The sequence below is a fragment of the Python bivittatus genome, unplaced genomic scaffold, assembly GCF_059951505.1.
Source record: "Python bivittatus isolate LINGU-HERP-01145 unplaced genomic scaffold, Pbiv_v1 ctg000580_np1212, whole genome shotgun sequence".
Taxonomy (NCBI): Eukaryota; Metazoa; Chordata; class Lepidosauria; order Squamata; family Pythonidae; genus Python; species Python bivittatus.
This window is the reverse complement of record NW_028277087.1, coordinates 7,502,911-7,574,999: the sequence shown is the minus strand read 5'-3', so window position 1 is coordinate 7,574,999 and position 72,089 is coordinate 7,502,911. Positions and strand designations below refer to the sequence as shown.

The 72,089-nt window shown below is 43.0% G+C and overlaps 1 protein-coding gene across 1 annotated transcript; it reads left to right on the top strand.

Annotated features, from left to right (window-relative positions):
* The first annotated feature begins 19,843 nt into the window (after nt 1-19,843).
* LOC103056720 (nuclear receptor ROR-beta-like) lies at nt 19,844-67,861 on the top strand. Its single transcript, XM_088149470.1, has 10 exons — nt 19,844-20,222; nt 49,272-49,357; nt 52,981-53,122; nt 54,437-54,850; nt 58,274-58,395; nt 59,606-59,738; nt 60,489-60,596; nt 63,735-63,845; nt 65,788-65,900; nt 66,738-67,861. The coding sequence occupies exons 1-10, from the start codon at nt 20,216-20,218 to the stop codon at nt 66,897-66,899; spliced, it is 1,398 nt and encodes a 465-aa protein (XP_088005596.1). The 5' UTR covers nt 19,844-20,215; the 3' UTR covers nt 66,900-67,861.
* The last annotated feature ends 4,228 nt before the right edge of the window (nt 67,862-72,089 follow it).

Here is a 72,089-nt window from a genome sequence, read left to right as displayed (position 1 = left end):
TATAGATATATATTTTGGAATTATCTCTCTCTTTTAAATGTTTAAAAAAGAAGAGCATTGCAGCTCAAGCCTGCTACTTTTTTGTGGGTGTCAAGGGTGCACCAAAAGTAGTTTATGTGGTTTTGATTGCAGTTGCAGCTTTTTTGACATCACCCCCCCCCCCCCCCCATGGACACCTCTGGATGCATTGTATCAAAGCAGAGATGTCTGGGCATAATGGGCATTTTCAGCACCCACCACAGAGCTGTTTAAATTTCAAGATTTGGATTTGATGGCCCAACCATCAGACAGATACAAAAGCAAAAAATCATGTTTCATAATTAGGCTGGAAAGAAATTACAATAATCAAGGCTGTCATTTTTGTCTTCTTCTCTTCTGCTTCATCATTGGCTGAGGCTGCTGTGATGGCACGAAAAAGAGGATGAAAGCACAGTTGTGGAATGTTAACAATGTGCACAAACTTTGGTAAAGTGAGCCAAAGGTCATTTTGGAAAGAAAAAAGGAAAAAAAATCCACTCGGATTTGGAATAGGAAAGGGTGTGATTGCATTCTCAGACTTTACTGATTATTAATTTAAACCCATTTCCTGGGTTCACCCAGTCTGCTGAACTATAAACTAACCAAACAGGCTAGATTCGAACAACATGTTAAGCCACAAAAAGGAAATCAAAGTTAACATCAACCAAGAGACCAGTTTTTGCAAATGCAGGCAGTATGTCTTTAAGCGACCTGGTTATGTTATTCTGCAAACACAGCTTCAGTGGTCTTGTGGTTCACTTATCCATGGTTAATTGAACTATGATTTATTCACTTAACCCAATTTCCTGTGTTGGCTTGGCACACTGATCCATAAATCACATAGGCTAGGTTCACACAATAAACCAGATTGAAATGAAATCAGTAAAGCATAGAACAACATTCCCACAATCCCGCAGAAATCTTATATGCCCTGGTGCCTCAATTTACCAGCAGAGACATGATGCAGTGATGCTCAGATGTCCCTGTCTTTAGCTAACAATAAGCAGGGGAGCTGTCCAGCGGAGCAACGAATGAATAACTTTAGGGTGACATTGTGGAGATACAAGGGGAGCTGTCCATCCAAAATCCAGAGTCAGAGTCCAGAAGCAAGATGCTATTCCAAAGAGTTCTGGTACCAACTACCACTGGATAGCAGCTGAGGGCCACCTCCATTGTCCCACTCCTCCTTGGAACATCAGCAGAACCTTTGCTTCATCCACCTATGTAAGGCTCCAAGGGGTGAAGTCTTCTGCTGTCAAAACATCACAGTGTTTTGTCTTCTGGATTTTAGCTTACCTCACTACTCCCTCTACTCCTGATGCTCCATGGGCATGACTGTGGGTCAGATGCAGTCAAAACACATTGGGTCTCCTTATTTTGCAGACTTTCTAAACAGGAAGGCTCTGAAAAATGACATTCTTAGCGCTTTTGTCCTGCCATCCTAAAGGTCTCTTATTTAGAGGAAGATCTGGAATTTCAGGAACAAAAAGGCCATGCAAGGAAGCTTCTCCTGGAGACCTTAATCCTGGTCCCTCGGAGGAAAGTCTTGACCTAAACGTCCAAGAAGGATGAACATTATGAATTTAAGAAATAAAACTGAGCCACTGTTGAATCCTTGAAAGTTCAGGCTCAGTTTATGGCCCAGGAAAGAAATGCCCATCTAAGAAGCCAAAAATGAGAGTCATCATGAGTAAGGGACTACTCAAAGTAGAATATTCTACTTTGCTGATGGCCTGCAATCAGCCTCAAAGAGAGCTCTGTTTCAGGAAGCCACTGCTGGAGCAACATTTGATTGCACATAAAAAACAGGCTGAGCTTTGATTGCACTGTTGTGCCCAACATCTTGCCTTTTTTGACAACACTCTGCAGATACCCCCTGCCCATCAGCTTGCTTCTATTTTATTTTGCTGCTTGGTTCTTGGAAACTGACCTTTGGAGTTCATTTGGGTACTGTTTTGGGATACATTTTACAGTCTGTACTGCTCTTGTGCTGGCCTCTTTCTACCTGATCCAGCGTGTAGCTCCCAGCTGGGGAAGAGGGTCATAATAGGACAACCAGGGTTTTCAGGCTCTCTTTGGTGCCTATATGCCTATATACTGGTATACCCCATATGCCATTCATGGCTGTTCTTTCTAATGCTTATAAAAAAAGTATTGTCATGACTGGGAAACATTTCAGTGTCCCCCTCACTCTGTTGTTCTCTGCCTGCAAGCCCTTCGCATCTTACTGTAAGAATATGAAGTCATAATATTCATTTAGATGGGGAAGTTCAAGCCCTTTTCTGTCACACATGTTGTTGTCCCAAGCATCCAGGGTGGCCTAAGCTGTACAAACCCAGATTGTAGAACCCCCTACCTACAGGGATCAACCTGAGTACATATTCTAATTTTCTTCTGATGCCAGGCATTTTTATTTTTCCAAGTTCTTTAAACCATGGTATGGCTTTAATTTTGTTTAGTTCCATGGACTCTTATCCCTCTGATCTCTTTTTCAAAGCATCCGGGTCTGTGGTTTTCTTTGTTTTCCCTCAATTTTAAATGTTTGGTTTTATTGGCTTATGAGTCCACGCTTTTATAGGTGGGTTTCTTTGTTTCTGAAATGTTATTATTTTTATGTTGTAATCTACTGAGAGAGCTTTTGTTTTAGGCTGGCATATAAAGAATGTAAGTCAGAAAACCTGATTCTGCTTCTCTCTTTTTCTGATTGTGCCTTTTCCTTGTTTCCTTCAGTTGAATGGAACAAGGGCATTCCTCAAGAAACAGCATCATATCAGTGTGGAAGACCACCAGCTTGGCATTCAGGCATTCAGAAATGCAGTGGCACCTCTTTTGAACCATGTTGGGGGTGCAGAATATATTTTTATGAAAAGATACTAACACATTTTCCCTTGGATTTTGCAGTTGCATGGTCAACCTGATCTTATTTCCAAAATGGAACTAATGCATTAGAAATCTCTGTTGGTTCAAGACTTGTTTTTAGAGATCATTATTCTTAGAGTGCTTAACACATTGCAGCTTCCGTGTCTTTCCTGTTTTCCCACGTGACTGAAATGTACAAGGCTGATCCAAATTTTTGAGGTGCCCAAACAGAGCACTAAGTAGGGACCCTCACCAGAAATATTAGTGCTGAGATATCTAGTGGTTCAATTTAAAAGCAGCATTTGCCTTTATTTTGCAACCTGCAGTGGCATGCTTCAGTCTGCCACACTGCAGGAGCCAACCCTGCAGTGTGGACCAACAGTGCACGACCAACCCGAAGCACACCTCTAGAAGGTAAAGATGGCCTTGAGAGGGTTTTGCCCTAAGGACATCCACATATTGTCCCATGGAATAATTACAATACAAATTAAAGCTAAGCAAATATTTTTCCCTGCCTATCTCTAAGCAGAAGATGGGTTTGCCACTGCTGCTGTTTTTTTTTTTTCCCCCAAGTCAGCCAAAGTTAACTATTAAAATCATGATTTATTGTCTGTGGATGTTTCACTTGGAGATGTAGCTCATAAAAGATTATGTGCAGCTTTTACAAGGAGAATTAAAACACAGTTTATCCTAAAATGTTCCACTTACACAGAACATTTGTACATGTACATGGTGGAAAAGGTGAGTGGGAAGTCAACATGCATAGGTCTAGATCCCATGCACGATTCCCTCTTCCTGCTAAAAACTATGTAATTTGATGGTGATATTTAATTTATATAATGGTGCTGAGTTTAAGTAGCAGTCTTTTTAGAACTTTTGGTCTTCCTCAGTATAAATAGAAATAAAAGTTAATTGCAAAAGCCTAAGTGTATTTATTACAGAAATAATGGGTATTTCTGTAATAAATAATCCCCCACAGTGGGATTTAGTTTCTGTTCACTAATCAGTTCCCCTTGGCTCCAAGAAGCTCAAGATAGCTAAAGGTGATCACAGGGCTAGGTAAGAAAAGACAAAATGGTGCCCATGACAGCATGATCAAAGCTCCACTTGTTTTAATGGCATCACAGCCGCCATCTTGACTTTTTTGACCACAGCCTGTAATATGTCAGCATTATCTCCAACACACATTTGAGGTAGATTAGACTTAGAAATATTTATTTTAAATACCAGCCATTGTCCTAATAGTACTTCCACCAGTGCAATCTTCATTGGAGATTTCTGTTTACAACTTTGTTAATAATATGACAAATGTGGAAATAACTGGTCAGTTGGACAAGGGGCATAAAATGGCTTGTAGAATAGCATTCATTTCTCTGGAGTAGAACTTTATTTTCACATGAAGAAGAAGCTAGCTTTGATTCCAACATCTCCCACCGGAAGGTCTCAGACTAGAACAGTGTTTCTAGTTGAAACAGCTGGCTGGGGAATTCTGGGAAGTGAAGTGCACATATCTTAAAGTTGCTAAGTTTGAGAAACACTGGACTAGAGTGTGAAAATAAAGCTATTCACATGCACCCCTTTACTGTAAGCCAACAATTCTGTAAGGGAATTATTATTCCATGTTGAAGACAGAGGACTAAGCCTGAGAGAGAGTGACCAACTTACTGAAGGCCGTAGCTAATTCTTGACAAGATTTGTATCTGGAATTTTTTGATTTGGAGTTCAGGTTGCAATCTTAAACTTATTGGCCTCCAAGTAAACCTCACTGAACTTAGTGGGAGTTCTTGTGGTGCAGAATTGTGTAGGATGTACTACGTCTGTCTTGTAATCCTAGGCAATTTGGGTTAAAGATTTGCTTTGGGACAATCACTAGATGGGAGCAGAGAGCTAGAGTTTTCTAAATCTTTCTTCTGTCATTTAAGGATTGCAGCCCAGATATTAGCTCTCATCGACTTAATCTAGTTTCATAAATTCGAAGACCTGCACAATTCCCTAAATGTGCTAGCATTATAGGGGCATCCATAACGGAATTAAAAGACTCAGGATGTTGGCTGCAACTGTATAATCAAAACCCCAGGCCTTTTTTTCTCGCTTTGCAGACCTAAGAAAGGGTTGTGACTGCGATCTTGACTTTTTTGACCTCTGGTCTGTAGACCCCTCGCAGCATTTCATACTGCCTCTGTTGCCTACAACTCTTCGTCCACTAGGTTCTGACTCTAAAGAAAGGAGTCCTAATCAACTTGACAGGTTTCTAAATTTTTAAACAGGAGGGGGATGAACTGTGGCTATCCTATGGTCAAGGATCTACAACTCCCAGCAACTGCAGCAAGCATGGCTAGTCTAGTCATAAGGGATTCTGGGAATTGTAGTTCAGCATCTTTTGGAGGGCTACACATTTCCTATCTCTGAGGTTAACAAAGGGGTTCTGTGATAAAATGTTGTACCGCTGCACCATGAACTGATCCCTTTCAGAATCCCAGTCTGCCATAAGCTTTTCCAGAATATTCCATTTCCTTCCTCCTTCCTTCCTCAATTTTCTGTCCCCCTTTAAAAGCCAGAGGGTTTTTTTTAAAATCTCTTCTATATTTTCTTGGAAGAGAGGGAAGAAATTCTTATTGGGTTATTTTGTTTTATTTTGTTTTATTATTTTAAATTTGAGGAGACGAGGTGCCAGACTGGTGTTTTGTTTGCTTGTTCAGTTTCTGCTAGAGACGTGCAAAATATTTTGACTCGGAAACATTTCAAGTCTGAAATGCCCATTTCAGGTTTAGAGTTCCATTCTAGAATCATTCTGAGCTTAACACAAACACATTTGAAGCTCAAAGCATTCTGAATGATCAGAAAGACATTGGGAGACCTCTAGTAATACCTAGTTTTGTGCACCTCTAATTTCTGCAACCTGTGAGGTCCCTTTCCTTTGAGCCTGCCATTCTGGCTACGTAAAACTTGATGTCCAATCATTGATTTTAGCATTAGCACTTTGGTCCTCACCATGGCCGTGGAGAATCATCGAACGGTCTCCTCTTGTTCAAAGACATCAGCTGTTTGGCTGCCCAGAGACTGATCTGACCCAAAGGAAAACCACGAGGACTTCATGCTGAAAGTAAACTTCTGAAGTGTCCTCCAGGGCACAGGTATGGGCTTCTGGGGTATGGAGGGACCTTCAGGCCTTCTTGGTGGCCCTGCAACTTGGAAGAGGTGAAGTTTGCTAGCTAAGGATTCTCCCATCACACCAGCTTTGCTGTGGGCAATTGGCTAGTAGGACAACCTTTTAGCAGAAGACATGGGAGTGACATAGGCAGGCAGGCAGGCAGGCAGGCCAACAGACAGACAGACAAATAAGTAGCTGGCTAGGTATCTGGGTAAGTAAAGAGAGAGAGAGCTAACCAAGCTATTTTTGGAGTTTGATATTAGCAGCTCAAGTGGGATTAATTCCCAGTAATACCCAGCTCAGCCTCTGTTCAGAACATGCTGGTAAGGACACTGGATGTTCACAGTGTTCATAACAGGAAGGGGACAAAAACACGTCAGGAGGAAATATTTTGACACTTGTAGGTTTGGGATGAGCAACTCAGAGGGCCAAGGGTACATTTTCCCACCCCAGTTATCTGAGAGTTTAACCCTGCTCTTCTTTCAGAGGTATATTTCATAATGGCCCTGGGAGGCTAACTGACCAGCCTTCCCCAACCCCGTGCTATATCTCTATATCTCTGCTTGAGTCACTGATCTGGGTGTTTGTCTTGATGGGGAGGAAATAAATCAATGCTTCATGCAGGGCTGCAACAGAACCTCTCTTCTGTATTTCTCTATTTGTTTCTGATTGCATTTGCACAACATGCTTAACTTGGTTCCTGAGCTAAGCCATGTTCCAGGTTTGCCCAATACATTAAATTATAAACTAAACAAGCAGGTTCAGTTTGTGCGACAGCCTGGGCAACACAGCAAAAACTAACGGAGGTTAAAATTAATACTAGGTCTTACCTGATTAAAGGTGTTATGCAAATATAGATTGTGGCTAGGTAAATTTATGCTAAGCCAAAGTGCGACTTCTTTGGTTCTTGCTATCTGCAATGTCTGAATTAATCTACTATGGTTTCTAAAAAGTTTAGCAATATCTCTGAACCCAGACATTATAGTTTATTTGATGAAACACTTAAAGCAAGCCATAGCTTAGTGCACACACAAGTCCATGGCTGAGTTTTATTTCATGGACAGAGGTACGGACAGAGCAACTAATCACTCAGAGGTACAGCAGGCAGCCTCCTCAGTGGGCATATTTGTGACTCCTACTTTGGTCATTTCTTGTTTTATGTCATAATGTGGCTCGCCAGAATTTAGATGTTTAGAGAGTCCAGTTTAAACACTGCCTAAAGAAAAGGTGCATTTTCAGCGACCAGTATTAACAGTTATGATTATGTTTCACTTTTCCATCCTTCCATCTACCTCACTCCACTTCCACCCACCCAGGAAATCTTATTCAATTGACCCTCTGGGCTGCTGAGATTTCAGCCAACCCTTTTAGGTAATTGTAAGAGCTAGAAACTTTTTTTTTTAAATGAAAGCGTACATTCTCAGGAAGTTGAATTCTGCATTTGCAGCATACTGTGGCACAATTTCTGTGCTGAGTTTTGCACCCATCCCTCTATGCATGCAGCCAGAGAGGTCTTTTGCACAAGCCCCTCGCCCAGACACACATCCCAAAGCAGACGCAAGCCACTTTGCCCAGCAGCACCCAATTCCCTTTGCCCTCCGTGTTTCTTCAGCATCGCTGCCCCCGTTCATCAAAGACCCATGTCCTTATTTAGGCAAACCAAAAAGCCGCGTAACCCAGAGATGGCAATTACATAAGCTCCTAATAGGCTTATAAACACAAGCTGCTGTTTGCATTCTTATTATCGTCCTTTGCCACCGCCGCCTCAGCTCACCAACCAGGCAGCCGAGAAAGTACATTATAAAATTCTTATTATAGACCTTTGTGCTGGTACAGCAAATACTTTAAAATTTGCAATTGGGGTCAGCACAGCAATTGCAGAAGAAGTGTTTCCATTGGACCCCATCAATATCTTTTATAACTATTTCCTTAGCGTGTTCCACTCTCTCAGATTTCTCAAAACTTAGATATTTCTCTTAGGGCTATGCCGTCGTGTGCCAATACACAGCCGGTGTTAAAAGCAACAAGTGATCAGAATGTCATAGGAATAGATGTACAGCCTGTTCGGGCTTAGGTTGATGTTGTGTGAGCTCTCAGGATAACTCCATAGGATACCTTCCTTCAGAACATCTTAACGCTGATGTTTCTGTAAGTTCAGCTGCTCTGAGGGCAAGACCCTTAAGATCTGAGAAGGGGAATTGAGAGCGGTGAGTGTTTTCAGTGGCCTGGACAGAGAGCCGGGATAACCACAGCGTTTCTTAAACTGTGTTTTATGGAACGCTGAGATTCTCAAAACATGTTGAAGGTCTTCTACAAACTGTTCCCAATATCCAAGAGAAGGTCTTTTGTAGGGGGAGGGTCCTTTCCATTTAATTCACTGCATGAACGAAGAGGAGATGTTGACAGGTATCTCCTCAAACACCATCTTGATACAACTGGGGGAAAAACTGAGTTGGAAGGCTTTGGGGAGAAAACTCACACTGAAGGTATCGGCAGGAGAAGCTGGGCCTGTTTAATTCTTGGATGGGAGAATGTCAGACAATGTCAGCTTTAGGCCAGTGTTGTCCAAACTTGGCCACTTTAAGATGAGTGGACTTCAACTCCCAGAATGGCTGGCTGGGGAATTCTGGGAGTTGAAGTCCACTCATCTTAAAGTGGCCAAGTTTGGACAACACTGCTTTAGGCTAAACTGGGAAATTGTGAAAACCTCCAAAAAAGCAATGGCAAACCACTTCTGAACTGTTGCCAAGAAAACTGTGGCTGTATTATCACCGAGAGCTAAGTCTGACTCACAGACATCTTTGCCTATTTTTTCTTTTCTCTAAATCGTATGAATGCACTCGTGAGTGGAAAAAATCGTTCTACTGACATGTCCTTCCACATAAGTTGTGACAAGTGACTCCTCAGCATTTACCACAGCCAAAGCCCAGTGTTATGCCAACTGCAGCCCTTCTATTAACGAATCTTGGTGAAACATCACGTGCAAGTTCCTACGGCTCATTGTGATCTATAATCAATGTATACCATGCAAGGGGAAATAAAAAAAATATATGAAAACTTGTGATGTTCCAAGATTCCATTTATTTATTTCAAGAAAGATGTTCTTCATTTTAAAAAATGTATTGACATTTTGTGGTCTTGAAAAATTTAAGGAATACGGGGGTAGAAGATGATATATCCTCTCCCCAATGGATAGCATTGGGCCAGCCAACCCCCAAGCCCCCTAAACACCTCCAAGGTAAATTTTGACAAGATGGGGAAATTTATTAAATGTGTGGAGAATAATAATATATCATGCCTTTAATGAATGCAGTTTAATATTAATTCAACTGAATTAGGTTCAAATTTGTTTTTTGTTTTTTTTGGGTGGCTTAAGGTGTGGTTTTCAAATCCAAGCTGATTAGTTTAGAGCAAGCCTATTTTCCTTTAATGATTGTGGCTCCAAAAAAGGACTGAACATTTCTGCCCTTCCCTGCCAATGACATAATCAAATTATTGGCTTGCCACTTGCATCTGTCTACCTATCTGTCTGAGAAATATCAAAATATAAACCATCAGCAAGGAGTATGCATGGGAGGGGGTCAAAAAAGGCAAGATGGCAGCCACAGCTGTGCAATCAAAGCCTTTCCAATGCATGTAAAAAGAGGTGGGGCTTTGATTGCACAATTGTGGTTGCCATCTTGACTTTTTTGACTCTCCAGACCCCCCTGTCCCAAGCTATAAAAAAGTTCCCAACCCATACAGTTCATGTGTTCTTAACTAGTAGGTGGAAAAAAACAAAACCATTATTTTTTTCTCCTTTACCAACTTTCAACACCACTGTCCAAGCTAATGGGGGAGCGATTTTGTTTTGTTAAATAAACCTACTCTGGCTGTCGCGGGGGTCCACGGGTGCGGTCAAAAAAGTCAAGATGGTGGCTACAATATGCAGCTGAAGCTCTGCCTGTTTTTTACACAGTGTGTCAGGACAGTGGTTGGGTATCCAGGCACTAATCCCTCAGGGAGGCTAAGAATTAAAACAGCGAAAGACTCAAAATGTATTTAAAATATATTTATTTAAAATTCCAATAAAGATCAGCTTATACAGTAAGAGCAAGCTGTAGAAGACATATCTTAACCAGTTAGCAAAAGGCTGTCAAAGAGGGTGCCAACTGATTTCTTGAGGTGGGCCATGCGAAAGCCCCTTCTCTCATCCTTCCCAACTGAGACATCGTTCTCCTGTTTTAATGGCATGCTTAACCAAGCCAGTCAAAGCCCCAGTCAGCATGTACAATGACGTGCCAACTTAAGCTTGCTTAATCGTGGCTGAAACTTGCAAGGCTTCCTGGCTTGGGTGAACCCCAGCAATTGATACGTTTGTGATTTCTTGTATTCTGTGAATCTTCAGAAAGGGTTAACCAGGTTGGGTACAAACACAGCCAGAGAAAGGGTCTCTCCATCAGAGACGCTTACATCCACCAGGAAGGCCTACAAGGAAATGATCTATCAAGTATTTTGCACTTCAGGCCTTTAAGGTTTTAAGATCTTCAGGATCATTGTGAGTTGTGGAGAAAGCAAACCAGCAACCGAGGCAGCCCTTACATGAACCTCCATCTGGGCAGCAAAATATCCTTCACTGGCCCAGGAAGGTACGAAGAGATGAACCTTAATTGGGCGAGATGATGAGATGTGAGATTTTCAGAAAGTTAGGTTCGGATCATTGAAGTGGATAAAACTGGAAAAAGGGAGGGAAGAAAGGGAAGCAAATGTTTGATTCAGTCAAAATTATACAGAAGAGATGGACACCCTCCCCCCGTCTTTCTTTTTTTATCTCTTGCAGCCACTGAGGAATCAACAAGCAAGAAATATCCTACTGATTCTCCTCCCCCTTTTCCAGCTCTCATTCCTTAATTATTACACTAGAGAATTTGTTGGAGCTATTTATCATGGGTCTGAAATAGAGAAATACATACAGACTGGGGTGGGGGGAGCACAACCCTCCACCATGTTTTTGCATAGAGATACTTAGTAGTTTAAAATACTGTCACACTGATTTTTTTTTTTTCATGTAATTGCTGTTCCTGGGTTGTTGATTAGACATGGAGTTGCTTTTTTCATCTTCAGAAACTATGCTGAAAAGTTTGAGAGACAGAGAGAGAGAGAGAATGAGAGGAGAAGCTATCTAAAGATAACCACAGCTTTAGAGACAAAATGTCTAAAGATAAAGAACTAATGTTGTATATTGTCCAAAGAATATATTACAGAGCTGGAAAACACAGCAACAAATACAATCTAAATAAGGTAGGGAGCAATACTGTCTTAGATCCATCTACAACATTTGGGTTGTCTTAATGTAGAAAAAGAGAGAGAGAGAGCTAAGGGAAATAGCTCTAAGGGTTATACATGGTCAGAAGAAAATGTGAAATAACTCTTATAAATTACAGCACAGAGAACATCCCATGAAATCAACTGGTAGGACTGAGAAACCAACCTATCTTCATCCAATCTGGTGTTTCTAAATGTCTTGCAGGAGGAAGCCATAGATTTGTGGAAGAGTCAAGCTCTATCTGCCAAAGGTTCAAGCCTGGTCTCTCCACTTAAAGAAAGGCCACAGTGGGTGGGAGAGCGATATGAAGAGGGTGAGGACATCTCATCTACATCATTAGGGGAGATCTGGGATTTTCTGCTAGGAAGAGTTTTTCAAAGGGTTTCCAAATCCATTTGGAGCCCTGTTGAGGGTCTTCAGTATGATGGTAGGATTTCCTGCCACAAAATTTCAACCAAGTGACCCAGTAGGGCTATAAAATCCATAAAAAGAAGCTTGAGGACCAAACTGGGGAGTCAAGATGGTGGCCACAATGGTACAATTGAAGCTTCGCCTGCTTTCTATGGGCACCCACATAAAAACGGGTGGAGTTTTGATTGCCTGACTGTGGCTGCCATCTTGACTTTTTTCACCATACCTGCAGACAACCCTAGGTCCAAGTGTGGCTTGGATGCTGCTGGTTGCCCAGCCATTGGTTCATATAAATTATTTCTCTTCCTTCCTTGACTGCCCAGATGCTTCCTCCAAATCAGTTTCCCATTTCAGAAGCCCACCAGATCTTCTTTTCAGAGCTGTTGTCACAAGCCGGTTCCTATCCGTCTGCCTCTCTGTCATCCCAGTCCTTTTCTTACAAATGACTTCTCCGTTAGACGCCTTTGTTACCAGCCAGACCTGGAGCTAGCGAACAATCCTTCCCTGCTGCCAATTGATAGACGTCAGTGTACCTTCTCTCCCCATTCTTGGTCTTCTTCTATCTTCCTTCTTGCCATTGTTTGGTTGCTTCTGAACAAGCAGCTGCTGTGAAAGTGTTATCGGTGCACTGTGATTATGCTCAAAGTAGGTTAGTGGGCCAGGATGCTAGGAAATGTTGCTTGCTCCTGCATTTTCACTTCAGCTGAGTTATGTGGACTTGCTAATCACCTCTTTCCCTCTTCCACTCCCTCTTCCAGACCATCTTCCTTTCAGGTCTACATCAGGAGCTTCCAGCATTCACAGGCCAAGAAGATATAGACCAAATTTCAGTGCTGGCTTTAAGGTAAGGGAGCTGAGTCCCCTAAAAACAGGATAAGCTGATTTTCCCCCTTCAATTCTCAAGCTCACTTGGATTTTGTTTAGTACAAGATGGGACACGGTGACATTTGGACAGGCTTTCAAGATTGATGTCAGTCTTTTGTGGAAGGCCAGATCAAGAAATAGACACATCCAGGATTCCAGAAATGCTACTTCCTTGTTGCAGGGTATAGTAACAGAATCTTGAAAGCCAAGTTCCTCTCTGTCCCATCTTATATTAAGCAAAATCAAGGCAGAGCTATTTTGAGTTTCTTTCTCATGCTTGCTTCTACTGTATTCAAACCATGGCGTCTGTTTACATTCTCCTAAAAGATGAAATCCAAACATGATCCAAAATCCATAGCCCCAAGGTAGGTCATATGCTGTCCTCCAGAAATTTGGGACGTCAGCTCCCATCAGTCCCTATCAACTCCCATCAGTGCTAACAAGGAGTTGTGAGAGCTGTAGCTGAAAATATCAGGAGAGCACTAGGTCACCTATCGTAATGGAATGTGAGAATGACCTTGGAAGATGCGGCAGGAGGGGGGAAGAGATGCTGTCTAGGGAACTATCAGATAAAAGGGGGAGGAGCCCTCAACTGAGTAATGGACAGAAGAAGAAACTTAGAAAGGACTCTCCCTAACTGATCAGGCAGTAAATAGGGATGGTGGGAGATTTGTACTTTCAGACTTGCAAGATTCTGTTAATGTAGCCCAACAATAAAGTAGAAGTCGCTCCTCTGGTCATGTTTTCTGTCTGGTTGACCTGGGAGGGCTGACACCTATTCTTGGTGTATTCTAGTAGCAAGTTTGAGAAGTGGTGAAGGTGCTGGATCAGAAACGAGGAGGCCATGAATTCTAATCCTTCCTTAGGCATGGAAGGTGGCTGGGTGACTTTGGGCTGGTCATTCTTTCTCAGCCCAACCCACCTCACAGGCTGTTTGTTGTGGGGAGAGTAGGAGGCGGGAGCATGAGGTATGTACACTGCCTTGAGCTGACCAAAAATAAAAGCAGAATAAAAATCTAACTAATAAAATAAAATTGGTGGAATGCCTTTCTCAAGCCTGGTGCCCAATGCCTGTGTTAGAATTTCAACTCCCCCAATTCATAGCATGCACAAAATCTTATATTATCAAGCCACAGCGACCCTCCTGCCTTTTTGACTCTGCTCTGTGAATGCTGTTGAACATGCCAACTGGGAATTCTGATCCTGATGACGCATCTGGATAATATCAGATTGGGAAAAACTGTATTTGCCCAGGCTGGTTTGCGAATGACAGAAGACGGAGTCCCAAAATAAAATGAGGATCACTGCAGCTCTGCTGTAATCTCCCTGCACCACTCCATGTTTGCAAATCTCCCTGCACCTCAAAGTATCACTTTCCATTTTTACCGCTGGTTGATTGTCATCCATCAGAATCAGATTCAGCATTAAAGTCCACATTTGCTGTTATTAAAAAATAAAACAAAACCACCTCCAGAGAAGCTGAGGCATCTAAGGCAAAATGTAATACAATCCCAGATGTCTTTTCACCCTGATGTTTACTTACCAGGCTTTGGGAAAGTACATATTAAACTCTGGCCTTGTTCTTAAAGAGCTGGTAAAATTGTTACTGGGCCTATATTACTTTAGGACTATTGGCAGGGATGAATAGGACCAAAACCTTCTCACACCACTTTCAAAATCCATGCATATAGAATAGTTGCATGTTAAGAGAAATCTGTTCCAGAATATGCAAAGAAATTGCTTTATTGTAAGGGGATGGGGGGGGGGAGGGCATTTCATCATATGTCGGTCCTTATCTGAAGCCTCCAAACAGGTTGGTAACCTAAGTAAAACAAAGCTTTCATGGCCTCAAAACGTTGGAAGGGATCACTAACGGATTGCGATGTAGCTACTACTTAAATTTCTCCCCCAAAGGGGAATCCACATTTCCTGCGGCAGGATGTCCCATGGTTATTGCCAAGTAGGGAGCCTGGCCTAAAATTTGTGCTGTCTTCTCATGACACGGATCTGCAGCGATGAAGGCATCACAAAATGCAAAGAGGCTGTTTAGTTGGGCTTTTATGATAGCATCCTCCCAAATTTTATGAGGGCCTGGTTTGAAATGCGTATATCTTCACAACACCGGTCCTGTGTATGGATAGACCAACCACATTCTCTTTGATTGTTCTCCTCTGGGTAATTACATGATATAGAGATTTATAACCTTGTCAAGGGAGTGTTTCCTATCACCTCCTAGACAAAAATGACAGTTAGGGTAGATTTTGTTTTTTAAGTGCAAGCATTCAACTACATTTCTAATTAACACATATTTATTACCGTTCATACCCGCACTCTCACTGCTCATGACAGAGAGAGAGGAAGATGGGAGAAAATAAAAACTTGTCAATAAGACATGATCTTTCCCTCCCTCCCTCCCTCTTTCTCTTCTTCCTTCCTTCCTTCCTTCCTTCCTTCCTTCCTTCCTTCCTTCCTTCCTTCCTTCCTTCCTTCCTTCCTTCCTTCCTTCCTTCCTTCCTTCCTTCCTTCCTTCTCAGAGCCTAATTTTTTCCTCATCTTTTCTTTTCAAATTGAAGGAAATTTGGGAAGTGGAGCTGTGGGAATGTTTCATCACATCCTGGGATCACCAAAAGAAAGATTTCAGGAAGAAAAACAAACAGATTTCATGCTTAGCTCCTCCTCTAACAGAGAGAAGGGGGCAGAGTAATACTCCTAGCTCCCTTCTGCTCCTGAAGCCAAATTTCCCCAATAATATTCTCCTTTTTTTATGGAGAAGTATGAAATGTTTTTAATGGAGATTGGCTGCTTAGTTCACTGATCCATTGATAATTAAATATTATACCTGCCTCTCAATCATTGTTCCAGGACAGCTGATGGTAAAAACCTTTTATTTTTTTTTTAGCGCCTTTGAGTCAGTGTTGACTCCTGGCAACTGCCTGGACGAGTCCCTGCATTTTTCTTGGCTACATTTTTTAGAAGTGGGTTGCCATTGCCTCCTTCCCAGGGCTAAGACTGGCCCAAGGACACCCAGCCGACTTCGTGCCTCAGGCAGGACTATAACTCACATTCTCCCAGTTTCTAGCCTGATGCCTTAACCACTACCCCAAAATACTTAGCAACACAATAAGTTAAATAACAAATGTGTAATCCATCCATTTTACTCAGTGCCAGTTAAACTCTAAGCAACAGTTCACAATGGCAACCTTCCCTCACACTTACACCGCCGTGCAGCGGTTCCAAAAACATTCCTGACAGTGGAAACTCGCACTGTCATTCAGTTGCAACCTGCAAAATTTACAGGCTGGGGATGATGGCTGTGGATGTTCTGATAAAAAAGACTTGAGGCCAGCATGATCCCTCAGCCCCATTTACTTCACGTTGTGGTTGTGGTGGAGAAAAACTGAGAGAATATAATGCCTTGAACTCTCAGAAGGAGGGTATAAATTCAATGAAAAATAATAAAGAGGATGATCCAAATCAGGGGTCTCCAAAGTGGTCAATATTGACCCCCAAGGGTCAGTGGGTCTGTCTATTATTGTGGTTGGTCACATAGTCAGCCAGATGTTTAGACTGGATTTGACATTTTTATCCACCTATCGAATCCTTCCCAAGGACCTGGGGTAGGCAGATGTTGTTATTATTATTATTCGTATTACTATTAAAGTACTATTTATTAATTACAGTATTTTTATATCATAAATGCTTGGGGGTCGATGAGCAATCTGAAACTTCATGAAGGGACTGATGAGCTGAAGAGTTTGGGGATCTCTGATCAAAATAACAGCCAGCGTGGTATAACAGGAAAGGGGTTGAGGAGACCTGGGTTCAAATCCACCTTCAGTCATGCTAGTTCATTGGGCAATTTCGGGGCCCATCACTTTCTTTGGACCCAACCTACCTTATAGGGCTGTTGTTCTGGGGATTACATGCAGAGAAATTCCCCTGTTGGCTTTCTTGAACTCATCAAGAAAAGGAGTCAAATCGAACAAAGATGGGTAGAAGAGAGTGGTAACCCCACCGACCTGGAGGGGACACCAATTTAGAGAAGCCTGCCTTAACTATTTTCAGCCAATCTCTTTTCTTCTGCTTTTCCTTCTTTTGGAGACCTTTTTCCTAAAGATGCCCAAGAGCTTCTGGGGCCTTTCTGCATTGCTCCATCAACTGAGCAATGGTGGAAGCTAAAACAGGATCCGCTTTCCTCCTCGCTTTTGACAGATAACAAGGCTTTTCCAGGCAAAATGCCTTCTAGGGTATTATTTGTAGCCTCTTGGTTTTGAATCTCAGTTTAAGGTGTCCTCTGTAACCATGGTATAAACCCAACATTTCTTTATATGTGTTAGTCTGCCAGGTTTTTAAGCTACATTAAAATGGCTGTACATATATTCCTGATTTTACAAAGCCAGCTTATATACTTCTTTATAAAGACAGAATATAAATCCATCAATGTGTGTGTGTGTGTGAGAGAGAGAGAGAATGAGCATGCACATAAGTGGATGTGTGGATGGGGGGTTGCGCACAGCTGGTTCATGGGTGTATCCATGCATCCTTGGTTTTTTCCCCCCACCCCCAGGTACTCTGTGTGTTATCATGACGGACAATTTGATAAGAACAATTTATAAATTTCTGTATAAGATGGATCTGCGCGTGGTGCATCAAATACTGTATTGGATTTCTGTTTTTTTTAATAGGCCACTGACGCTACATGGGTATCTGGAGCAGATGAATCAGAATCGATTTGATTTCTGGGCAGGAAACCCCTCCCTTCCTTCCCCCACAGGCAGAGTATTGGGAGAGGAGGCAGAATCGAAAACTTGTTACCAGCAATTGCCCAGCTACTATACCTGGGTTAGCAAAATTCAACAATCTCCTCTCTGCTGCAATCTAGCGGTCATTCTGATTTCTGCAGTCTGGCTATATTAAAAATCGTGGGTCCCAGAGCTACCCAGATTCCATATTGGAGCACAATTGTCACATAGGGACTTTCAGTGCATTTTATGTGCTCCTTTCAGGGAGTTTCAGTGCATTTTATGTGCTATCTTCTTTTGCTAAGTTTGATCTGAGGCTGACTGCAGGTCTCACCTCCTGCTCTGTGTTTTATTCTCCATCAGCATAAGAAAAACCATTCACGTTTCTAAAAGTTAGTAAATATACTTGACTCAGATGTTTCTATGCGGATAGCAAGAAATATTGCTTGTCATTGTCTAGTTTATTGGGGCAAGGAAGACCTTTCTCCAGTTCTTTCCTTTAGTCAAAATTAGCGGCTCTGCTGGTCACAAGAAGTTGCTGGGTGTCCATTTGAAAGCTTTCTAGCTAACCTGGATAACAGCCGAAAGAATGTCATCATCTGCAGGCATATCATGGGACGTTTTAAAATCTATGTGATGACTTTCCAAGTGGCTGTGGGATTTTTTTTTCTTCCACTAGGTGGCACTATGGGGGTTTAAAATAAAAGATCTAACTTTGGCTCCCTTAGGGCTAAGTTGCTGCCCCTGCCCCACACTCCTAGTTTTGGGGCTTGCAAGGTGCTAGTCCTCTTGAAGAAAAGATTTCAAAGCATAACCTGCATCCTAACTCAAAACAAACAAACAACAAAAGAGTGCTTTAAAAGGTGCAGAGAAGGGTAAGTAACATTGCAAAAGAGTAGGATTTCTTTCTCTTTTTACTTCAGGAATACCATGAGAAAGAGTGTGATAAATAAAAAATACACATGGGCTGGTGACAAAGTGAAGAGAGATTATATCCTCCCCCGATGCTAGAATGGAAGAGCTGCTGTGCTACTTTCCCCCGATGATAAAATCAGCAAAAGTGGAGAACTGCCACTTTTAAAACACTTTTAAGGTGTTTTAAAAGGGAATTAAGCTAAGCAATGGAGACATTTTATCAATGGAGATTATACTGCAGTTAATGATGCCCTTTCCTACAGAGGAACACTGTAACACTGAACACTAAGTACTAAACAAAATGAGTCATTACATTAGTATATGGAACTCATCACCACAAGATACAGATCTTGGCTTTGCATAAGGAATATTTTAGCATATCGACTCAAGCCAAATAGGTCTGTTGCAAAATGATATCCCAATATGTACATTCCTCTAGTGATGATGATTGGTTATACAATTATGCTTCTTTACCAAGGTACAACGCAGCTGCGGTTTAAAAGCAGGGCCTTTTCTGCAGTAGCTTCTCCAACTCCCGAATGCTATTCCAGGACAGATTAAATGGGCACTAAGGTTACAATCATTTTGGCACCAAGTTAAAACCTTCCTGCTTGTCCAGGCATTTGGAAGAAATGTTCTACGTAGCTATGGTCTTAGTTCAACTGCTTCTTTAGTATGGTTTCTGTTTTTTAATCAGTCGGTTGCTGTATGTCAGTGTTTCTCAACCTTGGCAACTTTAAGATGAGTGGACTTCAACTCCCAGGATTCCCCAGCCAGCCATGCTGGGAGTTGAAGTCCACTCATCTTAAAGTTGCCAAGGTTGAGAAACATTGCTGTATGTTAACACTGTGTTTAATACCCTGGAATCCATTTGAAAAAGGGCTGATAATAAATTTTAAACAAGATGAATAAATAAAAAAGCACAGTATACAAAACAAATGGTTCTTGTTTAGTGACCACAATTGAGACAACAACTCAGTCATTAAGCGAAGTGGTTGCTAAGTGGAAACCGGAACTGTGCTTATAATCTTCCTTCAGCTTTCCTTTGCTTTACAGACCTGCGAAGGTCGTAAATGTGAGGATTAATCGCCAAGTTGTTTTTTCATCCCTGTTGTAACAGCAAATGGTCGCTAAACGAGGCAAACACTAAACAAGGACTAGCTGTAAAACGAGACCCCTATAATAGCCACCTTAAAATGCATGTGTGTCCATACCTTTAAACCCTCCTATACACATAGGTGCACACACACACTCACACACACATATAAGGTCATACATATGCTTTGTGCCAGACAGCAATCTGTTTAATAAACAAATCTATGCTTTTGCTGGATAAGAAAACCTATGGGGAAAAAAGAGAGAGAGAAAAGTGTGAATGCAGTGCAAAAAACGGGAAGAAAAGCCAGAGAGACCACGTTTGCACTTTTTTGTCAAAGGAAAACCGATCAGAACGACACAAATCCAAGGATGCAAAGCGGAGGGGCGGGCCCCGGACGCAGAGGGGCGGAGCTTGGGCTGAAATTGACAGGAGGTGGGCGGGGCTCGAGCCCGGGATTTGTCATGTGAGTTCCCCATGCTTCTTGTACATACCAACCTCTGGAAGAAAGTAGGTTAGCAGTTCTCCAAGAGCGCTTGGCTGGGAGAGAAGGAGCGGAGGAAGGAGAAGGGAAGGTGTGGAGACGTCAGAAGGAAGACGCTTCTTCAACCCCTTCCCATTGATCATTAGGCGATCTGCAAAACCCAAGCAGAAGAGGGGGAACCAGGCGAGAGAGAGAGAAGAGAGCCCACCGCCCGCACGATCCCACGCTGGAAACTTTATACCCTCCGCTGCGCATCGTATCTGTTTATTTCCCCCCCTCTCCTTCTGCAAGGAGTTTAGTTTCTGACGGTGTGTTTTTTCCCATGCTATTTGCAGAGGAGAGATAAGAGGAGGAAACACCGGCGTGGAAGATGCGAGGTAAGAAAGGATCTGTGCCGGATCCCTCTCTCTTCGTCCAGGTGGGAGACGGTCGATCGCGCAGCCAGGCACGATCCAGCCCCGAAGTGGGGACTTTCGGGGCGAGAGATCCGAAGCGTCTTCCCTGCGAAGCGAAGCGGGACCGTTTCTTCGGAAGCAGGTCCCACTCCGCTTTGGGCTTCCCTAAGAAGGAGAAGAGGGTCGCCGGGTTTAAGGAGCTTAGTTGTGGGACTCGGTTGTTCTCGCGCGCGCTCTCCGCTCCTCATCGAATAAAGACTCGTATTTTCTTCTGACGTCCAGCCAGTTCGCTCGTGGGTATTCTTTTCCAGAAGAAGCCACTGTACTTTAGAAAGGAGATTTTAAAAGGAAGCAATGCAACTGGTAAACAGTTTACCAAGCAACTAGTAAAACGAATACATCTTTACCGGTTGAATAATAGCAAACAGTGCATTGTGATGTAGAAGAAGGGGGGGGGGGATTTTTCTCTTCCAGATGTGCGTTTTGAGCCCGCCTTTTGTTAAGCAACTTGTATCAAAAACACTGCATCATTGCTGTGATTATTATTATTATTATTACTACTACTACTATTATTTGTAGCTTAAGGAAAAATTGTGTTTGGGTGCAAAACACGCTGAAGAATGAAGGGTTTTTTTTGTTTGATATAATAACATAATCTGTACAAACCCACATCTAGCAGTTTTATGTTGCAGAAATAGATAGCAGGGAGATAAATTATTTCCACATGCAAACCAGCATGTGTTTGTATGTGTAAATCCATCCCTCATCCTTTTTTTATTTCATGGGTTTCTTTTCCTTAAAAAAAAGTTTGTATTGCTTGCTAGGGTTTTTTTTTTTTAATAATCTTCTATGACCTTGTGGTATTTCCTGCCAACAAGTATTTCCGCCTTTATCCTGAGATAAACCCTGAAAATAATGAAGGAATAGATCCTTTTACTAAGGAATAGATCCCTTTGATCACAGTGAGGTTTACTTTTGAATAAAGTTAGGGTTACCCTGCAGTCTTTTCCAGTTTCTCATCCCTACCCTGGAAGTCATTTAAGGCATAATTTGATGAGTTCTGTAAAGGACTTTTGCTAGCACTCAGCGTGAGTAAACTGGAAAGCAGGATGTAATCTGATCCATATTATTTTCATTTGAGTGTGTAAGGATGAAAGACCAATATATGCAGATGTATAACAGGTATAGATTTCAATATGGGAGTGTTTTTTCCAACTCTAGATCTTCGGAGATGTGCATAGTAGACTCTGCACTTGCTCAGAGATATTGTCATTACATTCTATGAGCTTTGACTGACATTTTGCCTTGGGCAAAGGAATAATTTTATTTTAGTTTATTTTTATCCCCCATTGTACCTTATGTTATTAATCAGTCATACTAGAAAATGTCAAATCGGTTTGTCAGGTTTGGTCTGAAGTTATATACTATGGCCCTTGATGTTTCTTCTTTTCAGTGATTTATAAATTTTTATTTGGGGACTTGAGGTATTTTATTTTATTTTATTTTATTATCTGTGTGTGCATGAAATATAGCAAGCAAAATGTAATTTTGGCCCTTGAGACGTACCTTTCTTCCTTTTCTATGATTTAACGTACCCACAAAGATTATAGAAGAGGGACAGGAGATACAGAGTGAAAGCATGCCTGGAATTAAGCCTCAGAAAGTAAGGATGGGGTGAAAAAAAGGAGAGCAGAAGACTTTCTAAAAAATCATTTAATAAATAATAGAGCTCCCATTCTGGTTGGCAGCTGTCCATCTACTACATTCAAAGTTCAATTTTCTGCACCTGCAAACTTCCACATACGTATTTCTAGCTGTCCTTCTGCTGATTAGAATAAATGCAGCGGCAAGCAATGAATATGTCCAGCTAAAAAGGGGAAGGGAGAGAGAAAGACTTCTAGGCCATTCTCATTTCATGAATTTTTGAAATCTTACACCGATTGTTAGACATTAGGGATGAATAAGGAATCAGGAAGGGGGAACCTTTTTGGATATAAGGATGCTGCAGAAAGCAAGCAAACCCCTGACGCCCAGTTTTCAGAACTGTCACTCGTCAGTCACTCCGTTCTCCCAGTCATTTTGACTGCGGCGGCATAGACGTGTGTGTAATTAATAAATTAAATAAACAAACATGGGACACCTTGGACCGGCCTTTGGCTAATGGCGCTTATGGCACAAAGCCGCGCCCCTCTCCCGCTCTGAGACAAGCATGGCTCGTTTTAGTCTATCGTCCTGTCCCACCCTCACTTAGCTGGTGAATCATTCCCTGAGCCAAATCATACATCTCTCTGCATACACCAACATTTATGTTCTTTTTCCTCATTTTCAGTTCAGGCCGTCTGCTGACCTACTTTTTGGCAGGGTCATGACCTATGGGAGGGAAAACGCATACCTGGTTCCTGGGCTCTGAGGAAGACCCCGGGTGTCTTGAGATGGAGTAGAGGGTTTGGGTCCAAGGGCTTGCATGAACATCTTGCTGAACTCCCAGGTCTTTGCTGAGAAAAAGTGCATCAGATCGCACTGCGCATTTCCTCTCGAAGCCTTTTCTCTGCCTGGGAGGGAGTGAGCAAAACTGGAGCAACCTAAGGTTTAATGAATGCTTGAAGAATGTTCCTGTGTAGTGCAAAGTCTGGCAGGGTTGGGGGAAGTCATTTATAATTTTGCTTCGGCTACCTGGAACGACTTAGAGCACGGTTGAGTGCCGTTACTGGGTTGCTCTTGGAAAATAAAGGGACCAGTTTTATTTATTTATTAAATTTGTATGCGGCCCAACTTCCAATGACTGGGCAGCTAAGCTGGGCTCAGTTTCTTATTCTGAGTTATTCGTCTTCTGGTCTGTATGTAAAAATGGACCGGGAAGAAGGAAACTGTGTAAGCTGATGGCTTGCTGCTCAAATGCCAAAATAAATTACGTCTTACTCCTCCCCCGCAAAGATGATTCCCGTTTATATCTTTTTCTATCCTTCTTCCAGACCCACTGATCTAAATCTTGACTCCCTTAGCCTTTTGCACGTCTTTTGCATTGCGGATGATGCAGAACAGGGCCAGTTTTACGAATCCCAAATTCCCAATTTGGAAACAGGTTAGAATTTGAGGATTTGGTTCTTCTGCGGCTCCCTAAACATCACCGCAGAGGCAGACGTGCTGCTTCGCTGGGGTGAGTGCTTCATTGGTGTTTGTCTGAAGTCCTGCGCGCTCCGCCATTTTTTCTCTCCAGCGGCCATTTTAATCTTACAGCCCGGGTGTGCGTTGCCCCTCTCAAGCATTGCTACAGTGCAGCTAAAAGACGTTGGGTGGGGAAGGATTGCGGTGTGAGTGCTGATGGAGGGATCAGGGTGGAAAATGGAATTCTGGGAAGAAATGGGTTCTCTCTGTGCTTAGAAGTTTAGATTAGGTGCAAACCAGCATCTGAGCAACTTGCACCATGGGGGGAAAAAGGCCGTACCCAGTGTTTGGGGGTGAATCGGGATGGAAAGAAAACAGCCAAGTGTTTCTCTCCATGTAGGTCTCTTGTTTCGGAGGAATAATTGCAAATGCTAATGCTATATTCAGTGAAAAACCCAGAATAGATCTTAGTGCCACGTTGTAGCTGGTTAAGGGGCACAACTCTGTGTCTAAATAGCTCTGGATGTGCCTCTTCCTTCTTCCAATCAGCACGCGAAATGTTTTCCTGGTGCTTTTTATTATGAGCAGAAAAGGACAATGTGTTGGGGGACCGGGGGACCCTCTTAATGTTCCTTATTTACATGCAGTTTTTTAAAACATTTTATGTTTTTGTCGTTGCATAGGTGGGTTGTGCTGAACTAGATTATTTTGTCCTTGGGGAGCAAGGTGGTCACAATGCTACATGGAATCATATAGAAATTACATTCAGTGATGGAGGGCAAGAGTGCCCCTTGGCATGTCTGGCTGAAATTTGCACTGAAAAATGGATGCATGGTTGGTTCCTCCAAGCAAGGCTTTTGCGTTTCTCTCTTCATGTTGGTGTCTTGATACAAAACAAGATTTTCGCTAATATGAGGAGAACTCTAGGAGTCACTCTTCTAAGAAAGCTAGGATAACAGCAGATATGGCTTGAAAGCATTTTGGTCTGTTCTGAGATTCAGAAGAAAGGAAATGGAAGATATCTGGGCGGGAAGGCAAGCCAGTAAACTTGTTTTGCTCATCCCAAGAGATGGTAGGGGAATCTTTGGCCTTGATGCGAAATGTGAAGCAAGTGGAAATTGTTGGCTCTTAAATTGTTAAAACATAGGATGGCGATGTGAATGAGCCACTGTGACATAAGGGAGGTTTGATTTGGACCTACCATGGCTTTGACACCTGAACATGATCCTGAGACTTGTGAAGGAGGAAGATTAAATGTGGAGTGTATCTCCTATCAGAGGCATCTGTGGAGAGTGGTCAAAAAAGTCAAGATGGTGGCCATAACCATGCAATTGAAACCCTGCCTTTCTTTTAATGTGTGGCCCAGCCACCATCTTGACCTTTTTGACCACCCCTGGGCCCCTCTGTCTATTATATAAAACGCTGTTTTCCGGTTTGGTGATGGGCATGAATATTCAAACTTTAATTAAGTCTTTAACATTTACAATAAATGATAAATAGAGAAACAGAAGGCTAGTAAGCATGCAAATGTCAGGCTTGGAACAGATGAGATTTTTCTTTGCATCATGGTGGAATCCAGGTATGTTCAATAATAGGGAATATGGGAACTTTATTCAATGAAGATACTTTGATAGAGTGAACAGTGGGATTTAAGATGGAAAAGGAGGAGAAGGATAATCCTAATGCCCTAAATCAGTGTTTTTCAACCTCAGCAACTTTAAGATATGTGGACTTCAACTCCCAGAATTCCCCAGCCAGCATTGCTGGCTGATGAATTCTGGGAATTGAAGTCCACATGTCTTAAAGTTGCTGAGGTTGAGAAATACTGCCCTAAATACTTGCTAATTTCCATGCAACAGGGTTAGGAGCAGAGCTGCCTTCTACCTGAGGATGCAAAGTATCTTCATCTCTGAATAATGATATTTTCATTTAAGGCCTGAGAATGCAAGTAAGCCAGAAGCGGCTTTAGGCAACAAGCTTCCGTTTTGCTGCTAGACAGAGCGGTGGTGAATTGCCCCAAACATCCGGAGCCCAATTTCTCATTTATTTTTTGCAAGGAAGCAAAATCTAAGGTTTCAGACAGGCTTAGCGCTCCTTTGATGGATCGCATCCCCCTGAACACCTGCCCCCCCCTGCGGGCGTGACATCATCATCTTCAGCCCCCCAAAACGGGAAGCCAGGAGAAAGTATCAGCCTACCGTAATCTAGAGGAGTGTTTCTAAATCTCAACAACTTCAAGATTGGTAAACTTCAACTCCCAGAATTCTGGGAGTTGAAATCCACACATCTTAATAGCTGCTGAGATTGAGAAACACTGCTCTAGGGGAAGACGGCAATTCAGTAAAATAAGTTTTTGTTTTTGTTTGTAAAAAAAGGAAACATTCAGTGACAGGATCTATGATGAGATCACATAGAAGGCTTTTCCTTTGTGTCACAAATCTTGTGTAGAACATTTTAAGTGGTGTATTACCACATTTTTCATAGATATTTATTTATATCCCACCTTATATTTTTTTGGTTTATATCCTGCCTTTATGTATTTATAGCCACCACTGACTAACCCTCCATCCTTTCAGGTTCTCCCCGTTGTTTTAAATAAATTCTGTGCTGTGGTTTGGATTCAGATGTGATCATGACAGGAGGCTTCTTCTAGAGCATGTCATACCTAGGTCCCTTCTCAGCTTGCTTAACTTAATGTCTGAAATTTGATATTACAGTAAAAGTGGATATGATAAAGCTTCTTGATACATATTTTGAGAAGATGTGTATGAGCCCAAGAGGTTTGCCCCAAATTGTTAATATGACACATGATGGATCTACGGAATTCCCAGTCCCAAAATGTGGGTATGACGGCTTGCTTACAAAGTTTTACAAAAGCACTAGACAAATTCATGAAAGCTTTTAATATTGAGTAACAACATCAGAGTTGTTCTCTCTAAATATCACTAGGGAGCAATAGGAGAAGAAAAAGACTCCTGTGGCTAGGTGAGGTAGACCTTTGATCCAATCCAGTCAATGCAATATTTAATTTCTCCCTTTACTTTCGTCCTTTATATCAAGCTTCTCCAATCAAAGCTCTTTCAAAATATATGGGCAACTCCCAGAGTTCCCCAGCCAGAATGGCCATTTCTGAGAATTTTGGGAATTGCAGTCTAAAGATTTGGCAGGTGTCAGTTGGGAAGGCTGATGCATGTTTTTAAGTGGGTCCTTCAGACAGTTAAACAAGAATATACTTCGGCATAGCCCCATGTAACTCAGCCCCTAATGTTGTGAAAAAGTGTTTTTCCTCTAGTATTTTGCATTTGGAAGCCTTCAAGCACCAGAGCACCCCATCCATGTGCACCGGGTAGAAAAGCAAAATCTGATCTTGACATTTAAATTTCCTCTCTGCATTCTTTTCTCCTTCTCCAATTCCCCCTCAAACATCTCCCCTCCTGCCACTACCAACTTAATAACGGATTTTAGTTGTTTTCCAAGTTAGTTTGGCTGTCTTAGGATCATCCACAAGGCCTTCGTTTGGGCCTTATTTTCATATGTTGTAGAGGCAAGAACGCAAAGAGCTTGTCCCGGTGATCTAGAACTGGCAGGGTGTGTCTATTTGGGAAAGGGTGAGGTGAGAAAAATCAGAAATCCAGAAGAGAATGGAAAAAATAACAGAAGGAGGGAGTAGACCCAAATGACTTCTTAAATAGAGACATTTGGTTGATATTGAAGTTGGCAGCTGGGCACAGAGATGGTAGGCCATGTACTTGTTGCACCTGAGTCATAAATTTATAAAGAACGGGATGGTGATTAGGAGTAATAAAGGCTAAAAGACCCTAAACTGTCTTTACTGTTGATAGGTCCAGGGGAGGCAGCCAGATTTACGTCTAGGTAAATGTGCTCAGAATTACATTTCATGTTGGCTGTCCTATTCATATCATGGGGTAACCTTCCAGTTATAAACACCTTTACTTGGAAGAAATCCCTCTGAATGCAGTGAAATTTAATTTGGAACAAACATGCAGAAGGTATTGTGCCAGTCTTTCTCAACCTTAGCAACTTTATGCTGTCTGGACTTCAACTCCCAGAATTCCCCAGCCAGCACAGAGGTACTAGCCAACCTAGTTATCGTAACTCTGGTGGGGATTAGTTATGTGTAATGTTCTGAGGATTTGGAAGGGCAGGATTTGAAATATATCTCAGTTTCTACATCCTATTTAGCCTGGCAACATCTTAAGTGCCATTTATTTATTTATTTTTAAATCCAAACCAGGCCTGAGCATCTACCAGTTTGGGGGGGGGGGGGTAGGAACCTATTTTGCAACAGTGAGAGCAAAATCTGCCACTCCTTGACTTTTATGCCGCCCGAGACATTCGCCTTGCAGCCCCGCAGAATTGCTAGCCAACTCAATCACAGGTTGGGGGAATGTTGAAAGTCCCAGGCCTGATGTATCTGGGGGATTTCAAGTTGCACAGAACTCATGCTGTTCACTCATGTCTTTCCTGGAGATGAAGGAATGCAGCTTCTGGACATGTGGAGCATTCACAGAGTTGTCGTAAAGAAAAGCAACTCGCGTTCGTTCACCAAAACTTTCAGAGGCAAGAGGGCAGAAGGTTTTGACGTGTTCTTTTCCATCCGTTCTGGACTCTGGAAAAACCGGGTTGCCTGTCAAATGTCCTTGCCTTAGACCTGTTGACTTGCCAGGACGATGGCTTGTTCTAGTTTGCAGCCGGGCTGGCTTAAGCAAACAAGCTGGCTCAGTACACAGCAGGAATCCAGCCTATTGAAACGCGTACAGTCTGTGCAGAAATTGTAAAAAAAAAAGCACACACACACACACACACACACGGAGGTAGATCGGGCCTCTCGTTCCCCTATCAAAATTCCTAGGAGTCCTGAGATTTTTCCTGTGTGCGAACATGTGTACGTGTTAATTTGTTTTGTTCCAGAGGTGGTATGTTCAGAGAGGGATCTCTTTATCCAGGGAACAAAGCGGATGGTCTCAGTTACGGTTCGTAAGAGATTTACAACATGCTCAGGCAGATTTCAGATTATTTCAAGCCAGGCTGGCTGATTGGGATCTATGAGTAGGTGATGGGAGGATGGTAGATGAGCACAGGTTTCTGCCTCTCAGTTGTTTTAGCCTTCCTGTCGGCTGAACCATGGCAAGATTCAAATCAAATCCCTAAGCTGAAGATAGGTCTCAAGGATTCAAAGTCTTTCCCTGTCCTTTGCAGCTGTTTCGATCATTATATGATGGGGTTCTCATTCAAAATTCAGTAGGTGCCCAAGTTTTTCCCACCCTTACTTTAAAAAACTTTGCAGAGAGACAATGGTTTCTGAATTTTTTTGTCTGTAGGCCAAAGGTGACGCAGAAATGTGTCAGCAACTGGGCAAGGACACAATATTGTGGACAAGTGATTTATGCGGATTGACTTGGGAGGCAACTTTAAAATGATTGTTGAGTTTTGTTGTTGGCTGCTGTGGGGATCCACACTCCTGTATTCCTTATTCCCAACATTTTACTGTTGTTTGAATAGAGCAGTGTTTCCCAAACTTAGCAACTTTAAGATACCTGGACTTCAACTCCCAGAATTCCCCTGGGGAATTCTGGGAGTTGAAGTCCAGACATCTTAAAGTTGCCAAATTTGAAAAACATTGGAATAGAGGGTTAGTTTTTAAAACTGTATAGCCAACCTAGTAAAACTGGGGTGAAATAGTTCCTGCTATGAATCCTTGAAATTCCCCTCATGGTCAAGTTACTTAGCAACACCTCTGCTATATGTAGGTAATACCTCTGACCTACTTTACAGGGTTGTTGTACATAATTATTTCTGTAATGAGGGTGATACCCTTGCTAAGAAGAGAGGGCTAATAAGGTAACTTGATGACTGGACCAGGATTAGTAGCCCAGGTTCAAATCCCTATTCAGCTATGGTGAAATGTATTACAGTAGTTTCTGTCCCTATTCTGCCCTACACTACAAGTTGGAGTGGGAAGCCATGTACTATAAGACTGGGAAGCCACGTACACTTTTTTTAGCACCCCTTAGAAGGAAGGGTGAGATAAAAATGTAATAAATTCATTAATAAAGTATAATTAAGTCTAAAAAGAAAATCCCCATTTCAGCTAGGCTGACCCACCCAATATCTCCAATATTGGGCCTGTCAGGAGGGTGTTGCATTGAGAAATTCTGGTCTGGAGCTCCTGGTGAATCTAGCAATTCTGCAATATGTGTAAATTGTCTATATGAACGTTTGCATAATGCATAGAATCTGTTCTTTACTACGTTGTTAAGGGGATGGGAGAAAGTATATAAGAGCATTTAGAACGTTGCGATTAGAAATTTCAATCTGTGATCAACAGTATCCATTTTCCTGTTAAAAATAAATAAAAAACTACTTTTCTAGCTGTTATTAAGAAACACAAAAGCATTGGAAGATGATCCATAAAATGGCCAAAGCTGAGGTAGGGTGATAATTATTGCTTACAGCATTGGACTTTGTTGCATCACTGAAGGAAATCCATTATGTTCTTGCAGCACTGAGGACTAGAAACCTGTGTTTTTTAAATTCTTGCAGTATTGGTTCACTAAATTTCCCAATTCCCAGCGGCCAAGAGCGACTTCTTAGCACTTTGTATCATTCCTATGGTCTTCTCATTGTAGGAGGAGAACCACGTTAAGTCTGCGGTGGCAAAAAATCAGGAGCCTGTTATCCCTTTTCCCAACTACCACATTTTATAAAAAGACAGAAGCTTTCCTGAGCTCACGAAAGCTTATGCCTTTTCATAAAATTTGGTAGTTGAGAAAGGGGCTAACAGGCTCCTGATTGGTGGTCTTCCCAGCATCTTATAAAGGTGGGGAGGAATCAAGTGAGTGACAGCAGATTTGCTGAACCTCAAGAATTGGCAAAATATGAATTTTTTTGTTTTTTTAACATGGTCTACAAAAGAGCCTGAATAAATGTATTTCTACCATGTATACTTCCCCACATCTTTTAAGTTGCTTTTAACTATGGGGTTGGGGTTTCTTTGGCCTTCAAAATCAGTCTTGCCATGCCTGCAGTTTTCTTGGCAAGATTTTTTGGAAGTGGTTTCCCTTGGCCTTCTTCTTCCTAGGGCTGAGAGAGAAGGGGAGACTGGCCCAAGGTCACCCAGTTGGCATTCATACCTAAGGTAGGACTAGAACTCACAATCCCCAGTTTCTGGCCCAGTGCCTTTCACCATCAAACTGGCTCTCTCGAACTATGTACCTCTTCCTTTTTGATCCTCCTTCTTATCCTTTTTGATCCTCCTCCTTATATAACAGACATAGGCATTCTTACCTTTGTACAGACATTCAGACTCAGTTTGATCTTCTTTCTCTCTCCTTCATTTCTTCTTGTGATTCTCCCTTTGCCTTTACCCTGTATTCCACTGCAGTTTCCCATCTCCCATTCTGCCCCTTTGCAATTAATCTAACCTAAATTGGTTGTTTCGTTTTACCTTCAAAGGTTGGGTCTCAGATCATATTTGTATTTATATAGTTCACCCTTCCTCCGAACAGCAAATGTGATTCTTCTTCTCCTTCTTTATTATCCTTGCACATCAGCCTTGTGACATCATTGAATTGGTCCAAGGGAGCTTCATGGCTGAATGAAGGTTTGAACGTAGGTTTCCCCAATTCTCCTGCTTTTCTGTTGCTTCATCAACGATTGCTTAAGATGTATTTGATGGAAATTGATAGGATCTTTACCTCCCAGACTAATATTTATTTATTTATTTATTATACAAACTGGAACATAATTTTCCAGATTGTACAGTTCTGGTGTACTGTACAATCTGTACAGTGTACTGTACATTGCCCACTGTAATGTCTACAGTAGGCAATGTATTTCATGTACCAAAATGTATTTAAAAATATACATCTTTCCAGTTGAAAAAAATTAAATGCATATTAGGCAAGGTATGTCAGTATATATGCACTTTGGAAAAAAACCCTATACTCTAAAACATGTGTTCCAATTCAGAGTTTTGTGCAGATTTAATCTTCCCCCTTGCAAAGTAATGTGGGAATGGAACACACATAAACATTTTATTTTGGCATCCCATGTTGGTGCCAACACCTCTGCTTGATATAACTCCTGTGCACTACTATAACTTCCCAAGTTGCCTAATTTTGGGGTGCTTTGGGGTGCTTGCCTAGTTTTGGGGTGCTTGCATCACATCCTATAACCTTCTAGATGGAGACATCCATAACTCACAAAAGAAATCAGCATAAACCTGGCTTTCCGTGAGGTTTTGAAGATCTGGTTCTGCCACCTGGCCTGGGGTAGGGTGAGAATACCTCAAGTATGGGGATGGCTAGCCCCATAGAGGCCTCGGCCTTCAGCCTCAGGTTGTCATCCCCTTGGTCTCTCCTTCTTCTTTTTAGTTATGTTTTAATTTATGGTTTTATGTGTTTATATATTTTATGTTCTAATGTTTATTGTGAATTGTCCAGAGTTCCCCCATTGGGGGGAGATGGGCGGTTGAAAAACTTAATAAATAAATAAATAAATAAATAAATAAAGAAAGAAAGAAAGAAAGAAAGAAAGAAAGAAAGAAAGAAAGAAAGAAAGAAAGAAAGAAAGTGGCACCGGGAGCTGCCAGCGTGACCTGTGGCTTTCACCAGGCTCAGGAAGCATCACCATCCATTGGGGCGAAGAAGGAAGAAAAAATTGGCGGTTGCAACTGCAGTGCAGATATGAGAGATTTTTGGAAGGAGAAGAAAGGAAGGGGAGGGAGAGTAGTGAAAATGGGAAAATCAACAAGTGAAGAAAGGTGAATCTATAGGTAGACTATAAATGTCCAACTGGCAACTCAACAGGTAGCCGGAAACTGGGAAGTAGCATTTCAAATCATTCAGAGGCAAGGATGGCCCATTCCACCATCATAGTTTTTGTGTGTGTCTTTTTTTAATTTCTAAATCATTGATTCATCTCGTCCAAGATGGTCTCCTAGACATGCCATTTACTACCAGGATGGTCATGGTGAAAATGTGCGTATGGTATCAGTGCCCATAATTCTTTCCAGAATCACAACTCTCTGTTCCAGAGAGGTTATACTATAATCTAATCCTGCAGGGGATGAGAGGTAGGTACAGCCTTTCTGGATCTCCTTAGGCCTGGTTCATATGTTTCTCTTCTATCCTATGACTGGAAAGCAAGCATTGAACACCAATTTTGAAAAAGAATTCAGAAAGTTCAAACCACTGAATTTAGTGACTCTTCTGGGTCAGCTGGCAGAAAATCTAATTAAAGGTAATGCATCAAGAATATAGGCGGACAAGTCATGCTAAAGAGGAATCTGCATGGTTTGGGTGACAGTTAGAATGCTTTGGGGGTGATAATATGCACACAGGTCGAGGCAATCTGGTAAATATTGCATATTCTGACTTTCAGGAAATGGGAGGAGTTTTCTAACAAAGAGATCTGGAATTCAATGAACGATGGTAGTAAATTTATATTGAGAGAACAGTTGTGTTATGGATGGGTAACCTGTTAAATAGGACATCTAGTGTGAAAATAAATGGATTGTTTTCACCCCAGAAACTCTCCAAGTAGAGCTAAACTCTTGTGATTTCATGGATGTTCCATGTAATTTTTTTGGCAACGATACGGACATAGTTTGTCTTGCCTTCTTTTGAGATGTTTTATTGATTTCCCAGTCTAAGCTACAGTCCTAATAGTCTCCCATCTGAGTATTAACATAATTTGACCCTTCTTAGCTTTTTTGAGATCTACAAAATTTGAGGAATGTAATGAATTCGGTCTCCCAAGGATCCATACTGAAACCAGTGCTTCTCAAATGATTTAGAAGTGAGTAGCCAAATGATCAAATTGGTCAGTGGAGCAAATTATCCAATGTTGGGAAATGGCTTCAAAAGAAACTGTCCAAAATAAGTAAAAAGGTAATAATGTGAAAAGGTTCAAGGAGTTGAGTAGGAAAAGATGCCAGAGAGGGCGAAAAAGTCTTGTTTTCTATGTTGATGGGGTCTAAATGTCAATGATAGACCAGACAAGGAATCATGAGATTTAGTAAGTAGCTTGATGAAACCATAATGTGAAATAGCTGCGTCAGAATGTTTGTTGCTGGAGAACAGCAACAGGAGAAGATACTCATGTCTCCTTTAATGGTAAGAACAGTGATGGCCGAGAGATGTGAAGCTCCAGTATGCAGAGGCTTGATGGCCATTGGGCAGGGAGGGATGAACAGAACATTGGACTTGATTGTCTAAATCAGTGTTTCTCAACCTTGGCAACTTTAAGATGTGTGGACTTCAACTCCCAGAATTCCCCAGCCAGCATGGCTGGCTGGGAAATTCTGGGAGTTGAAGTCCACGCATCTTAAAGTTGCCAAGGTTGAGAAACACTGATCTAAATGGCTGGTTCCCCATCCAAGGCTGTGCTCACACAACATGCTAAACCCTGCAGCTGGGTTAGCAAAACACTTTTTTTACTTAAATAAGCTAAGCCAACAAAATAAACCCTATTAGGTTTAGTGTGTTGGCCTTGTTCTTGCAACATGCTGAGATAATAGCTGGGTTTCTTACAACGTGCTGAAGCACAGAGCCTTGGAGTGGGTTGTGCATACATCTTTAAGTTCTGTGAGTCCAGCATTATATTATTCAGTGCCTGGTGGTCCATTCAGAGAAAGAAAGTGTTGACCTACTTGGATTTTTGGAGATGATACAGTAAGGCTCTTTTCTTTAAGTTTGTCACAATCAGACTGGTATAAAACCAGCATTGTGGGCATCTGGATCAGTCGTTTGAGGACTCATGGCTGTATGAATGGCTTCCATGGGGAAAATGTTATCCTGTTTTAAGCTACTATGTACTTCATACCAGCAACAGCTGCCTGAATCTATTTATGTTATGCCTTTATTAGGGATGGTCAGGTTTTAAACTTGCAAGTTTTACTTTGTACTTTATTAGAACTGCTCCAGTTAGAACCGAGTGCAAAATTTCATACATCTCAGTAAGCCATAGTTCGGTTTAGCTGTGATTTGTTGAATAAACTGTAATGGCTGCGTTCACATATTGCACTAAACCATAAGTCACCAAACCACAGTTGGCTGGATTCACACAGTGTTGCAAACCTAATACTAAATAAATCACATTATGGTTTGATGCACTGTGTTAACCCAGCCACAAACTGTACAACATGGTATCTCTGATTAGTAGGTGAGTACAAGCATTTTGACATTTGCTCAGCCTACTGTCCTCCTCCCATGCAAACAATTGCTCCTGGTTCATCCCATTCTTTCTTAATTTCAGTTACCTAACTTCAGAAAGGAGGTATCACTTTATTACTGCTAATGTGATCTGATTCAGCCCTCTTAGACGTCATTTAACAATCACTTGGTTGGATTTTGATCTTGAGATCTAGAACTATCTTCTGCTTGTCCCTATCTTAGGACGCATGTATATGCATCGTTGTGTATCATCTAAGATACAGTTAAGCTGCATCTGACTCAGAGGAAAGGCGGCTGGAATAGCAAAAAATTTCACCTCTGGCATTTATCCAGGCTCAGGAACCTTTTTGAGGTTGGTTGTTTTGGAGGCATCCCCAAATTCTACCCAGTGCCATCATCAATACAAATGAGGGTCAGAGTTTCCAATGCACGCATCTATGGTTTCTTTAACATCTGAAAAGTGCCAGGTTCTAGAATGCTAATCTGGCAGTGCCAGGTTCTAGAATGCCAACCTAGCAACGTGGTGGGTTCTAGAATGCCAATCTAGCTGTGTGCCAAGTTCTAGAATGCTAATCTAAGTGGCCACAAATTCTCCTCCTTTGCCTTTAAAGCAGGGTTTTCCAACTGTGGCAACTTTGAGATGTATGGACTTCAACTCCCAGAATTCTCATCAATGGCCATGCTGGTTGGGGAATTCTGGGTACCAAAGGCCACACATCAGGAAGTTGCCAAGATTGGGAAACACCACTTTAAGGTGTTTGGGGAGGGGGGTTCAGAGCGGGGGGCAATCATAGATTTCTTGAAACAAAAAGAGGCTCGAGCCTCTTCCATCTGAAGAGAGTGGGAGAGTGGGACCTCTTCCATCTGAATTTTTGAGACTGAGCTGCAGAGTTTCCACAGCAAGGGGGAAGTTGAAATGTGTACTCACTGGGTTTTTAAATTTGTTCTTAAAAAGAAAATATTTGAAATTGTTATATAGCTTGGTATTGGTGGATAGAGCTATGAATGAAATGGGAGAGGGGATGGAGTTAAAGGAAGAGTGATGAAACAAAGAGGCCAAATGCACTAGTTACAACATAGTTCCTTCTCCGCTTACCAACATGTAATATTCCAGGAGCCTTGTCCTCTTGAATCCCTGATGATTCCCCCAACTGTGAACAGGCAGGATTCTAAGTCTTAATTGAGACTTCCTGCCTCTCCCCTGCTCCACAGCATTGATCCTCTATGCATTTCTGCAAAGCGTTGTGGGCCAGAGACCTATTTTTCCCAGGATTCCTGCTGGCCAATTAAGCCCAGTGCCCATGAAAATGCATCTGAGGGATAGTAGATTGGAAAGGACAGTGGTGTTTTGCCCCCCTACGCTACTTACCAGAGCAAGCTGGGTTTCTAGTCCTTTCAGGAATTAATGACACCAAGATGAGGTAATAGATTCTGTTCTGGTGAGCTGAAGGTCTTTTGAAGTTCCAAGAAATGTCCTCCTTCCTCTTCCAGCTGAGAGCAGGTCATTTCTGCTGTGTCCCTGCTGCTTTGAACACAATCCATGATTCAGGGGCCTCCCGGACAGAGATATGGAACCCGACTGCTCTCAGAGAGGGATAACCTATTTCCACCACTGTCTTGCACATATTTTTCTCCCCACTGAAATCACGGGCTTTGCAGTCATCTGGCCTAGCCATCTGCTTCCCACAGGAAAAGCTTTCAATTAGTTGTCTTCTGGATGTTGAAGGACTACAATTCCTAAACTTCCCTTCCCGCATGGAATTTGTTGTCGAAGCACATCTGGAAGGCACCTGGTTGGGAAAGGCCTGTACAATGAAATCTCTGAGATTTGTTCCTAACTGTGAAATAACTCCCATCCATGTGGATCAGCTTGTGCATCTCAGTGCTTGGACTGCATGGAAGAAGTTGACATTTCCTAATTCATTCCTTTTTATTGTAAATATATGAATGTCTATTTTTATCCTGAAGATATCTCCAAAGCAAATAGTCCTCAAGTCTAAAAGTGAAGAGGGAGCTGCCAATATTACTTCGATCTCTAATTCCCCCCGTTGTCTTCTCTCTCCTCCATTTAAGTAGACAGTTGCCATCTTGGACCTTCTGTGGTCTTGCACAGGCTGGCTTCCATCTTGGTCATGAGTGAAAATAAGCCACAATGAGGCCCCTCTTCCACTGTGGAGGGAGACTTCCCTCCTCACATTAGCCAAATGCCAGGGTGTGCCCAGATGACACTTGCCTGGGTGGGGCTGAAGGGTTGGTTTGTCATGGGCCCCCCACCCTGTTTGTTTATAGGAATACCATTAGGCTGGCACAGGGGGATGGTGGGGAGGAGGCGAAGAAAGCTTGTCGAGGATGACTTGGCTGGCACGCCCTTGGCTGCTTCTCCTAGCTCTGGAGGAATGTGGATCGGCTGCCACAGCCAGTGCCAAGACCTTCCCTGGGTGAGGGCGTTGCCTGCTCCTTCTAAACCTTTGGGTGTTGACATCCATGAGCTTCAGTTCATCCCTTGGCCTTTGGGAAGCTGAAACTTCCCAGGCTTGGCCTTAGTTACTAGGCAAAGGGAGGAATGTTGGGGTCTTCCCATTGCTGAGTTCACACAATAGAGTAGGCTAGACTTAATTCCAGTTGAGTCATTTGAGGTCTAGCATCCCGTGCAAACCCAGCCCTTGCCCAATATGAATTTCTGCATCACAGATCCATTCACTTACAGGACCTGCCACCACGATGGTTAGCTTTGATTATTTTTTAAAGGAAGGGATTAGACAAAAATGCTGTGGAGGAGAAAACATCTGTATGTTGACTGCATGAAATTTTGGCTGGATTTGCCCAACAGGCTACATCAAGCTAAAAATGGGATTGGGTACTTAGTGATTCAACATATTGGGGAATCCAGCTATTACATTCAGACATCCTGTGGTGTATTTCTTTGGGCTTGGTATGTTGCAGGATCACAGTTATTGTAGTTTGTTAGTCTGGATTTGGGCCTAGTGTACTGTATGAATCCAACCTGTGTGTTGGGGTTGGAAGGGGTGGTGGTCTCAACTATGCAAACTGTTTTTCATCCATAAGGCAGGGCTTCGGTTGCACAGCTGCAAGCACCATCTTGACTTTTTTAACCCCCCATCCTGCAGACACCCTCATACTTTGCTGCTGAATGGCAGGTGAGGAAAAATCTTTCTATTTAGGCCTAGCAGACCATCCCATAATACCAGGGCAAAGGATCCCTTTTCTTGCCAAGGCCCCATTCTTATCTGCAGCAGGATCCTCCTTGATAACTTTGACCACTTTCCTTCTAGTGTCTTCAGAGAATTACCTGGCCATAGTTGATAATGCAGAACCTGTTCTCATTGCTGCTATTTTGGCACAATGATAGTTAGGTGACTAGCACAGCATTTTTCAAACTCGGCGACTTTAAGATGTGTGGACTTCAACATGGCTGGGGAATTCTGGGAGTTGAAGTCCACACATCTTAAAGTCGCCGAGTTTGAAAAACACTGTTCTAGCAAATATGAGAAATCTCTAGTGGGGCAGTGACATAATGACATCTTCTAGCATCATACCGTCATCACTGTGATGGTAAGAACTGTAATGAATATAGACTTTCTATTACCTGAACGATGCTAGAAGACATCACCAATGGGGAAATGGCCTGTGGGTGGGGTCAGAGTCCTCCACTACCCCTTTTAATCTCTGTTTTTCTCTGCTTACAACCCTCTTTTTCCCTCTCCTTCTTCAGCTTTATCTCTTTCTCTGTGTCTCCCACTCTCTGCTGAGAAAGGGGGGGATCACTCTTGTTAGACCTTGAACTGTCTTTGCAGAAGACCAAGAAAATTAGACCTAAGGGTTACAAATTGACCATTCCTACTCTCAGCATCTTTCTCTGTCATGTGGGGAACCATGCATTTTGTCCCCTTTGGAAGTTCCCATCACGGATGTGTTCATCCGTGGTGTCTTCAGTTAGGAGGATCACAGGCCAGGGGATAGTTTGAACGACCTTTCTCCAAAATGGCATCTTTCAATAAGATTGGAATCTTAATTTCCATAATCTCCAAACGAGCATGGGTTGGAAGAGTCTGGTTGGAGATGTGGGAGGTTTAGAACTGGGCTGTTGGTGGGCACCCAGTTGGAGAAGGCTAGCTTAGCTCTTTCACAGCTGAGATTCTGAGAGTTGGCTGCCCGTTCCTTATTGTCGGAAATTGTACCTTCAAGTAGGCAGAAGGAAAACATCCTGATTCTTATGCCCACACTGTTATTGGCAGCACAATGCTTTTAATGCCTTTCAGAGTCAACTCTTCATTAGTATGAGGAGAATCAGCTCAGTTAAGCTGAAAATCAACTTGGCTCATGGTGATGTTTCCAAGAAGGGTTAACAAACTCGCAAGGATGACATCTCCCCTATCATTTGTCTCCATCCCATGAATATGGAGAATTCATAGTTTAGCACCCTTGAAAAACACATCTTGCACGAACACATTTGAAGCAACTTCCATTCAGTGCAAAACCTCATGATTAGAACCTGAAGGGAAGGGAGAGTTCTGCTGTCCTTTGGCTGGGTTCACACAGGGCAGTTAAAAGTTGCATGTAAACTTGGTTGGTGTGAACCAGTGTTTTTCAAACTTGGCCACTTTAAGATGTGTGGACTTCAACTCTGGTGTAAACCTTGGTTAGTTGTGGGGGGCTTAGCAGTATGTGTGGGCTCAGCCTGTTTGCTTAGCGTGGGGGCCATTATACGGTGTGAACCCAGTTAATTCTGTAAGCAGCTTCAGTAAGTGAACATGGCCATTGTTGTTCTCCAGAGTTTCATATAGGCTGGCCCTGGACATGGAGGTTCTGATCAGTTGCTTGGATAAACATGCAGTATTGAATGGAGCGGAACAGCAGCCTTTGGGGCAGATTAACAGCCCCCCTCTCCCCCAGCATAGTGTTTTCAGCCTGATTTCCCAAGAGAGGCTCATAAGTTCAGTAGTTGAAAGCATTTATTCTTTATCGCTGGCATCTGATCTTCAGACATACATTGGCTCAGAAAAGTTTCATGTAGCCAGAACTGTTAACAGGCGTACATTCCCTTCTATTCCCTTCCCTTCCCTGTCTTGCATTTCATTTCATTTCATTATTTTTTATTTTATTTTATTTGACTTTTTTTTTTATTTGACTTTAGTTTGATGTTTTATCTGGCTTTATTTTATTCAGTTTCTCTGAGCAGGAGAAGCGTTTTGACCCCTTTCCTCTCCCGCAATAAGACTGAACTGCTCTCAGCGGACTCGGGCGAAGCAGGGGTTAAATTCAGCGAATGCTTTTGTTACACAAGCATCTTGTTAAGTTCTATTACAAGCAGAAAGTATGTCAGTAGGACGGAATGACTTCAGGGCTTAGCACAAGCTTGACGGACAGGCTCGACAGCCAATAGCACCCTCCTCCAAGCCAGGGAGCAGGCCTGGCGGTCCAATGAGCAAGCGAAGCCCAGGCAGGGCCCCTCCCTCCAGATCCAGCTTGTACGTCACCAATATGTTTAGCAGATGGTGGTTATATAACCCCGTGTGGTTTCAGCCAGGCAGCTGTGCCAATATCAACAACAACAACAACAACACGACAAGGAGCTTTCCCGGGAAGTTGGGCAACAGGCATTTCGAAGTGGGAGAAGCAGCAAATGCCTTGATATTTAATTGCCCTGTTTCTTTTGTTTCTCCAGATCTCTTCTTCCTTTTCCTTCTCCTGCAATCTTGGTGGTTCTTTTTCGTGGGAGGAGGAGGAGGAGAGGGAGGAAAGTTGGTTAAAAAAAAATTGCAGAGTGACCCAGAAATGCAATTTATGCAGGTCACTGACACAATCACATCACACTCTTTAAACAAAACAAAACCAAAAAAACCCCCCTGTTTTTGCAAATCACCCCTGAGCAAAACGACTGGCTCCTTTTCCACAACTGACTATGCTGTGATGTGACCAAGGGGTGGGATTCAGGGGGCATATGCAAATAGAGGGGAGTGGGCGCAGCTCTCATTGGCTGGAAGTCATGAGGCACAGTTGAGATTGACCCAGTTGGAATCTCCGAGATGCTTCCGGCTTTCCCCATTGGTGGAATTGATCCCCACGATGAAGATCTTCGCATTGCAATGGCGTTCTCTCTGCTAGAAGGAGAGCCAGACCCTAACCCAGGCGAGGACTGGGGAGATCCAGATTCAAATCCCAATAGGTTGCAAAGCTCCAATGTGGACTTTGAGCCTGTCACTTTCAGCCTGTCCTACCGAATAGGGTTACTATGAGGATAAAATAGGGAGGGAGGAGAAGTAATTCACAAGATGAGCAACTCGCCTCATTTGAGTTCTCCCAGCTTTATATAAAATTGGGATTTTTAATTGTCTTGATTATGATACAGCAGATTGATTGATCGATTATGTGCCATCAAGTCAGGGTCGACCCTTAGCAACCACATAGATTTTTCTCCATGACAGTCTGTCCCTAACCTGGTCTTTCAGGTCTTCTAATGGTGCCCCCATCGCCACTGTAACTGAGTCCATCCTCCTTGGTACTGGTTGTCCTCTTCTCTTTCCTTCCCCCTTTCCCTGCATCAGAGCCTTTTCTAGAGAGCTGGGCCTTTACATAATGGTCCAAAATTAGTTAATTTGAGCCTGGTCATTTGTGCATTGAGTGAGAACTCTGGGTTGATTTGTTTGATGATCCATTTGTTTCTTTTCTTGGCTGTCCGTGGTATTCTCAGGAGTCTTCTCCAACACCAAAGCTCAACAGCATCAATACTCTTCCTATCCTGCTTCCTTAAAGTCCAACTTCCATTTCCATAGAGTGTCACAGGGAATACCACGGCTTGCACGATTCTGATCTTTGTAGGTATGGACACATTATGGCAGTGTTTCTCAACCTTGGCCACTTGAAGATGTGTGGACTTCAACTCCCAGAACTCCCCAGCCAGCAAGTGGCCAAGGTTGAGAAACACTGCATTACGGCATCTGAATATCTTTTCCAAGGCCTTCATGGCTGTTCTCCAAGTGCTAGTCTGTGGTGTATTTCTTGACTGCTTGTTCCTTTCCGGTTGATGGTTGATCCCAAAAGGCAGAAGCTATCCACCTCTTCAGTATCTTCATTGTCAATTCTAAGACTGGTTGTTGTACCTGTTGTCATAAGCTTGCTCTTTCTATTATTTAATTTTAGTCCCATTTTTTCACTGTGCTCCTTCACTTTTATTACTGGAGCTTGCAGATCCTTTGCATTTTTGGCAGGAGAGGTGGGCACATTGCTGTTCTTCAGGCAGACCTACCATCCAGCCTTGCTGTGAACACTCTCGGACGCCTCTAATCTCTAAAGAAAGATAGAGATACACCTGAGATAAATACATAAAATCTTAGACTTCATAATTATTTGGAATGGAAGTTACATTGATAAAGACATATGCAGCCATTCTGTACCAAGGGCTGTTCCAAACAGGTGTGTGCTTGCCACATTAAAGTAAATCATTTTTTCTCCAACACCCCCCCCCCGTGACCACTTGCTCCCCACTCAACCATTGCTGGTAAAGCAAGCAAAGAACGTCTGCAGAAGTTTCTTTAGATTTGTCTTTTACTTTATGTAAAAAGGAAGGAAGGAAGGAAGGAAGGAAGGAAGGAAGGAAGGAAGGAAGGAAGGAAGGAAGGAAGGAAGGAAGGAAGGAAGGAAGGAGCAGAAGCAGTGTTGGTCCTTTCCCAGTGCTTTCTGGAGATGATGGGCTCCTGGGATTCTCTGCATGCAGAGTATTTTTGCTAAGCTGTGGTCTTTCCCCTCAAGGTGAAGTAAGATTCTAGTCCTCATGGTTTTAAATAGAGAATGGACTTAAGTAGCAGCAGAAGACTCTGCTGTTGACTGAGTCAGATCCATGCCCTATCTTGGCCTGTCTTATCTGTACTATCATAAAGCATCTGCAGGCTATGAGCTTTTCTAGCATTATCTGAAGCTGCCAAATATTTTTTTCTATGCATGCAAAGCTGGATCCATCCAGTACAGAATAATAGTGTATTATTCTATGGGAATAACTGTGGTGCTATGAAGCAGCCACACAGGAGCATTGAGATACCAGATGCCTAGGGAACTTTCTGGAAAGAGCCGCCGAGAACGGTTTCGATTGCAATATATGTTTAATAAATTAATAGGAGGGGACTTTTTTCCAGCCACCACGTCAGTGCCTGCATTACGTTCGTTCAGATATTCAAGTAAAATTAACATATAAACATAATGGGGAGAAAAAAGGAGGGGTCCCCCATGTTAAGGGTGAGTCTGTTCTCCAGAGGCAAGGTTTATAGCAAATATCAGGCGATAGGAAATTATTAGTATTTCTTGGATGATCTATACACCTCTAGCATTGTCTTCCATGGCTAGGGGGAGTGGGTGTGCCAGAGCTGGCAGTAGTCTTCACATCAGACATGGAAAATTATGAGATGGTTACGGGGAACACTGCTTGCCTCCTTCTTACGGTGCCTGCTGTATTTCTGAGTTCTCCCTCCAGCTTAAATCACAGATGGGGTCTTTTCAGCAGATCCCTGCTTATACCCTGAGGAAGGTTTAAATGACCGAGGGTAGTTTTGTTGGTTACCTTAGTGGTGCCACCTGTAAAATGGGCACAGCATCCCCCCCCCGCCCCCGGCAACCCTATCACTCTATAAGGCCTAAAGCCGATCAGCAGTGGGACAAAAGAAAGTCGTTCAGGAAAATCCGGCTCCGAAAGCTTTGTAATGGAGAAGCTGTTTTGTGGAGGTGGGGGAGGAAAAGGAGGTAATTAAAAAATCTCTCCACTTCCTTCTTGGAATGAATCAGCCACACTCAACAACAAGGCACGCCTGAGCAGAAAGTATTGCGTTCAAAGCAAGAGGTTGCAATTCCTTTTATTTGGGCTTTGCAAGTGACATCAGCAGTTGAATTAGAATCCTTTCAGCGGATACATCAGTGTTTCTCAACCTTGGCAACTTTAAGATGTGTGGACTTCAACTCCCAGAACTCCCCAGCCAGCATGCTGGCTGGGGAATTCTGGGAGTTGAAGTCCACACAACTTAAAGTAGCCACAGTTGAGAAACACCACAGTATGCTGTTTTGGAAACAGGAAGGCACTCTGCATGTGTTCATGAAAACAGGAGCAAGAACGTGGCTCAGGAGCAGATTCTTGAGAATCCCCCAAACCTGGAATGTACTATATAACCTCTTCTCCACCCCCCGCACCACCATAATTTCCAACCCCCAAAGATATGGCTTCAAATACAGTTCCCACCTTAAGTCATGAAATCCTCTGCTCCCAATTTGTACCCTGCACGCCCATTATTATCCACGCACCTGATCACAAAATGTAAAAGGATCAACTTGTAAGATTCAAAGGAAAGGTGCATTTCCAAGATCTACAAAGATGGGCTTGAAGGCCATAGTGCCTTCCTGTTCCGGCATGTCAGATTCAAAACATAGAGTGTTCATTTGGCTGAATTAGGCAAATTCCCAATTTCAAGAAATATAATAGTTATTGTTATTTACTTCATTGATTTAAACCATTTAAGTAAATCCAGAGGATCTCTTGGTGGGTTACCATCCATTGTTGTCATTGCTATACCCAGTGGCAGAGAGTTCCCTAGGTTAACTGAGTAAGTAAGAGATCCTATGCTTCCTTTCTTTAAATCTCTTCCCCAAGTTAGTCTATTAACAAGCCTAGTATTTATTGTCACTTTCTGGCACATTGTTCCTAGATGAAGCTTTGGTGTGCTCTCTGAATTCAGAGTTCAACTCATGTCTGGCCCTGAATTTCCTCGGAAGAGGAATGATTTGACCCAGCGTGACCCCAAATGGGAAGGAATCGCAGTTGAAGAATTATTTGCATTTTGCACAGAATCCCAGTGGGGAAGACTTGATAAAAGCCGGTATCTGCCAACTCTACACTTCGTAAAAGTCGGTCCTTTTTATCTTTGGAAAACAGCAGCCTTGCAAGTGTTAATAAAAAAAAGAGAATCATCTCCAGGAGAACATCTGCTTGGGGGGAAAGCGGGGAGATTCCATATGCTAACTACACTGGCAGGGTTGGACTGCCTCTTTCCAGAAAGAGATTCCAAATAACAAATGGAGAATCTGTAATGTTCATGCGGTCAGTAAAACCCACCAGAAACCTAATTCCAGATATTCCATGTTGGCACTGGCAAAAACAGTTCTTTGAAACTGGTAGGAAATTGCATGTGAATAAACATAACCAAGGGGCTGCGTTGAAAAGGTGACAGCCTTGTACAATCTTTGCCATGAGAATACAGTATATCCCATGGATTTTAACAGGACATACTTCTGAGAAGACAAGGATAGTCAACTCAGTTACGTAAGAATTGCTAGCATCATAAAATGCAATCTTCTGAACATTATGTGCCGCCGACATGGCGTCAACTCTTAGCGACTACCTAGATGGATTTTCTCCAGGAGGATCTGTCCTTAACCTGGTCCTTCAAATCTTTTAATGGTGCACCCATTAGAAGTCCATCCAACAGAAGGTTGTCCTCTTCTGTTCTCTTCCACCTTTCCCTGCATTTTACCAAGAAAACTGCATGGACAGAATTACTTCTAGACAAGGTTATTATTGCAGTGCTCTGTCTCCAACATAGGCTTGGGTCTTGTCCTCCTGGTGTTACCTGCTGCATTGACTTCCTTCCCTTTCCTTGCCTTCAACCATTAAGAATGCTTTCTGGTTGGTACCATGAAGATCCCTCTGTCTGTCTAGAACAGTGTTTTTCAACCTTGGCAGCTTTAAGATGCATGGACTTCAACTCCCAGAATTCCCCAGCCAGCATGCTGGCTGGGGAATTCTGGGAGTTGAAGTGTACGCATCTTAAAGTTGCCAAGGTTGAGAAACATTGGTCTAGAAGCACTCCAGCGCTCATTGGATAGACATGCACAGGGTGACACTGCAATTGAAAAATTGCAGGGTTTGGGGGTGGGGGTAGTTTTCTTCTCATCCCATGTGAATGAGGCAGAACGCAGAGGAAAGGTTAAGGGAGAAAGATTCTCTGGAACTCTTAACTGGGATATAATGAGGGCACCTCTTGAAGTTGACTAGCTGCCAATTCAGGATAGGAAAAAGGAACAGCTCCTTCATTGTGCATAATTAGACACCACCAGATTTAGCAATAGCCACCAACTGGGGGTGCTCTAAAAGAGAGGGTTGACCAATTCATTGAGCATAAAACTGTCCCCATATCCTTCTTGCCCTGGTTGGGAGATGAGCATTTATTGAGAACATCTCCTCACAATAGAGCCTTCTTGCTGAGATGGAGAGAGCAGTTGCCAGTCAGAACAGGCTACACTGGGTTGGGTGAAGCAGTAGCATCTGTCAGCCTTGCGAGGTAGTCCAGACAAGAAGCAGACCCAGAAGTACTAGCTCTATTTTTATGGTTAAGGTTACATTAACAGATTCTTGCAAGTCTGAAAGTACATCTCTCCCCACTCGCCTTTACAGCCCAAGAAACTAGGGAGGGTCCCTTCTGAGATGTTTGCCATGCCCCCATCCCTTCTGCGGGCTCAGCTGCCGCTTATCTGACCGTTGTCTAGTCTGCAGCTCTTCCTCCTGTCTCCCACAGTCATCCCCCCATACCATTACAGGCCCACTGCATGTAAGGCAGCCTCCCCTACTCTTCAGGGTTCATGGGTTCATGGGGCAATAAGAAAGCAAGGGGCCAAGATGATGCATTTGAGCATTTGCTGTGGGAGGATTGGGAATGGGGGCCACGTGCCAGGCACAGCAGCTGGAATTCCCTCTTTTTCCCCAGATAAGTATGGCAGCTCTGCCCTCTGATTTCACTAAGACGAACCCGTGCCACCGTACAGTTGCTTGAAATGAACTTAGTCACTGGGTGAAACAGTCATGCCAGCAGAATAGCGTCCCTTGTACCAGGTAGGCCTTTTGCAATGACTGAGGAAAAAAGGAAAGCACCGTTTCTATTTCTAAAATAGATCTTTCAGAGTTGGGTAACTCTTGTTGGCATCTAGTGATCCTGTGGGTAGGCCTGTCTAAAGCATGATTTGGCCCAGACCCAGAGGCTGTGTTTACACACAGACTTAACAGGGTCAGGAAAAAAACGAGGGATACCTTTGTCAAACGTGCAAAGCTCGACTCGGGTTAACCTTGATTAATATTTTTGCAGCTAGGTGTTTTGGTAGAAACCAACCTGTTGAATTAGTTTACACTCCACATGTCATGCACATCCAGAAAATGGGTTCAGTTAACCAAATGAAATGTTGTATAAACCAAGGTCATTGTAGGCGCTATCTGGATCTAGTAACAAATGCTATTTTGGTTGTAACTGGTTTTATATCAAGGCTGCTAGTCCTCATTGCGTATGTCACATGAATTCCCACATTCATTTGAGCTTAGAATTATGTTTGTTCTGTGATTAGGTTTGTGTTTCATTCAGTGGGTGAACTCTCCTTTTTTCTGATCTTTTTGGGGGGAAAATATCCATCACTTTTCTTCATTTTGGGCAAAAGAGAGAAAATGAAAAAAATAGGAATAACAATTTGAAATTGTGATTCCGTGCGTCCATGAGTATTGTTGTTTTATTTGAAAACTTAAATTGGTTATTTTTTTCAGCAGTGACTTAGACACACACACACACACTCACACTTTTCTGTGGGTATAATTATTTGTTATTACCATGCGTATATCCTCATCATTTTTTTAGGAGCAACTCTGCTCTTGGTTCATCTGAAATAATCCTGTTAGTTCTGTACACTAAAGATTTTCCATCTTTTTTCCCTTTTTTCTATGTGTTTAAAAAGCTGAAAATGTTCTCACCTGGCTGGATGATATACCTTCTGGTCTCTCGTTATGGGTTCTGTTAAGTTATCTGAGTGCTTTGGGAATAGTGACTTAGCAAGAGTTTTTTGTCTGATTCAAGTTAATCTTATTCTCATAAACAGAAATTGAATTATGCTATGCTAATAATTCAAATCACAGGAGAATTTACAGGAAAAAAAAACCCCAAATATTAACCCCAAGTAAAAAGAAAATTGGGAGAAATGACACCAGAATAAAAGCTGAAATGACTTTGAGCAAGAGAATGAGGATGGATTGAAAAATTGAAGAGCATTTGAACGAACCATTACAAAAAAATAATGTAAAGATATAGGAACTGCTCTTCTAGGTTAGAACAAGAACTTTTAGTTTAGCATTCTGACAGTAACCTTCCTATAATGCTTATCTCTATAAACTGTTATTCAGAGGTAAAGTGCCTCTAACCATGGAAGTTCCATTGGGTTACATCTAAAAACATAAGAAAATATTAGCTGGATCTGAGCCAAGAACAGATTAGATGAATCAGATTGGATTACTAATCTACTTAACTAACTAAATAAACTAAATAAATTTGCTAGGAGGAAGCTGCACACTATGTAGTACAAGCAGGGAAAAATTCAGACTGGAGTTTTCCTTCACAGCAGAAGGGATTATGAAATTGATAATAACATTGAGTTGTCAGATAAGATCTGGTTCTAAAATTGATGATGGGCTGGGCCTCCTACAAACAGGCACAGAACTAATTTGTAAATGTTTCTTCATAGTCTTATGTGTCCTCAAAAATGAAATGGACTTTAAAAACAGGGGCAGAATTTTAAACTCTCAGCTGCAGCTCTGTGGGGAATAAAAAACAAATGATCCAACTTTCTAATCAGAAGAAGTCTGGTAGCACCTTTTCCAACAAACAAATTTCATTTTAAAAAATTAATAAAAATTTAATAAAAAATTTTTTAAATAATTTTTTAAATTAAACCTGTTAATAAAAATGTGTTCGTTGGAAAAGGTGCTACCAGACTTCTGATTTTTGGCTACCACAGGCTGATGCAACTTTCTCCTATAAACTTGTTTAAAAGCTCATGGTTTTCCCTTTTTCACAGTGCTGTGACTGATGTGGGCTTTGTGCTCAGCCCATATTGCCCTGTATAGGGCAATCTCCCCTTGGGGTTGTTTTATTCTTCTATTTTGGCAGGCTCAAAGACAGATTGGCCAAGGAGGGAGATTGGGAGATCTCACTGGCCAAGATTGTTCCCATTCCCTGCCTTCACTGTATGCAATACAGTATAACATAGTTTATTCAAAGTACCCGATTGCCCCCTCCTGGCCTTATATGGTATTACACTCCCTTTAAATCTGAATCATTGGGGAGGATTCCAATGATACTAAATATGATGTGATGTAAATAAGAACGATTGCCAGTTTTTCAACATACTGTGGTAGCTGGACCATTAACAGTTGCTTCCTTTATTAGGGGTAATTGTAAACGTGTCTCCTTTAAAAAAAATCATTTTTAATTTCTGCAATCCAGCAGAAGCTAAAGGCACAACAGCAAGCTAAAATGGTCAGTTGGTAACCTTCAGTGGTTATTTCCTTCGAGATCCCACTGTTATTTCTCTCTTTCATCTGCTCTCTTCCTTCTCTCTCTCCTTCTCTCTTTCAGTCTCACTCACATACACATGTACAAAATCACACCCAGTGACATACATCCCACAATACTTTCTTAAAATGTGTGTATCTGGGGAATAGTCCTCTCTACGGTGGTCTGCACTGGCAACCCCATCATTTTTGTGTGTATCCCCTCACACAGACAATGTGCAATGCACACATATATGTTCAATGCGTAAATGTGTGCAGAAGGTTTTTTGTTTTTCAAATGTGTTCTACATTTAAAATATTGGTTAATACAGAAAATGAAATGTGACTTTTCATTCTTCTCTCCCCCCGCAGCACAAATTGAAGTTATCCCTTGTAAGATATGCGGGGACAAGTCTTCAGGGATTCACTATGGAGTCATCACCTGTGAAGGATGCAAAGTAAGTTGGAAGCACGGGAGCACTTCGGGTGAGCAAAGGCTTATCAATTCTGCAACCCGCTCAGAGCAGTACTGTGCTTGTGGATTCAAAAATTCAACTTACTAACTTCTGTGAAACTTACATATAAATATATATAGCCCATAGTTAAGTGTCTGTACTTAACCGCCTTTTCATGATCTCAGAAAGTTAAGCCAATTGGACCTGGTTAATATTTGGATGGGAGATCACCAGGAAATCTCAGGGTTATCGATTGAGAAATTTAAAAAATATTCCAGAAGAAGAAATGGCAAACTTCTGCCACATAAATAAAACACCAAGGATATGTCTATTTAGTTACCAAGGATATGCCTATCAGTTTGACTTAAAGGAATCTCCCTTCCTTTAAATAAATCCAAGGATGCACTCTTGACTGAAGTCCTAGAAACACTTTCCTTCTGCAAGTAAGTTCTGTGGAGCATAGTTTGACCTACCTCTGCCAAACGTGTCTATGATTGTGTTGAGAATCCAGACAGTTGTATGACAATGCATAGAGTTTGGAGCCACACCAGTTGTGTTGCTGCTTTCCCCAACCTGGTGCCCTCTAAAAGTATTTGATTGTAACTCCCACAACTCTTGTTATGCCAGTTGAGGATGATGGCAGTTGAAATCTAGTACACCTGGAACACCAGATTGGCAAAGGATGATATATTACATCTATTGTAATAGAAACAGATTCACTATTATCCAAAATCTTTTTAGTAGGACTTCATTAATAATTACAAAGCATTTAAAGGTCATGTAATCTCCAAAATACCATGTGCAACAGGGTACCCATTTTTGTGACATATTCCAGGCCCCCAGTTTGTCCAGATGTTTACATTTTGCTGACCTATTAAATAAAATGTAAGCCTGAGTTATAACAATTCTACATCCTAATTTGGATGACTTCGATTTGTTTCTGTTCATTAAAAAAAACCTATGCTTAACTCATCTTTGCTGGACCAAAAATTTGTATATAAAAAGGAAAGCTTTTCTGAAAACTGCAGCCGTTTCCCCTAGAAATAGAAATCTTGCAATGAATTCGGTTGTGGCAAGAAAACCGGAAAAGATTAAATCTGGGAATGTAGTCCATAAATATGGCTCTTTCTTTGAAGATTACTCAGAAACTTCAATTAAATAGAATGCTGTTCTTGGCTAGTAGCAGTTATGGGAGCAAATGTTCCTTGGTTAAAACAGCACAGTTCAAAGTAACTGTTATTGCATTATTAAGCCTTAACCGCTTAAGTCAGCGGTTGGCAGCTTGGCACCTGTGGGTGCGACAGTGTCCATTATACCCCAAAGAATCCATGACCTGAGAAAGTTATTATAATTTTTTTAATGGCCAACCTCTCACAAGATTCCTAAATCATGTCAGATTTTATGCAAGATTTTTGGAACCTTTGGGAATCTTAGGCTGAAAAGAGATTGTAGGAGAGTTTCGTTTCTCACGTGACATCTTGGAAGACCTGAGTCGTGTGAGATTTAGGAAGCATGTGAGATTTGGGGCAGTTTGAGAGAGGGGGCACACAGCACCAGAAAGGCTGCAACGCCCTGGTTGAAGGCCAGCTTGTCTGGAAGAGGCTGTAATGCTGCCCTGAGTACAATGAGTGCACACTTCAGCTGTTCTGAAGAGTTGGGAATCCCTTATTAAGAGAAGCTTGTCTAAGCTCCTCTTACAGTTAATCTTCTACCCACAAGAGTACATTCTGGGTTTTTTTTAAAATAGGAGTTCAGCCTCGACAGAGAAGTTGCTTTCTTCTGCTGCTCTGTGCATTAATTGGCTGCAGTATTCGAATGCTTTTTAATTTTTTTCTTATGTTTCATTTATATGGTTTTAAGTTAACTGGTTAGCCTATTCTAGACATACTTTACAGGAAAATGGAATACAGTGTCAATCAAATAAATACATTCCCACACAGTCCTAACCTAATACCTGCTGAATTGGGTTGGGATAAAGTGAAAATTCCCTTATCTATTGGTAGAGGTGAAAGGCCCATTTGCCTCAAATGTTCAGGTTATAACTGGTAAAAAGTCCTGTGTCTGTTCATCTATGGCACGTGATGTTTCTGCCACTTTTAAGCCTTTATTTATTTATTTATTTATTTATTTATTTATTTGATTTTATTTATTTATTAAATTTGTCCCCTGCCCATCTCCCCCCAATGGGGGACTCTGGGCAGCTCACAACATGTTAAAACAATAAATAAATATACAATTAAAACCTATAACAATACACATTCACAAAAATAAAAGGGAAAAAATCCAGGAGGCCAATGGTTCAAGGCAGCAACGTCAGGCCACTAAGGGACTAGCCAGCCCCACACTTGATGATCCCCCTCCTCGCCCCAGGCCAGATGCAGAATATTAGCACTATATTATTATTATATTAATATTATATTAGCAGAATATTCCAGGAGCAGGACAAGGGTAAAACCGTATCAGTTGTGGTATAATATTATTTATTTTATTGCTCAGTTTCCATCTGGCTGCAATCATGCAGTAAACAGACTCTTGGTAGTTCACAATAAGAAATAAAACATAACATGCTAAAGAAAAATATGTTATAAATCCATTAAAACTCCAAAGCAAGACATGGAGTCAGACTCGCAAAACCCTCCAGAAACACTGTTTTCAACTTGTTCTTCCAGGCACTTAATGTTGAGACAAATGAACCTCCAACGGGGGGTGGGGGGGCTTTCCAGAGAGCTGGGCCGATCATGGAAAGCAACACCTCTAGGTTTCAGCCCTCTTTACCTCCCAAAATTAGGGGGTAGCCAGCCCAAAATTAGGGGATAGGCATGGCCGAAGTGGTCAGGCCGACTCTAGTAGAGAGATACGGTAAGAGTGATACACAGATTTAAATCCCAACTTTGCTCCAGGAATTTAAGGCAAAATATTCATATTTTAATTTTATTTTCACAACATTGTAGGAAGAGAACCGTATTAGTCTATGGCAGTGTTTTTTAACCTTGGCAGCTTTCAGATGCTTTCAGCATGGCTGGCTGGGGAATTCTGGGAGTTGAAGTCCACACATCTTAAAGTTGCCAAGTGTGAATAATACTGGTCTGTGCAGACAAAAAATCAGAAGCCTGGTAGCATTGTGGCTGACTAAAAACCTGCATCTACATAACCAAACTAGGATCCCCTCCCTTTCCCCCCACTTCCCTCCCCCTGTTTAAATCTTCCATCAGTTTAGCCATTCTGTGCATCTGATGAAGTGAGCTTGAAGCTCACAACAGCTGATGCCTTTTAATAAAATGTGTTACGGTTGTCGGAAAAGGTGCTACCAGACTCCTCCTGACCTCCACAACACTCCCCCTGCAAAGTAGGATAGGCTGAAGAACTGGCTCAAATTACCTATAGTCTCTGTGTCTATGCTGGGAACTCGAACCTGGACCCTGCCAGTCATCGTCCAACACTGAATTGTTCAACAAGTCTCTGCTTCTCCTTCATCATCACCCAGAGATGTGGTGCATTTGAAGGATCTTTTGAATGGGCGGTTGGTGTTGTATGGCCACGGTTGCCGACCAGCCGTCTTCCATAATACGCTGTGTGTTGGAAACCCGAGAGTTGATATTCCTCCTTGCATTGTCCTTTTTCTGCAGGGCTTTTTCCGCAGAAGCCAACAGAATAACGCTGCCTACTCTTGCTCACGGCAGCGGAACTGCCTCATCGACAGGACCAACCGGAATCGGTGTCAGCACTGCCGTCTGCAGAAGTGCCTGGCGCTGGGCATGTCCCGTGACGGTGAGTCCTGGATTTAGCCGGGCAGGGAAAACGGCTGAGCCGACAGGGGAAGGACTTCAGAATGGCTCCGGGCCATGAAAGGAGAGGCAGAGCCCGGGAGGCAGAGGACAGGGTCCTAAACATGGATGCAGGAAGCCACGGGTTCCTCCGTGAAGCATGTCAGCTGTAAGCTAATCTAGGGGCTCGGCTGCTCGTTGTGGAACGAGATCCTGGAGTGGGTGGGCAGCAGCAGAAGGAAGTTCTGGCTTCCCTGTATCACAGTGCCGCCCCTGGCCAAAGGAGAATATTGCAGCTGCAGATTCATCTTGAACTGGCCAGAAATTAGGGGAGTTGGAAGACACTGTGCCTGCCATCTTGCAGGTTTTCTCACACACACACCCCCCCCACTGAGTGAGGTCTGCAGCCGTCTGCATCTCTGCCCATTCCTTTATCTTCAGCAGACCCAAAATGTTCCAAATGCCAAACTCATTCTGTCTTCTTGCTCCCCAGAACCCCCGATCCGATTCATTACTTATTCATTTACAGGACTTCTATGGCTGCCTATCTGATATAACAACTCTAGGCACCTCACAAGAATCCACAAAAACATGGTTAACTTTTTAAGATTTGACTTGAATGAAGTCTTACTCCTAAAAAAGAGGACTACCTCCCAATTCTGTACCTTTTCATTTCATTCTGTTTCCATTTCCGCCTTAATTTCCATTTTTTCTCGTATCTTCCCAGTAATATTTACATGTCTGTTTAAATACATACTGGTTAAAATTCCTACAATTAAAGATTACTTCCTCTGAATTTCCAGGCTGCTTTCCCACCACTTTACACTCCAGATCTGTTAGATTATCGCTCCCATCATCCTCAGCCAATGTGGAACAGGTAGTCCACATATTTTGAGGGCACCACATTAGAGAAAACCTATAAATGCGCAAACAGAAATTACATTTCCATAGTTCCCAAGTAAGTTTATATTTGATTGTTGTATCACTCTAATAGTCTAACAATAAGAGAGTTGCTCTTGAGTGAGATGGGCGGTGACTAAATTTGAAATATATATAAAAACTAGACAAAAAGGACAGTTTATATGGGGCAGAGAAGGAGGATGAGCTGTGAAGAAGATAACCAATCAGGGCTGGCAACTTGGAGACAGAAAAGGAGCTGAGCTAAGATCAAGATGGCCTATCAGGGTTGCTGGCTTGAATGCTGCCAACACAGTTGACGTGGGAGGCGAATGGTCCTTCTAGCTCCTCAGGAGGGACTGACTGTGTTCGTCCTCACGCTTTGTTTTGCTTTCTCTGCTTTACCCCGACTGGGTTGCAGCAGTAAAGTTTGGCCGCATGTCCAAGAAGCAGCGGGACAGCCTGTATGCCGAGGTCCAGAAACACCAGCAAAGCCAAGAGCAAAGTGGGGGTACCAAGGATGACCCAGAGACCTTGTCAAGGGTCTACACCACCAGCGTGAGCAGCGGACTCTCTGACCTCGATGACATCTCCATGTTGTCGGACAGCTTCCTGTTTGACTTCCCCTTAAGCCCGGACGGGAACAGCAGCTACTACAACTTGGATCTCCTGACGTCAGCGCAGCCGTCGCCCGACCAGTCCAGCATTGACATCAGCGACACCAAGTTCATTAAACAGGAGTCCATCTACGATCTCATGCTGGAACCGAGCCTCTTTCCTCACGGCCCCCTTGAAAGCAACTCATTGACCTCAGACGTTTCGGTGATGGAAATGGGTTAGTATCATACGTTGCTTGTGGCAACCGAATCTCTTCCAGCCCATAGGAGGAGCGACAAAGTCATGGCTAATCATTACAGAAGCTGCCAACTTTGCCCGAATTGTATCAGCACAGATTGCCCTCTCTGTGTTTGTTCAGGCTTCTAGTCCTGGTTGTTCCTTTGGCCCTTGAACAATTTAAGCAGGAGTAAGCAATCTGTAGCCCCAGAGCTGGAAACAGCCCCATCCTCTTTTTTGCAGCCCCCAGAGTCTTCTCTGACTATATTTGCTAAAAGTCAGTGGTCCAATTTCCTTGCATTTTGAGGCAGGAGATATGTCAAAACCATCGTGTCTGCCATCTAATAGAGCAAACCGTTTAAAAACAAAGAAAACCACCACAGAATATTTCCTAACCTAACCATGTGGCTTCATTATCCTGCTTACTATGGCCGGGTCTCCAAAGTTTGAAATGTCATCCCTGGGTTGTCCTGCTTTTGGCTGAGTGCGTATATACTGATTGCAAGTAGTTTACTAGAGCGTAGCAAGCAATTACACACAGCAGGCAGAGAGCTGGTGAGTGCACATACATGCACGCTCCAGCAACATCTACAAGAGACTCTGGCCTTGCCTGTGAGTATACTGTCCAAACCCAAAACGGAGCATAGATAATTATAGTCCAGGTGCCCAAAAGGTTAATCGGCTGGTCCAGGGTAAAATTGCTGAGGTTCAGGATGCAAACAGGAATCACAAATGCAGGAGCGCAGAGCCGAGGTTGTGTCAGGTTCAGCCCAAAGAACTCCACGAGACAGAACAGTTACAGTTCTATTGCATTTATTAGCTTCCACCTACAAGACAGAATCTCGCCAGACTGAATCTAAACTTCCCAAGCCAGCAAGCAAACACTGCAAATTCCTTCGGGTGGTGCCAGTCTCATCCTCTTCACCTTCCCACGCTCATTCTGGGGGCTAAGGAAATGCTTATCTCCCCGAGTGCGGCCTTCACCATACCATTCCATCACAGGTTGGTGCTGGTGGTTCTTCCAACGAAGAGGCCAGCTGCTGGTGGCTGTTGTAATATAGGCTGGTTGCAAGTGTGGCTCGATTAAGGCTGGGGGTATCTGTAGGGAATGGTCAAAACAGTTAAGATGATGGCCATTGATGGTGCTATGGAAGCTCTGCCTGTTTTTTAGGTGCGTGGCATGCATGTCAGACCTTTCAGATAGGCCAGGTCAAGAAACAAGACAAGCTGGGATTCCAGAATGCTATTTCATTGTTGTATCTTATTAGATTAGTTTCTGTTATTAATCTTGAAAGCCATCCAAATTCCTCCCTGTCCCATCTTATACCAAACGTAATCAAGCGGGGTTATTTTAACTTTCTTTCTCACGCTTGCTTCTATCTCTGGACCAGTGTTTCTCAAACTTGGCAACTTTAAGATGTGTGGACTTCAACTCCCAGAATTCCCCAGCCACCTATGCTATGCTATGCTATGCTATGCTATGCTATGCTATGCTATGCTATGCTATGCTATGCTATGCTATGCTAATGTATGTATGTATGTATGTATGTATACATATATATATCCGCTATGCTGGCTGGGGAATTCTGGGAGTTGAAATCCACACATCTTAAAGTTGCCAAGTTTGAGAAACACTGCTCTTGACTGTGTGATCTCTTGTTCAAGTCCCTCCTTAATGGCTTCCCTAAAGTCAGCTCTAAATCCTTTTAAAACTGGCCTCTTTGCTAAGCTCTTTGGAGTTTCCAATGTGTCCTTGGGGTGATCTTTCAGAATCTTGTTGGCCAACTCTCTCCTACCTGCCGCAGCTGATTGCTGGCTGCATCAGCGGTTGATCGCTTACCAAATCTACTGGATCGAGCCCCACTACCTCTGAGTCTGAGGAGGCCAGTGCACCACCTCCAAAAGGTGGTCGATGCCTGATTTAAGAGGTAGAACAAATGCCTTGGGAGCAAAGATCTTGAATTTAATCCCTGAGATCTTAGGCTGGCTACAGCTGATGGGAAGGACACTTGTGAAATATCCTGGAGAAGATGCCAATCAGAGTAGATCATTTTAATACACTGACCTTATGTTCTCCTTGATCTTTACCTAATCCATTTATCTTGCTTTGGTGTTTAACATCAGCTCATCTTTTGATTTCAGCATTTGACTGTACTCAACAGTTATCATACAGTCGTTAGTGGGATCATTCCTGACCCCCATCTCTCCCCCCCACCTTCTCTGGCTTCCCCATATTTGATAGCTGGCATGCAAAGGTGCCAAATTTTGGGGGTTCTGAGTTTATGACAGTACATATTAAGTTGGGTTATATAGATGCTGAAGTTGAAACCTAGTAAAATGTTGTTTTCTGACTCAGAACTGTGCATGCTAATTTTGGTATAGCAAAATCGGACATTGGGGCAAATTTGGAAGGTTAATATTTATTTCATGTTCAGTTCTAGGATACTTCTTTTGGGTTGGCTGAGGTACTCAGATAAACCCATTCATAAAAAAAACCCAAAACAAAGAATGCATGCATGCATGCATGCATGTTTGCATGCATGCACGCAAAGAAACAAGATCCGACATGCCCATTGCTAACCCATTTTTGGAGAGAGTTCAGTAGCCTAAGCAGTGAGGATTTTACAACTGGGAAAAGCATCATGTGTTGGGAGAGAAACTTCTTAGACACAATGGCTGTGTTCGCACCACACACTGACCCCTAAAATAGCCAGTCGCATTTAGCCTCCGGAGTTGTGCAAACCCTGCCTGTTGTGGAGTTCACTTTAGTGGGTTGCAGGAACCCAGAAAAATGAATCAGTTGAGTAAACCGTGGTTGAGTTAACTAGTAATCAACATGTAGTGGGAGGACAGCTGATGAGAAGTCGACCCGGCCAATGGTTCCATAAATTAATAGTGCAGCCCCCACCCCACCTTCTTGAATGAGCTCATTGGCTCCGAAAGTCCCCTGATTCTGCTCCTTTGAAGCCTGCAGTATCTGCCACGACCATCAGCAATGGTGGCACTGCAGAGCTCAATCTTGCAGTTTCTCTGACTGGATGATGTGGAAGGTAACATGCTTTTCAGCAGCCGTAGGGCATTTCCTCCTGTCCTTCCACGGCTATAGGATCATAGAATTGGAAGGAGCATTTTGGATCTTCAGTCTAAATTCCCTTCTCAACGCAGGAATGCAAGAAAGCAACCCTGTACAGGTGGCTCTCCAGCCTCCACTTGAACCCATCCGAAGCAAAAGAGCCACCCCTCTCCAAATCATTGGCTCTCCTGTTGAGTTGCTCATACCGTTGCAAAGTTTTTTTTTCAGACAACAGCCTAACAATACTATGAGTTATGCATGACCCTTTTTAGAAGATCAGATCTGCCAAATCATTTTACAGTTAGGGGACAGAGCAATATTTTTAAGACTCTTTGCATGTTGCATTGCCAGAGCGCCTAGCCCAGAATGTGGTGAAGTCACACCTTGAGACGTTGCAGTACACCAGCGAGGAGCTGCAGCGATTTGCCTGGGCACTCTACTCTCAGGAGGAGATAAGGACCATGCAGAACACAGTAAGTGTCCCCTACGAGGTTGGGTTGGGAATCCATCTTAACCTGAGTTGCTGGTGGAGTTCCCAGCAGAAGTGTCACAAGACTGGGCAGGTTGAAGAAGACATACCTGGTGGTTTGTCATAACAAGGTATACTACTTCTACATACGGAGGTTCTATTTAGCTGCCATTGTAACAACTGTTTGGGAGACACAAGAGAGTGTGTGACTGTGAGTTCTTCCTCCTGCTCCCCCCAAACAATGTGCTTTTCTATCATCCTCAAGGAAAGCATGGTACTGCTGCCTCTCTGGATGATAGATATGGTCGTTAAGAGAAGCAACAACAGCAACATTATTACAAGCAGAAGAGACTGGAAAGACACAACTAGAGAGCCAAAGCTAGGACAATTAGGTTATTTTTTTTTTATTTTTTTTGCTACAAATCGGAAGGTCTTTCACAAGGTCAACATTCCCCAGGCCAAAAAAAAAAAAAAAGACCTCAATAGCTAAGGAGATGCTACAGTGTTCCCCAACCTTGGCGATTTCCAGGAATGTGGACTTCAACTCCCAGAATTCTCATCAGGAGCCATGCTGGCTGTGGAATTCTGGGATTTGAAGTCCACAGACCTGGGAATGGCCAAGGTTGGGAAACACTACTCAGCCACCAAAAAAGCCATGGAGGCATAGAGCCCTGTAGCCAGAAAGGAGGTGGGCAGTCCTTCAGCCAGCCAGTTGGAGGGGTGCGGGTCACCAACCTCTCTCAGGCTCCTCCTTGCAATTCAGGATGCTTCCATAGAGGAGGACTTATTCCAGAGGCATCCTTGGGGGGTGGCCAAAAAAGTCAAGATGGTAGTCACAGCTGTGCAATGGAAGCCCTCCCCCTTTTGTATGCATCACACGCAGAGGCAAAGGACAGGGCTTCAATCATGTGGTCATGGCCATCTCCTTGACTTTTTTGATGCCCCGCATGCATGCTTCTGCCTCGTCCCATTTTCTAATGGAAACCACCACTAGATCTCTTTGATCCAGCCACAGCCTGCCCCAACGCTAGGCTGGCCCCAGGATGGAGGCTCTGCTGGACATGTCCTCCACCAATGGTAAGCCGCCCATCTCAGCCCTGGGGCCAGGAAGGACTGTGTGCATGAGGACCGTGTGCATATAATCACTTGCGTATCATCAAATGTTCAAGACTGTTCATGTTGATGGACACCTTTCCCCATCCGTTGCTCTGCAGAACTGCGAGATGATGTGGCAAGAATGCGCTGTCCAGATCTCCAACGCCATCCAGTACATCGTGGAGTTCGCCAAGCGCATTGATGGCTTCATGGAGCTGTGCCAGAATGACCAAATCATTCTTCTCAAAGCAGGTAAGGGAGTCGGGGGCAAAGTGTTTAGATGTTGTTCAAGAACTGAAAGAAGCTGGGGATAGAGTGTAAATGGGCATCCACAAAGGGGGCCAAAAAAGTTGTGATGGTGGTAATGCCCATGTGAGAGAAGCCCTGCCCTTTGGGGAGGGGGAGAAGTAGATCAAGTCACTTGCAGAAGGAAGCTTCTGCTCTGTTTCTTCTCCAACGGGACAAGTGATGTGGCAAATCAGTGCAGTCATGACAGGCATTTCTGTTAAAACTTTGGGAGCATCTCATTACTGGGTGGGCAGGGGGTCCAAATTGTCAAGGAAAGAGGGGAGACACCTTTGCCCCACGCCACTTACTGCTGGCAACTTTATAGCTTGAGATAACCAATAGTCCAACATACCTCTAACCTCCTCCTTTTCCTTTTCTCCCATTTTTTGGCTCTATCTCCTTCTGCTCCGCCCTCTCCTTTCTTCTGGCTTCAATTCTTCACCTTCCACATTTTTAATTACATGTATCAACATTACCAATTAATAATACGGAATTTTAAATGCGGGCTTGGTGGATGGATTTCCTTTTCTCCACTTCTCCCCATCTTCCTTTTTCCTTACCGTTGTTCTTGGAACTATGGAAACATCTCCCCTTCCCCTTCCCCTTCCCCTTCCCCTTCCCCTTCCCCTTCCCCTTCCCCTTCCCCTTCCCCTTCCCCTTCCCCTTCCCCTTCCCCTTCCTTCTCCTCCTTTTGCTACTCTTGGTCTTCATCAGGTTGTTTAGAGATTCTCCTCATCCGAATGACACGGGCCTTCAACCCGCTGAACAACACCGTGCTTTTTGCAGGGAAGTATGGCGGGATGCTGATGTTTAAGTCACTCGGTAAGAAAGCAGAGGGGGGGCCCTTCTGAAGATGCAAATGAGACATTTATTTGTTTGTTTGTTTATTTATTTTATTAAATTTATATGGCCACCCATCTCACAAGAAGTGACTCACGTACAACAATCAAATAAAACAACAATATAAAAGCAATAATTATAAAGATAGAAACAATCATTATTAAAAATTAAAATATTAAAAGTTAAAATATACAAACCCCAAAGCACAGAGAGAGTGAGTTTATCAACCACAATAAGGGAGCCATCTTAGAATGTCACCTGTCCCCTGGGACCCCCCAAGCTTGGTGACATAGCCAGGTCTTGAGGGACTTCTGAAACAGTAATGGGGATGGAGCTAACCTGACTTTGGGGGGGAGAATGTTTCATAGGGCAGGTGCCACAGCAGAGAAGGGCTTCCTGGGACCCATCAAATGTAGGTCCCTCGCAGATGGTACCCACAGCATGCCTTCTCTGCCAGATCAAATTGGGCGGGCTGATGCAATCAGGGCAAGGCAGTCCCTCAGATACCTTGTCCCATGCCACGAACAGCTTTAAAGGTTAAACCAGGACCTTGAACTGGACCCGGAAGCAAACTGGCAGCCAGTGCAGCTTGCAGAGCAGAGGTGTGACATGTGCTGTTCTGGGGGCACACACAACTGCCTGCGCTGCTTATTCTGAACCAGTTGAAGCTTCTGGATACTCTTCAAGGACAGCCCCATGTAGACATTCTGGGTTGGTGGCCTCTTGATCCATCATGTATTGTGATCCTGATCTCTTTGTGGCTAAAATGGGAGGAATTAGGTTTACCATCAAGAGGTGTGGAAATTTGAGGAGAAAAAGGGAAAGACGTGAAACTGCTGATGTATTCATCATGTTTATACAAATCTGCAGGGTAATCATACTTAGAATGTATTGGCTATACTCACACAACACACTTTGCCACAGTGTGCCCACAGGAGGCATGAGAATAGTCAATATGGCAGCTGTGCAACGTTGTGATGCACGTAAAAGGCGGTTCAGCCTTGATTGTACAGTCACGGCTGCCATATTGATGTTTTTGACCCACCCCCCCTGCAGACACCCACATTAAAGGTCCAGTGGCTGCATTTGCAGAACATGTTAAGCTTGGCTAAGGTTAACCATAGTTAGCTTAGCACATTGTGCAAACCTGCCGTCTTTGACTGGTTTATGGTTCGATTCAATAATCAGGTTAAACATATTCTGTGAATGCAGACCTGTGTAGCTTTCTGATTGCCACTGTGTGTGCTGTTTCTCACTGTATGTGTGTGCATCCATGTTTCAGCACATACACACACCTGTAACAGAGTTGGACTGGGGGTGGAAGAGAAGCAACCAAACTAACTTTAGTATGGGGCTGGGGCAATTGGAAGATATTTTGCAACATTTCGGGGGGTTTAGTGAAGAGAATAGGCAAGTAAATTGGGCCCAGTAAAATTATGCATCAAGGCAAGGGCAGAGGGAGGCAAAATTATGTACTGAGGAAGTGAATAGGGAGAAGTTTTTCTCCCCTTCTCAAGACAATAAAACCCAGCGGAAGCTTTTAATGAAGGTGAATGTCGGGAGATACAGGACAGGAAAAGACCCCCCCCCCCTTGCATTGCAACTCCCTATCCCAAGATGTACTGATGGTCCCCCATGGTTTTGAAAGAAGTATTGCTATCTGTGGGGAGAATAAGTCTGTCGGTGGGTACATTACGAGCTCCATTGTGAGTAACAGGCTGCCTCTGAAAACTCTTGGCAAGGGAACGTGACCGAGCAGATGTTTTCATGGGGGTTTTCCATAGTTCTGCTGTGGAAAAAGAAAGCTGGACAAATAAGCCTGTGGTGGATGAGTAAGTCTCTCTTCCACTTTCTTCAAGGAAATAACCTAAACCCAGGTGGCGGCTCCTCTCACCTGTCCTGCCATCTGTACATGGGCTTTTGATCCAAGGCAGATACCTCCAGATGAGGCATTTATGTTGCGCGTAGGGTTTTATGGGGAATCCTGATGTTGTCATCTTTCATTTGTAAATCTCCTGGCTGCTTTTTCTGAGTAGTCAATTTAAAAAGGAAAAATGGAAGAGGTACCTTGTATAAGAGCCTGGCAGTCGGCTGGTTTACAATAGTATAGATAGATTTTGTGCCTAGATTGGGGCAGGCAATGCTCGCTAAAAAGAGCCAGTTGGGTCTAGTGGTGAAGGCACCAGGTTAGAAACCGGGAGACCCTGAGTTCTTGTCCTGCCTTAGGCACGAGACCAGCTGGGTGACTTTGGGGCAGTCACTCTCTCTCAGCCCTAGGAAGTAGGCAATGGCAAACCACTTCCGAAAACCCGTGTCAAGAAAACTGCAGGGACTTGTCCAGGCAATTGCCAGGAGTCAAGACTGACTCAAAGGCACGTGCACACACACACACAAAAAATGTTCACTAGGAGAAGGCCTCTCTGAATTCTCAGCTCTTGAGGCCTTAAACTTACCCAAGTCACAGGGTGTGAAGGGATGAGTTTAGACATCTGATTTTGTGAGCAGCATTATTATAGCAGTATCCAAAAGTTGCTTGAGGTCACATGCCACTTCCTTCACAAATAGCCAAATCTGTCCATTTTGGTTTCTCAGTTCCGCAAATACAAGATGTTTGGTTTCTCCATTTCTCCTTTTGGTTTTGTCAAACTTGACAAGTTTTTTTAAAGTTCTCAGTTTTGTCTAAGGAACATTGTTTTTCCAAACAACTTCCTCTACTTTAATACATGTTTGTAGATTTTTTTAAGGAATGTTTTTCCCCTGACATATTTCTAAAAGTATTATTTTTATATAATTTTATGGATGATTGTGAAATTTAACAAATAAATTATTTTAACAAACAAAAATAATAATGTAACAGTGGTAATACAGTATGTATGTAAACTTGAAAAAAGGAAAAAGATCCAGATGGTATAGTACAGTAATACTAGCTCAAATTCTTTAACGTAGTATTAAATCTAGAGTATATGGAAACATACTTCTCCACCTTTTAAAACAATTACTGGCAAACTGCATCGCAATGTTTGCAGAACTGTTATGTGTCCGTGCACGCGTTGATTTGAAAGTATGACATTAGCCAACTTCATGTTCAAATGCCAACTAAATGGCTGCTTGTTCCCTTAGGTTGTGATGATCTTATCAGTTCCATCTTTGAGCTGGGGAAGAATCTTTGCCGACTACAACTCTCCGATGAAGAGGTAGCTCTCTTCACTGCTGTTGTCCTGTTCACACCAGGTATGTGATCAACAGCACCCACAAGGGGAAGACGGACTGGATTTACACTTGTTGTCAGTATCCAAAATGAATTAGCAATTGGTTTATCTAGCAGAGTCAACGTTCTGTTCCTGTTAGCCAGTGGTAACAGCTGATTACTGGGTGATGGCAGCACGTATGGCTGACCCAGCATTGTCCACTCTACGGGTAGACAGCCTGGCACTTTACACGTCTGGGACCAATTCTCATCAGTTCCAATCACCTGGTCAATAGTAAAGGATTGTGGGAGTTGAAGCCCAAAGTACAGTGATACCTCGGGATACGAACGCCTCTGCTTGCGAATTTTTCGGGTTACGACCAGCTCTGGCCCCAAAATTTTACCTCGGTTTGCGAACTCCGCCTCGGGGTACGAGCCATTTTCCGCCCATGCCACGTGGTCCGCGGCCATTTTCTGCCCGTGCCACGTGGTCCGCGGCCATTTTTCCGCCCGTGCCACGTGGTCCGCGGCTGTTTTTCCGGCCCTGCCGCGTGGTCCGCGGCCGTTTTCGCGCCGCGCTGGGCCGTTTTCGCGCCGGGCTGCGCCGCGCCGGGCCGTTTTCGCGCCGGGCTGCGCCGCGCCGGGCCGTTTTCGCGCCGGGCTGCGCCGCGCCGGGCCGTTTTCGCGCCGCGCCGCGCCGTTTTCACGCCGCGCCACGCTGCACCCGGCCATTTTCGCGCCGCACCACGCCGCGCCCGGCCGCTTTCCGTGTGGTCCGTGGACGCCAGAACGGATTAACGGTAATTACATTGAACCTTATGGGAAATTGCCTCGGGTTGCGACCAAATTCGGGCGGAGGGCGGAACGGATTAACCGGATTTACATTGAACCCTATGGGGAAATTTGCCTCGGGGTGCGACCAAATTCAGAGGGCGGAACGGATTAACCGGATTTACATTGAACCCTATGGGGAAATTTCCTTCGGGTTACGACCAACTCGGGATACGCCCAGAGTCACGGAACGGATTAAGTTCGTATCCCGAGGTACCACTGTACCAGGTTGCTTATTCTAGAGTAGTGTTTCTCAACCTTGGCAACTTTAAGACGAGTGGACTACAACTCCCAGAATTCCCTAGCCAGCATTCTGGGAGTTGAAGTCCACTCATCTTAAAATTGCTAAGGTTGATAAACACTGTTCTAGAGGTTTATTGTGAAGACCAGTTATTGCCCACTCCTGCTGTAGGATTCCAGTCACAAGCATAGAAAGTTGCCTTCCGAATCCATCTTGCCTACAATTGGCTACTCTTCACTAGAAGTGGCTCTTGAAGGTCTCAGGGAGTGAGAATGTTCTTCTAAAAATCCTTTTCACATGGATATTGTCAAGGATTGCTCTGAGGGGCGTTGTTCTTGACACCAGTGGTGGAGTTTGCAGCAAAGAAAGTTTTAACAGGGATGAAACGGGTAACAGAGTTTATTGGATCTAAAGATTGGCTATATATGGTCCACTTCTCTGGCAGACCTTTCCAACTAGGTCCTTCAAGATTTGTTAGGACCAACAATTGTAATTCCAGTTCATGTGAAAGACATCAGGTTGGGTAAAGTTATTCAGAGGGATTAATACACGTTCTGCCTCATTGACTTCCTCTGCAACATCTGTTCACATTTGTACACTCACTCTCTTTTACACATACATCCACACAGAATCTGGGCTTAAACGTTGGCTTTAACTGTGTTTTTCTTTCCTGAATTAAGCTACAATGGTTGGGTTTCCGCATCACAATAAGCCATAAATCATGTTTTACAAGACACACTGGGTTAACGCTGGATCTAAAATAAACAAATCACATTATGTCTTAGTGCCATTTATGAACCTCACCACATTCATGCCCACGCTTTCTACAGAATAGCTGTTGCGATTGAAAATAATAGAAAGCAGCTGTTTTTTCGCAATTCTAAGCAACGCTAAAATGTGCTGTCCTTTCTCAGATCGGCCTTGGCTCTCTGAGTCCAAAAAGGTACAAAAACTCCAGGATAAGGTCTACATGGCTCTCCAGCACGAGATTCAAAAGAAAAATGCCAATGAAGACAGGCTTTCCAAGGTAAATATGACATTTGGGACAAATGGGAGAGAGACAGACTAACACACAAGAGAAACATATTGGCACCCTTCAGGGCCAATTCCAAGGTTTCCAAACATTCAATAAATATTGATGAGAAAAGAAATTAAATGGGGGGAGCGCAGAACCACCCTGTTTGGTTTGAGCAGGCCGAATGTTGACCTACTCTTGAGCCAGGGGAAAGAGGGATGGGTGGAATGGATGGAGTATCCTTAGAGGCAGACAGGGTGTTCGCAGGGAGGATCAAATAATCCAGTATGGCAGGCACGGCCATACAATCAAAGCCTTGCCCCTTTTTATCTGGGTTGACACATTATATGGCTTTGATTACATGGTTTCGGCTGCCATCTTGACTTTTTTGACCCTCCCTGCAGGGCCCTTGAAGACAGATGCCATTGACTGGCATACAAAGAAAAGGCCATCTGTTTTAATTAAACCTTTAAAGGTTGGGGTGTTTCCTTAGTCATTTTTCAGCATACAATTGTAAGAGAGGGAATTTACAGAGAGTGCTTTATTTTTTCTTTTCTTTATTTGGTATAAGCAACTGTAGACATTCAGTCTCCTCCCTCTGCTTCTTCATAATTGTTAGGACTCACTTTGAGCCCTGCTCTCTAACCCCAAATTTTTTGAACTGTATTCTGGGGTTTGGTGAGAACTTGATGGGGTTTCATGAGATTAAGGGGAGGGGGAAATTTTCAGACCAGCTGATTTTCTATCATGAGAGCTTTGCCTCTTAATCAAGAGTTCCAGAGTTGTTGTTTTTTCCCCCAGTTAACGGGCTCCGAGGTCCCTGCTCTAACCCATCTACTTTTCCCACAGATGGTTGCCAAGCTCCCCTTGATGAAGACAATCTGCAGCCTTCACTTAGATAAACTGGAGCTCTTCCGTCTTGTCCATCCGGAGACGGCCAAGAATTTCCCTCCTCTTTACAAAGAAGTTTTCAACTCGGAGCTCCATTACAGCAACCCTCAGGAGAGCTAAAGCAGAATTGACAGACCAAAACATTTGCGGCTTCCAGAATGGGGAAGCAGCGTTAACTAACCCACGTAGTTCATTTTAAATCAAGGATCAACCACAAGACCTTGTGGGGCTGGGTTTCCTCTTCCTCCTCCTCCTCCTCCTCGACCTCTTGCAGTTGATCTGCGGTGATCTGCAGTCGCTGTTGAATGTAATTGCACCTTTTTAAGGGCCCCTCCGAAAGCTGACTTTGGGCACACTGGTGAAATGAATGTGAAATGCCATTTGGTAGAGAAGAGACTGCGTTAAGTAACGCTTTTGCATTCCTATCCTTTCATCACAAGCATGTTCCAGCAGAACACCTCTTTTTGCCCTGGCATGTGAATACATCCACCCAAACTCACGAGACTTACAGCCAGCTGATGCCTAACCAAAAGCACCGCTTTAGGCCCTGTTGATAAATATGTATATTTTTCCTGGCTTGTGCTTTGCCCTGGCAGGGTTCACATGATAGAACGCTGGACGTACAGAAGGAAAACCAGACGTGGACTTGTTCAACATGAGGATGGAAACCTGTGGGGAAAGACACACATAAACACACACCCATGCACACACAGGGATTGCAATCCTGTCAGATAATGGGACAGAGGTGGGGGGAGAAGGTATGTGGGGAGAGGAAGACTTTTAATTTAATTGTATTTCTGATTCTCTGGGGCAGCTGGGGGGCTGGACCCTCTAAGAAAAAAGGAAGCGAGCCGGGATGTATTTTTCATCAAGAAATACTGCTGCTATCAAAGTAACTGGAAAAGCATCAGTTTAAAGAAAAACACGGGAGACCTCATGGCCTCTGCATGATGTTGGACTGTGGCTCCCATTATCCCCAGTGATTGGCCTGGCTGGAGAGGATGGGTGTTGGAGTCCAACCATATCTGGCTGCCAAGTTAGATGACAAATGATCCAATTGCTTCTAAAGCAGTGTTTTTCAAACTTGGCAAGTTTAAGATGGGTGGACTTCAACTCCCAGAATTCCCCAGTCAGCATGGCTGGCTGGGGAATTCTGGGAATTGAAGTCCACCCATCTTAAACTTGCCAAGTTTGAAAAACACTGTTCTAAAGCAACCACTCCTTGTCTGCCAAGGTTGCTGATACATCTTTCCCCATAAATAACCCTTTGGGGCTCAAGAATGCTTCCCATGTTTCATTCAAGAGCAGAAGCCCATTCAAAGGAGTTTATGGGAGCCCACTTGGTGTCAGTTCACCCCATGGACGATGAGCAGACCTGCAGCTAAATGTAGAGGCCCTTCCTTTGGGCCCGTGCAATAGAATCAACCAGACAGAAAGCCCCAGCTGGTGGCTCACATTTTCAGGGTGGTCACTTTTCTTCTGTTCACCCTCAGTGGCACCCCCAATGCCACCATTTGGCTTAAATGGCACACCCAGTTTCTTCAAACTGGTGGGAAACCTGTAGCCTTTCAGATGCTGCTAAACTAGAAGTCCCAGTACCCCATTGACCCAGTTGGCTGGAGATTCTGGCAGCGGTAGCTTTGCAGTTTATGGAGGGCCATCAGTTCCCCATCCCTTAAGGCAGTGTTGTCCAAACTTGGCCACTTTAAGATGAGTGGACTTCAACTCCCAGAATTCCCCAGCCAGCCATGCTGGCTGGGGAATTCTGGGAGTTGAAGTCCACTCATCTTAAAGTGGCCAAGTTTGGACAACACTGCCTTAAGCAATGCCTTTCCACCTTGGGGGCAAGGAAAAAGTGGTGTCTATCTTTCCCCCAACTCTCAGCCCTCTGAAGGAACATGCTGGGTGGACCATCAGCCACCTTCAGCAAGGCAAACCTTCATGTCATCGTTGCATTGCCTGGATGCTGGAGAATGGGAGGACCGGGTGTTCATTCCAGAAAATCCTCCAGTTCCCCCCAGCCCTGTGGGTCATCAGCTGAGATCAGTTCTGTTTTCCCTTGATTCCAAATTCTCTTTTTATTTTTAACCTCCAACTGTAGCATAGATCTGATCTTTGGAGAATTCAGTGCTGCCCCCCAGACAATGCAGGGTTGTCCCTTTCAACAAAACCAGGAATAATTTCACTGGCTCTTCTTTTTTGTCAGATGAGCTAAATGCTAGGAACCTTTGATACACAGGATGTGAATAAGCATTTGTATTTCTGTGGGTTGGGACAACATGGTGAATGATTTCTTGAAGGCCATAATGGCGGGGGCTCTGCAGCATTCTTGGGGTGGGTTAGGAGAAGAAATCCAACACGGTCCTTTCTTCGTGTAGGTCAGTGTTTCTCAACCTTACCCACTTGAAGATGTATGGACTTCAACTCCCAGAATTCCCCAGCCAGCATACTGGCTGGGGAATTCTGGGAAATGAAGTCATACCTCTTAAGCTTGCCAAGTTTGAAAAACACTGGCGTAGGTGGTGGACATGAATACCCTTACCTGGAACAGACATGCACATCACTGGTTGCTCATTTGCTCCACTTTAGAGAAACAGGAAGTGCTTTAGGTCACAAGCAGGACAGATTCCTGATTCATTATGGCTTGACCTCTTGGCGTTGCAGGCTTGACTTTCCTACCTTTTGCAAAATGCACTTTTTGTCATCTGTTCTTGGGTCAAATCGTAGCTTTAGTTTTTTTAAAGCAAAGAACAGTAACAGAACCATAGCCAGAAGTTATACTGGACAATCTCCTATGACATAAATATAAAACAATCTAACATTCACTGGTTTTTTTCCTTAAAAATCATTGTTTGTGTTATGCTGGCAACAAACTGTATATCTTAGGGTCCCTATCAGCCCTCTAATGGGATTCTTATTTTTAATAAATTTATGCACTTTTCCCTTGACTTCAAAACGCCCACAGTTATAATTTTTAAGGCTATTCTCTGATTAGCTGGCACCTGCTTGGTTCTGTACCAGCATATAAACATTACCTCTCTATCGTATTGTGAGATGTGAGCTTCCATGGGGTTGAAATCCAGGGGCATTTTTCATTTTTTTCTGCTTTGTGACAGTTGGTCTCAGCATACTGGCCTATGGATTAAACTTTCCCAACCAACATACAAACATTAACCAGAAACAGACGTTATGTATTCTAGGGAATATCAACAATAGGCAGAGATAGGGGCAGATTTTCCAACTTTGGTGTAAGAGAGTTAGTGGTTTAATAATCATTCCTTCACCCCAGCAAATAGAAGCACTATGATTTGGGGATGCATCTCTTAAAAAAAAAAAAAAAAAAAACTCAAGCCCCCTAATTTAATTATAGTTCCTGAGCTTGACTACAGAAAACCATGACAACCAAAATAGTTTAAAATGAGCACAGATTTGTAGAATAGGTATCCCTTTTTTTAGTTGTTAATAATCCAAACTCTGGAGTTTGATTCTGAGCAATAAAATGGTGAGAGTGGCAGAGAAAACTAATGAGTGTGAAACTCAACACCTCCTTGCACACTCGTATATTTGTGGAACATGGTTCCTGGAATAAATTTTCTGGATTCTCAGATTCTAGAAAAACAAAAACGATGTCTGTTTCTAGCCCATGACTCACTATGGATCAGAAAAATAGGTTGCAGAGAAAGAAAACGTGGTGGGCCGAGAGCAAGGGTGTCCACCAGAACAGATTTTCGGGAGTTTAAAAAGATGAAGTGAGTTTCCAATCCATACAATGAGGGGCTGTTCCTTCCTAAGTGATGCTTTCTATATAGTTCTACATAAACACACACATATATATATCTATATAATTTTTTTAAAAAATGAAAGCTTAGATGTGCATTTATCACCTCTAGAACCCTCACACTGTGTATGAAGAGAAAAAAAGTTAATTGCTATACAGTATTTATTCTTGTGAATATTGGTGCAAACAGAGAAATCCATACAACCGCAGCTTGTTTTTTACGCTTTATGTTTGAATGAAACAGATATGGTACCATAAGTGTGCATTTATTAAACTCTACATGGCCTTCCCAACCTGATGCCCTGCAGATCTGTTGACTTCAGGTCCCATAGTCCTCAGCCAGCAGGGCTATTGGAGTGGGGAAAGGTACATGACACACACATATACACACACTCATTGAAGTACAGACAAGAAAATAATTTTTAGACTTAGGATGAAGAACAGCTTCTGTTTGCATTGAATGTTTTGTTGTGTAAAATGGTAATTTCTATTTTTTTAAAGGAAAAGAAGTCCTATACTTTCTATTAGGGGCCAATCCGCTTTGAAACATGAAAGCCTAAATGTTTATTTAAATGGGGGGGGGAGGGAGCAGTGCAGAAAACAGGACTTTTTCATAAAACTTAAAAAAAAATGTTACGTATTTAAAAAAGATGTTTCAATAAGATGTATAGAAAGATAGATGTATATAGTATTACACAAGAACATACAAGTCAAGCAAAATAAAAGTGTTTTACAGAGTGGAAAAATGGATCTATGTTTTTTTCCACTTCTTTGCCTTGTCCCTTTTTTAAAAATAGCTAGAAATAACAGCAGTTTGCTGCGTGGCATGAAGCAAAGGGGGATTCATCACTCTGTACGCGCTCTAAAGTGCCATCAGTAATACAGTGTTCATGTATTGTGCTAAACCAGCTTGTTTCATGTTAGTTTCTTCCATTAACTGCATGAATGTAGCTGGATTCCCGCATCATGACGTGCTGTAAATCAGTGTTTCTCAACCTCAGCCACTTTTAAGATGTGTGAACTTCAACTCCCAGAATTCCCCAGCCAGCCATCTTGGGGACACTCTTGGACAGAAGGCACTTGCCTGTCTGGAGTTATTTTTCCTGTCCCACAACAGGTGTGCAAGTTTAGCTCCAGGACCTTGTGTGACACCCCCAAAAGGAAGCCCATTATCTCTTGATGAAACGAGATTAGGAATAGAACTGGTTTAGCTATAAAACATAAGGAATTGCCTGTGAATAATAGAATCTTAGAGTCAGCCTCCTATTGTTATTCCATTAATGCAGTGTTTCTCAACCTTAGCAACTTTAAGATATGTGGACTTCAACTCCCAGAATCCCCCAGCCAGCAATCCCCCAGCCTCCTATTGTTATTCCATTAATGCAGTGTTTCTCAACCTTAGCAACTTTAAGATATGTGGACTTCAACTCCCAGAATCCCCCAGCCAGCAATCCCCCAGCCTCCTATTGTTATTCCATTAATGCAGTGTTTCTCAACCTTAGCAACTTTAAGATATGTGGACTTCAACTCCC

Excerpts from the sequence above, each read along its gene's own strand:
- LOC103056720 (XM_088149470.1), top strand. Across the intron at positions 49,358-52,980 it reads TCACCTGTGAAGGATGCAAA|GGCTTTTTCCGCAGAAGCCA; the intron begins GTAAGTTGGAAG and ends CTTTTTCTGCAG. Across the intron at positions 58,396-59,605 it reads TAAGGACCATGCAGAACACA|AACTGCGAGATGATGTGGCA; the intron begins GTAAGTGTCCCC and ends GTTGCTCTGCAG.